The sequence below is a fragment of the Falco peregrinus genome, chromosome 4, assembly GCF_023634155.1.
Source record: "Falco peregrinus isolate bFalPer1 chromosome 4, bFalPer1.pri, whole genome shotgun sequence".
In the NCBI taxonomy this organism is placed as follows: Eukaryota; Metazoa; Chordata; class Aves; order Falconiformes; family Falconidae; genus Falco; species Falco peregrinus.
In genome coordinates this window covers 73,361,304-73,433,392 of record NC_073724.1, presented here as the reverse complement: position 1 = coordinate 73,433,392, position 72,089 = coordinate 73,361,304, and positions in this window count along the sequence as shown.

Genomic DNA, 72,089 nt, shown 5'->3' with positions numbered 1-72,089 from the left:
GTGAGGAATTTAAGAAGGTGAATTGAGTTCTCAACTTTCTATATAGTCAACATTTAAAGATAGGTCCCTCAGAGTGTGTGCAATGTCAGTCCTAAATATAGCCTGATATAGAGGCATTTGTTGGTGACTTTTGGTGGAGTTTCCTGTTTGTTTTTTGTTTTGGTTTGGTTTGGTTTGGTTTTAATTGTTTGGCGTTGTGGTTGTTGTGTTTTGGGTTTTGGGTTGGTTGTTTTGGGTTTTTTTTTTTGGGGGGGGGGATGAGTTGGTGGGTTGGTTGGTTTAGTTTGGGGGTTTTTTTGTTTGTTTCTTTGTTGTTTTGGATTTTTTTCACAAAAAGTGAATAAGCATATGTGATTATGTGACAAAGGTCATTAAAATAGTGTTATAATCAGAACAAGCATTCCAACAAGGCTCTTCTAGGCGACTGCAAGGCTCTTACCCTTTCAGAAATATTGCAAATTCAGCTGGAAGCCAAGGTGTACAGGAGAAATGTCTGAGAGGTGGGCAACACAAAATGGGACCACGAGGTAAGGTCTGTATAAGCAGCTTTCAGTATAAAGACATGCAAATAATTCATATCGGAGGATTGGAACAAGCTCCTAATTGTTGTTCTTTGAGAGCAACATAACAAATGGTAATTCAATAGTTCAGGGGTAGAGGTGAAATGAACAGTCTAGTAAATGTATATTTGTTACCCACTGAGCAAGAAATGTCCTCATTAATTTAAGTAATCATCTACAGTACATAATTAGGTAGCTTTTAGAATAATATCTCATCCAGCTGATAAATTTTAAATGCCCTGGTCTGTGACATGATTAGGTTAGGCAGCATTTTGACCTCCTTATCATGAAGCTGAGATCCTATAACAGGCTGTCCCTGACTGCTGACTAACTTACTGATTTAAGCAGGTTTGGTTTTATAACAGATGTCGTTTTATGGTATTGTGGGCTTTAGGTAGCATTACTTCAGAGTTTCTTCCACAGCCGTTCTAATTTGTCTGGCAATTATGTTATAAGGTGTCAACAGTAGGAAATCCATAATAATAACAGTACAGAAGACAGGAAATATATGCAATAATTGAAAATATTTTAGCAGTTCTTAAATTATTTTAACATGTGAAACTGCTACATTTATTTAGTAAATGTGGCATGTATTTTAATTCAAATGAAGATTTACAATACAAGTGGATTTTTTTTTCCCCCAGTTATTATGTTCCTCAGAAAATACAATACTAAACATATTTCCATTTATTACTCGGTCACAGTAATATTTGTGAATGAGCAACTTACTTTGATTAGGTCAGTAGACTAGACTTCTGATTAGATCTCCATTTCATTTCAAAGGCGTACATAAAGGCAGAGTCCCTGGGTCCATCATAGTCCTCTGACCTGTTTGGTGCGCTACAACTGTAACAAATTTGACAAAAAAATAGCTTCTAAAATTATTAAGGTTTATCCTACAGGCCCTTATTCTTCCTGCATATTCTTTAAAGCTGTTTTTCTCAGGCTTTGGTACCAACTGTCAGTAAATCTTCATCTGTACATTACCTTTCTATTTTTATTTTATTTTATAAATTGGCATCTAGCTTAAGGAATGTTAGAAGAATCAAACATTTGATATATTCTATGTTGTATATTAGCATTACTAAGATTATTTATTTTTTTAATATTCTGGAAGGTAGAATTTTCTCTAATTCTCTTGGCTTGGTAGCAGTATAGAAGTTCATCTTAAAAAGAGTTTGGTTTTAACTTTGTTCAAAAAGCAGGATAAAAAAGTTAACTGGTGTGTTGTTGGGGTTTTTTAATTGCAGTTTATGAACAAAGTAGAAAAATGCAGATGTTACACACTCTACAAGCTCTAAAGCAGCCAAACCAAGTAGCTACAAGCATCAGGTAATCCACTTATGTGAAAAACAGAACAAAATACAGTTTTTCCCTTTTATATAAGGCTATAGAAGTACAAATCTGTTTATCAAATAGCAGCTTCTAAATGGCTTTATCTTTTCTGAAAAAATGTGCCACAGCACTTGTTTATGGAAGTAATGTTTTTTTCAAAGTACCATGTATATAGGGAAGTTACCCTTTTCAAGATCTTGTGCAGTGACATGTGAGTACTTTATAGTGAAATTACATTGTGCCTCTGCATAATAATTAAGTTTTTGCAAGCATTCTGACAGGAATCAGCAATGTCAATGCATTACGGGTGAATAATTACAAACAGCTTTGCTATGTGATTTTTAACATGCTGTTTACAAAACCCCCTTTTTTAACATGTGGCATTTCTTCTCCATATGAGAAAGCTATCATGAGTCTGATGACCTTGAGAAGGTTAACTGCTTTAAAATAATTATTATGCTATATTTGTGAAGCAGTCCATGAATTTTACAGCCTTCACATTGGATCTCCATGAATGCTAATATTCCTATAGAAATAGAATAGAATAGAATAGAATAGAATAGAATAGAATAGAATAGAATAGAATAGAATAGAATAGAATAGAATAGAATAGAATAGAATAGAACAGAACACCATATTTTCAGTTGGAAGGGACCCACAACAGTTATCTAGTCCAACCACCTGATCACTTCAGGGCTGACCAAGAGTTAAAGCATGTTGTTAAAGACATTGTCCAAATTCCCTTTAAACACTGACAGGCTTGGGGCATTGACTACCTCTCTAGGAAACCTGTTCTGATTTTTGACCACCCTGTTCGTAAACACTTCCTAATATCCAGTTTGAGCTTCCCCTGACACAGCTTTGAACCATTCACATGCGCCCTGTCACTGGATACCAGGGAGAAGAGCTCAGCACCTCCCTCCCCACTCCCCCTCCTCAGGAAACTGCAGAGAGCAATGAGGTCACCCCTCAGACTCCTTTCCTCCAAACCAGACAAGCCCAAAGTCCTTAGTCACTACCCATGGGACATGCCTTCCAGCCCTTTCACCACCTTTGCTGCCCTCCTCTGGAAACATTCAAGCACCTTCCCATCCCTCTCAAATTGTGGGGCCTGACACTGCACATGCACACAGTACTCAAGGTGAGGCTGCACCAATGCTGAAGACAGTGGGATAATTTTTATAAGACAACTTCTGTTTTCTTCTGTCAGGCTCTATAGGACTTGCCACAATTATAGTTGCTGCTTATTTGGTCTTCTATACAAATTTCATCAGTGTGTTATGTTACATGCTGTTAAAACCCATTTTCTTTTATTACTCCTGTTCTGTTAGTAACATGGGATAAACATTGGTATTATAAATCAAAATAAAGCCTGTAATTCCCCTGCTAAAAGCTCACCTAGGTTTGTTACAATCTGGTCAAAATTTGAAAGGAAAAACCTGATGTTTGGAAAATTGGCAATTTCTGTTTAATATTAAGATGCTTTCATTTGTAACATTGCAGTCTGCTCTTCATGCTGCACTTTTAAAGTAAATTGTGTTCCATAATGCATATTTTGCTTGTTATATGGGCAACACATCGAAATTTTCCACTTTTAGTGAGTTAAAGCATTCAACATTAAACCTTTTCTGTAAGAATACTAACTCTAAAAAATAGACAAACCAACAGGAACACTGGTCAGTTCAGAAATTTTATTATACTAATCAATTCTTTACTTGTCTTTTTGGCTTTATTTGTTAATTCCGTTTATTTATTTTATTTTAAATCTCATTTTATTTTAAACTGTATATATATATATTAATAATTATAAAATTTATTATAATTATTTTTAAAACTACTTTAAAAATTATATTATTTATTAAAATCAATAAAGAAGCAGTATCCATACTATGTATCATAGCCATAGCATATATATAGTAAAACTTGAATTTAACTTGGAATTTACAGACCAATAAAGTAAGAGCAACTAGGTGTACTGCATTTGGAAATGTGCAAAAATGTCTCAATGTGGACCCAAAAGTGACGAAGAAAACTGTCCATTTCCGGTGTCAGATTCTTCCTGCTCAAGAACCCCTGTCACACTCAAAATCTTGCAACAGAAGGGAGCATACCCTTTCTTGTAGTCTGATTAATCTTTAACAGAATAACCACCCAAATTACTTAAACAGTGCACAAAAGTCTCATTAATATTACAGTTAGAATTGTTATATATAATTTTTCTATCATCCACCCCTTCCCAGTGGTGTTGTGCTCTCCCTTTCAATAGCTCTTTGAGTCCTAATGTTGACTCCCCAGTTTGTCTCAAGAAGAAAGAGGGACAGTTACAACAAGCCATTACCACCCCATGGTCCCTGCTGTCATGAGCTCAAGGTCTCCTGGGGGGCCAAGGGCCCCTGGGGGCCAGTGAGCTGCTACCCACCCCCTCAGTCCCCAATTTGTATTGCTGCAGGAGGGTCTTCCTTCCCAGGGGCAGGACATTGTGTTAAGTTAATGAGGTTTCTGTTGGTCAATTCCTCCAAGATATCTAGGTCTCTCTGAATGGTCCCCATGCTAGCCATTGTATCTGCTAGAGATCCCTCGATTTGGTGTCATCTTCAGACATGATGATGGTGAATTCTGGTTTTTTTTTTTTTCCTGTAGGTCATTGATAAAATTGTTTAATAAAGTATATAAAATAGATGCCTGTTTAGTCAGTAGTTTTCCTTTCTTATGTTCTCTTTTAGTGATTCATATGCCCTCTAATGCTTGAAGCACTGGAACAAACAAACATTGATAAAGACAGGTTCCAGGACAGACTCATGTAGTAGTCCTTCTTTTACCCTACTACAGGTAGAGTACAACTCATTGACCACTATCATCTGAGTCTAATCACTCAAGACATTTTTTACCCATCTGGATGTAAAACTATGCAGACCAAAATGTCCTAACATGAATAACAAAGTTTTGTGGGAGATAGTGTTACAAAAGTCAAGGTGATATTTATTAATATCAATATAGCCAATGGTATTTGTTTTAATACTTAAAAAGGGCTTACTTAGCAGTCCCTAAAAATGCCATGAAGTCAATGCTTACAATAAGGATATGTTGGTATTTCGTATACTTGATGGGAGGGGAGGTGAGGGGAGGAACAAAACCAAACCAAACCAAATGTACTAGAAGAGGTTAATTGCTTTGACTGGGCAATATAGAATTTCTTTTGAGCTAAAGTTACAGTATCATATTTTTTTCCAATAAAAAGGTTACTGACACAAATTAGATAAGTTCTGTAACAAAGTTAACTCAATGTAAAATGTCTTATTTTTATTGTACCATGTATTTCAGCATTGTGTTTCATCCAAGTCTTTAATTAGATTTAGTTTCCTACAAAAAGAAGATTTTATTTTTTAGCTTACATTCTATCAGAATGTGCAATTGTATTTTTCCTTTTTGATTTAGTAGATCTCACTGGAAATTCATCTAGAAAGAATACACAACAAAAGGTCTTTGAAAGTGTCACATGAGGACATTTTGGCATCTTTATGTATTCTTAGCTATATCAATATTTTTTTCTTTGCATTTAATACAATATTTAGAAAAAGCAATACCATGTAATTTACAAAGAAAGTTGTTTTCTATAGTTAAAGGAACCCCCACCTACTTACATTGTCCATGTGCAAAAAGAACTACAGAGTCTTTGAGTCAAAGAGAAAAAACACAGACGAAAGAGTGCAACATGTGACGTCATTCTTTCATGTTGTGATTAAAGTATAGGGGGAAAAAAGAGTGACAAATCCATTTGTAGCATGCTTTTAGGATTGGCTTTTTTAGGTCTTTGTTGCTGTAGCCAAGACCCTGAACTCTGTCTTTCTGTATCAGTTTCTTAACCTTTAAGGTATATAGCTACCCTTAGGTGTGGTTTTTTTCTCCTTTTTTTCTCCCTGACTTAGGAAGTTGTAGTAGCAGTAGCAGTAGCAGTAGTTTAAAATAGCATAATTTCAAATAGGTAGATGAAAAATTGCCATCTTCACACCACACCTTTCCCAAAATAGGATACTCAGTAACCTGGTAGTTAAGGCACTGCACTATTGACATGCCACATGACAGGAAACTGAATCGGTGTCTTATACATTTTAAAAGTGCTTTACTCATAAGACTATTATATTCCAGAATGACACTGTAAGAAAATGGGTGTAATTACGATGACATTTTGTGAAGAAATTAATCTTGTTAGGGGCCATAAGACATAACTTGAGAAAGCTTTCCTAATTAAACTCTTCAATGGCTTTAAACTTAATTCATGCATCCAAATAAAGTATTAGAATATGGTGCTAAATAACTTAGCATTATCAACATGGAGGGCATGTACAGACACAGAATGTGCCTGCAGAAAACTCAACTGCAAAAGAAACTTAATGGGCAACACCAGGGGTTTTAATTATAGCATAGTCTCAGATTTATCTCAGATCTATCAGAGATATGATATAACTGTAGTGCTAATAAAAGAGGTACATACACTGTTCCCTGACCTTGAAGCCAAGTGGCACTGCTTAACATTCTCCTTAAGCAGGGATAACCCACTGTATAAAACCTGACTTGCGGAAAGCCAGCTGCTAACACTCAGAACAGAGACAGGGAGCACCCTAAGGATGAGGTTGAGCAGATGACTGGGAATAAATGCTTGACTGTTCTTTCTCCTGTCTTTCACTTAGCAGTGTAGATATACCCATCAATACCTAAGTCACAGTTTAGTATGTGAATGTGGGTAGTTTTGTATATATCCCGAAGTCCTATTTCTTCACCACTCTGTGTAACTTATGAGCCATGAGCTTTACCACAGATTTTGGTCTATTGCAACTTTCCCTGCAGAGCCTGATTGTTGGCTAACAGTGCAGGGGCTTGTTCTTTCAGCTATAAAAACACTTTGTTCTGGTCTTGGTGCACTGGGTACATTTACACGAAGCACAGTTTCTTGGGACTACACAGTTAAGAAAATAAATTTCACCTGATTTAGACTAAGGAAGCATGGAGGGATATGTAATTATTTAATACCATGTCTTTGGTGTATTAGGCACATTAATCAGCAACTTATTTTCATACTGACATATATTTCTGTGAAAAACTGGGATGAAGTGCAGCCATTCTCATCCAGTCAAACTTTCTACAGTTTTAAGTGCCTTTGTAAGATAAAATGTGGTGGAATTCTAGCTCCCAAATGTCTAGTATATAAAATAGATGCCTGTTTAGTCAGTAGTTTTCCTTCCTTATGTTCTCTTTTAGTGATTCATATGCCCTCTAATGCTTGAAGCACTGGAACAAACAAATATCTTGCAGTGACTCTTTTCTCTATCAGTGTCACACTTAGTGCAGTTCTCTTTCCTTAAAGAATGCACACAAAGAAGTGTAGTGCTAAATTTGCTTGTAGTTGCATATACAAGAAAAACTTTTTTTTTTTTTTTTTTTGAGGGTGATCAAAAGCTGGAATAGGGCAACAGGTTGCCTAGAAATGTTGTGCAGTCTCCATACTCGGTGATATTCAAAAGTAATCTGACATAGCTCTAGGTGGCCCTGCTTAACCAGAGGTGTTGGACCAGATGACCTCCAGAGGTCCCTTCCAAACTCAGCCATTTATCATTCTGTGACTCTGATAAACTTGGGTGTTTTGTCTATGTCCCTAGGATGCATCAGATATGTGTATGTTTAATTAAGTTGTCTCACGTACACTGTTTTTCTTTTATTGATACTTTTTTGTTGGTTTTAGTTATTTTTGCCACAAGATTAGTCTCAAGCTTTCTTAGGTTCCTGTCTCTGGTTCTGTAGAGGTAAAGGCAGTAGGGTACACTTCAGAGAGAACCAGCTGAACGTTTTACATAGTTGTGTAGTTTTGCCATCTTCTAGACATTACCTCTAAGCACAGGAAAGATTATTGGTTCAAAATGAGTGCAAAGCATACGTTCTTATTATTCTGTGTGAAACCCATACATAGGTTCATATTTGTGTTTTTTTTATTTCAGAGGATGGTCCTTATGCTTGAAGATTCCAGAAGATAAACACGTTCTCAAGAAGCTTTCAAACACCATTTTCTCTGGTAAGATTGAACATAGTAAGGCTATCCAAAGAAAGCAAGTCTCATTTTCACAATCAATTTCACTTCTTGTCTTAAATGTCTGCAAAAAGATGTGTATGTGTATATATTTGGCTTATAACCTGTAAGACAAAACCCAATTATAAGATTCCAATTGTAATACCATTTATTCAGTTACCTACATATAGGCACTTGATGCAATTCGATGTCCAGTGGTATCTGGGATGTTTGCAAAGAACTAACTATTTTAAAAAGAAACTTAGGAAGTAACAACTCCCTACTACATAGTCAGTTGGACACCACTTAGAAACACTACAACATGCATGATTTGGCACCCAGCTTGTACTCCAAATAGGACTGAAATTCCAAATTAAGACACAGAAAGTCAGTTGTCTTCTTTAGTGTATATTGTCAATAAAGCCAAGGAGTAATTCAAAAGATCGACTACTAAGAGCCTTACATAGCAGCCAAAACACTAACATCTAGAAGTAGTCGATTTTAAATGGAAGCCTAGATAACCACCTCATACATATATACCTTTATATACATACCCATATGTATATGATTGAACTGTCAGCTGAATCTCACCCCACTTCATCAAACAAGGAAAAATCCCCTAATTTTTCATAAATTAGTCTTTGTAAAAAAAAAAAAAAAATATAACACCATTGTAACAGAACTATCTTGCAGGCTAGAGGCATTTCCATATCAAACATTTCTTTTTGAAGAATCAAGATATATTGCCCTTTTTATAGGGGAGGGAAGGGGAGGGAAGCTACGTACAAAACAGCTAAAAAGTAAATAATTAATGCAATCTTTCATGATTTTTTTCCCCTTGTGAAGCTAATACCTTATTTCAGAGACACTGAGAAAACATTGCAGAATATAAATAAGTAGATAGATAAATAAATAAATACATATTAACTCACTGAATGCAAATGGCCGTGTTTTCAAAACTTGCTGAATTACTTTGGCAATCCTCCAGAAAACTGCAAAATTAGACAAAAGGGAGCATTAAAGCTTGAATTTGAAAGTTGGCCTTTGTTCCACTAACATTTTCAGATTATAGGAACCCATTATTTTGGTGTAGTCAATCCATTTTTTTATGTCCTATTATCTTAATTTTAATGACAAATTTATTTTTTAAGACATGCTATTTTTTTCTCTCATTCTGTGTTTAAAATATTGAAAAGAATACAAAGTATTAAGAACATACAAGTTAATGGTTTGTGAAGTTACCTCCCCTCAGAAGCCTCTATTCTTTTAATAACTCTATTCTACCTTCTACACCACTTATTTCAAACCCAGAATGTGTCTGCAGTTTTCACCCCAATAGCCAATCTCCTTTATTTGAATATAGTGTTTCAGTAGTCACCATTAAAGATTTTTCTTGTATATGATTTTTTACCTTGGTGCTACATTTGAATGCTTTAGAGCTTACAATATGACATGCCTTAAAATATGTTGTGACAGTCTTTTGGAAAACATCAGTCAATTAAAGATATTTTCCATACTGTCCAACATTAGCTATAAGAACCTGAAAAAGAGCTTGGTTTAGGATTGTCCTCTAGTGCTGTTCCCTCCCATGGTGGTTAGCTTTTTTTTATTTTAGTTACTAAAAATCTGTTTCCATACAATAGGCATGAGATTTAATAGTCGTTCAGATTTGGTTTTCATAACATGGCCTATTAATAGTGGTTCAGATAAACCTCACTTCTTTTTCAAAGGCAGTTTCTTGGTCTCTGCAACCTCCATTGTCAGTAACGTCTATCATTTGCATGTCCATGTATAAACTGTTTCCTTTTATAATAAAGACTCTTGAGTCTGTTAGTTCTTAATTTACATGACCTTGATCATTTTTATAGGACAGGTGAAAAGAAGTTCTAGATATTGCTTAATCCTTCTACCATGTTTCCTTCTGTTCTTAATTATTTTGGGGATGACACTGAGGGCTTAGTTCAGTTACCTGATACCTGTGACATTTCCTTGGGCATCTAAGGCATCCACAGAAGACTCATCTATATTACACAAGAACTGCAGGCAACCTATGCCCTTCTGAACCAGAAAAATCCATAAAGCAGAAGATGGCTATGTGCTGAGAACTGAACCAGCCCTAAGTTTCTAATATTGGTCTTTATTTTTGTGAAAATGCTTGGGTTTTTCGATGTTTAAGAAAATCAGGACCAAGATTTTAGTACTGCATTTCTGATGTTTTTAATTGGCAGTTTACTTCATACAGTAGTCTGGAGGAGAAAAGGAACTTCTGAAAAAATGCAGTGTTTTGTTGTTCCAAGCAGAATTTCACTATATTCATAGTTTTCACAAGGTATGATTTATTTCATTAACTATAGAACAAAAAATCACTAGGCTTGAAGAATTACTGTGCTCTTCATCTAAACAGGTGAAAGTTTCATAACTTCCAGTGGTTCCAGCATAGCACAATGCTTCCAGACAAGAAATCTGTTACTTTCTTGAAAACAGTAATTATGAAATATACATTAAAAATAGGTAACATTGAAATGTATGGATCTATTTAAGATCTATTTATTTATTTGGCATAACCAGATATACACAGTCAAAATCCACAAAACTTTGACATTGACTTCAGCCAGGGCAGTTTCCTACCACTAAATTCCAGGTTTTATTTCTGATGAACTTTCTGTGACTCAGTATTTTAAACAAAATATTTCCAGAGATACAAACGACAATTCAGCCACCTAACTCCTCAAAAATCTGCCAGCTGCAAACATTCTATGATGATCTACTATTGATATGGAATGAAGATGGATAGGTTTCAGATTAATATTTCTCTAACTTACTCAATTAGAACTCTGGGCACAGAGAAAGAGCCACAAACAAAATTTAATTCTAAAGTTAGAAAGAAACTAGGCACTTTGATGCTTGGTAATGTACTTACTCATTGACTAAAAGTTAGGAAATTCATTACAAGAACAGAATTCACAGTGCTGAATTAAGCTTTTAACCTTTTTGTATAGATTACATGGGAGAATTACATGCCAAAGCATAGAGTAAAAATAAGTTTGGAAGCCAATGGGAAACTCTGAAGGGAATTATGTCTGAAAGTATCTCTTGAATTTAGGTACCTCACTTCTGGTTGCAGTTAGCTGGCTGTGTGAAACTGGAACTCACGCTGCACATAGCTCATATATTTCCTGTAGGAAAGGAAAAAATTACAACAGCAATTATAGTCTTAGAGGTTGTAAATTCTTTCAGCTTTGACAGGAGAATTATCTCCTCCTTGCAGAACTGAGCCATGTCTAGTGGGTTGACCTGGGCTGGCTGCCAGGTGCCCACCAAACTGATCTATCACTTCCTCTCTTCAGAAAGACAGGGGAAGAAAATATGATTAAAATCTCATGGCTCAAGATAAGGACAGGGAGATCACTCACCAATTAACGTCATGGGCAAAACAGACTCAAGTTGGAGAATACTAATGTAATTTATTGCCAATTATTAGCAGAGTAGGAAAATCATAAATAAAAACTAAAAACACCTCTCCTCACTCCTTCCTTTTTCCCAGGCTCAGCTTCCCTCCTGACTCTTCAGTGTCCCACCACCATTGGTGGCACAAAAAGATGAGGAGTGGGGGTTGCAGTCAGGTCATAACACTTTGTCTCTGCCGCTCCTTCCTCCTCACACTGTTTCCCTGCTCCAGGGTGAGGTCCCTCCCATGGGACACAGCCCTTCAAAAACTGCTCCAAAGTGGGTCCTTCCCACAAGCTGCAGTTCTTCCAGAACTGCTCCAGCATGGCTCCTTTCATGGGGTAGAGTCCTTCAGTAGTGGACTGCTCCAACTTAGGTTCCCTATGGGTCACAGGTCCTGCCAGAAAACCTGCTCCAGTGGTGGGTCTTCACAGGCTGCACCTACCTTCAGGACATAGCCACCTACTGCAGCCTATGGGCTCCTTCATGGGTTACAGTGTGGATATCTGCTCCACTGTTGTCCTCCATAGGCTAGAGGGGGACAACCTGTGTCACCATGGTCTTCTTCATGGACTGCAAGGGAATCTGTGCTCTAGCACCTGGAGCACTTCCTCCTCCACATGCCTCGCCCTCTCTGACTTTGGTGTCTGTATAGCTGTGTCTCTCACATTCTCTTTACTCCTTTCTCTGCCAGCTGGTGCACATCCTTTTTTACCCTTTCTTAATTATGTTATCACAGAGGTGTCACCAGCTTCATGATGGGTTCAGCTTTGGTCAGCCACAGGTCTGTCTTGGAGATGGTTGAAACCGACTCTTTCCTACATGGGGGAAGCTTCTGGTGTCTTCTCACACAAGGAATCCCTGCAGCAAAAATGCCAGGCAGAAAAGTCGGACTTCATGACCTGACAGTAAACATAGTTAACTGAAAATGGAAATCCTTAGTTCTGTTTCTAGAATCATTATGGGGTGAGGGGTTGCTGCTCTTTGGTTTGGCGTTCTTTGCTTATACTGTAGTGTCTCTAATAAAAAGCAAAGATTACAGAAATCAAGCTTCCATTAATTAGATTCCTTCAGATTTGGGAAACAAATCCTCTATTAGAATTGGTATTTACTTTTTTAAAGTATCTTAGACCTTTTTCAGTCTTTATTGCTATTTTCATTAGGGGTATTTATTAATATAATTAAGAAAAATCAGTAAAATAATAGCATGTCTGTGTGTAAAACAACAATGCAATCTCATAAGACACTAATTGTCTCATGGTTATCAGGACGATCAAATTTAACAAGATGAATAATTCAGAATTAAATTTACATATAAATTAAACTTGCAAACAACCATAATAGCGATAACTATCATTAATTGCATCAATCATAAAAGACATAAATATATGTCTAAATAAAATAAAGATGACACCTTTAAAGCACACCTGGATAATTTTACATGAAAGAAAAAACATGACAAATTACTTTAAAAAACTGTTAATGAAGAGAATGTGCATGTCTGTCTCACATATTGCTAAATATTGTTCAACCTAATGTTACACAACTTGTTTGTAAAATATTAACAAAATAGATTGACTGTTCAAGAATTGGTCTACTATTTGCATATATATTAATAGACTGTGACATCTAACTATTTAACCTTTTGTTTCTTTATGCATACTGTAATTTCAGAATCTATGGCCCTGAAAGTTCTTAGCAGTATGCTGTCTGTTTCTAAAAAATACACTATGGTTTCTTTTTGTGCCTTTATGAATGTCTTTTTTCTGTGAAATAATATAGCAATGATGCTAGTAAATATAGATATAATTTTATATGTAGATATAAACTGTATTATAATTGTGAATTATAAATTATTAAATTATTATATGCTAGAATCATTAGCTGCTCTGACAATCTCACTCTAAAATGTATTTGGTATATAGTGGATTAGCTCATATCACTTTTTACAAGAAACTATGCACGCTACATGTTCTTCAGGCCAGAGATCATTCCCTAGCCTTATTTAGCCATGGTGGCTTACCAGGAGATGGCAAAGCACATGTCTGGTCAGCTTCAAATTTCCACAGCACCTCAAGGCTGCCAGTTAGGATGAAACCTTATAGATATGAGGTATCTATCTCCTTGTTTCTTCTGGAAGAACAGATTGGTTTATAATCAGTGAGGGAAGGGATTTGTGAATTTGAATAGCGCATTTAAGAAATCTTAGTGAACAATCAAAGAACTGAACTGACAGGGAATCATGACTGCACCTGCCTTGAGTTAGGGTGCAACTTACAATTCCAAGCACACTAAGTGTAGTCAAACACACTTCATGCTACACATGCCTTACCACAGAAAGAAAACAAGGACAACACAAAGGCACTGACAGCCTGACTTAGATAAATCTTCTGTCTTAATATCAAACCTTGAACATGTGAGAAGAACATACAATCAGTCACAGAATCACAGAATCACAGAATCACAGAATCACAGAATCACAGAATCACAGAATGGTTGGAGTTGGACAGGACCTCTGGAGATTACCTAGTCCAATCCCCTGTTAAAGCAGGGTCACCTACAGCAGGTTCACAGCATCCAGCCAGGCAGCTTTTTAATGTCTACAGAGGAGACTCCACAACCTCTCTGGGCAGCCTGTTCCAGTGCTCTGTCACTCTCAAAGTAAATAATTCCTACCTCATATTCAGATGGAGCTTCTTGTGTTGCAGTTTGTGCCCACTGTCCCTTGTCCTGTGTCTGAACACCACTGAAAAAAGCCTGACCCCATCCTTTTGACACTCACCATTAAGATACTTGTACGCATTCATAAGATCCCCTCTCAGTCTTCTCCAGGCTAAACAGGCCCAGCTCTCTCATCCTTTCCTGAAAAGGGAGATGCTCCAGTCTCCTCATGATCTTTGCAGCCCTCTACTGGACCCTCTCCAGTAGTTCCCTGTCTCTCTTAAACGGGGGAGCCCAGAACTGGACACAATACTCCAGATGCGGCCTCACCAGGGCAGAGTAGAGGGGGAAGATCACCTCCCTCCACCTGCTAGCTACAATCTTCCTAATGCACCCCAGGATCCCACTGGCCGTCTGGGCCACCAGGTCACACTGCTGACTCATGGGCAACTTGGTGTTCACCAGAACTCCCAGGTCCTTCTCTGCAGAGATGCCTTCCAGCAGGTCAGCCCCAGTCTGTCCTGGTGCATGAGGTTGTTCTTCCCTGGGTGCAGGACCTTACCCTTGCCTTTGTTGAACGTCATTAGGTTCCTCTCTGCTCAGCTCTCCAGCCTGTCCAGGTGTAGGACTGAAGCAGAGTCCTTTTTTTGTGGGTCAATAGGGTCCAAGGTGGGTCATTCTCTGTGGTGTCCACTACAGGTAAATGGTCCTGAAACCACCTATCTGTCACCACCTTGGACCCTCTAATCCTATTCACCTAAGTCACCTAAAAATGTCATTTAAGTTTATGACTTCTGAACAAAACCATAAATAATAGTATTTGAATAGAAAATGGTTAAAATAAGTTTCCCCTTTTCTGTTCAAGGAACATCTGGATGATGCTTTTAGTCATACAATTTAGTTTTAGGTGGTCCTGTGAGGAGCAGGGAGTTGGATTCAATGATCCTTATGGGTCCCTTCCAAACAGATATTCTATGATTCTATGATTCTAATTCTTGATATTATATAATAGCCTGTTAGAGCTGTTAGAGCTGACAGTAAAAATACCCTCAACTGTTCTAGTCTGAAGAGATAGTGCTCATGGACAGAATAAGCACATGTACCATAATAGTGCATAATGGCAGAGATAATACTTTCCACAAACCAGATGAAAATACTCATTTTGTGTCCTGGTTTTGGCTGTGATAGAGTTGATTTTCTTGATGGCTAGTGCAGTGCTGTGTTTTGGATTTGGTGTGGGAACAGTGTGGTTGGGGACTTTTGGTTTCCCAGACCTTGCCGGTGGGAGGGCTGGAGGGGCACTGGAAAATGGGAGGGGACACAGCCAGGACAGCTGACCTGAACCAGCCAGAGAGAAAGTGGTGGGGGCTGGCAAGAGCTGCTGATTGCTGCAGGAGGACTGACTGGGCATTGATCCGCACGGGGTGAGCAGTTGTATTGTGCATCACTTGTTTTCTTTTCTCCCTTCCCTTTGGATTTCATTCCTCTCCCCTTCTCCCTCCTTTTCATTATAACTGTTATTGCTATCATTAATATTGTTCTTTCATTTTTATTATATTTCATTTATTAAATTGTTCTTATTTCAACCCTTGTGTTTTACATTCCAGTTCTCCTTCTGAGTGAGGGAGCAGTGAGCAAGCAGCTGTGTGGTACTTAATTATTGGCTGGGGTTAAACCATGACAGTTCACTAATGCATAACTTTGGGGATCTTGGTTGGTTGGTTGGTTGGGCTTTTCCCCATATTTGAATGGAAGTGATTTCAAATACTTTTGATGCATAGGAATAGTTTTACTTTCAAGTAAGTCCAGGTCCAGGTCCACAAACAACTGCATTTAATGTGCACAGTGTAGGTCAAAACTCCAGTTGTTATTGTCAGTAGAGATGGAGGACTTTACTCTTGATGTGAGCAGCCATAAAGGTGGCCTGGTTAGAAGGGGAAAATTACTGAACAGAAGAAAATGTCTGCTGAATAATATTGACGGAGAAATTGCCTGCCAGCTTGGGAGCTTTGAGCCTGGGAATTAGGCCTACGAACCAGAAACATCCTTGAAAAGCATAGCTGACATCTTTGAAGTACAGCTGGGTACCTAGAAAATTGAGACATCCTGAGATATTATTGGTAAGTGCAAACCCAAAGAACCTGCAACCTATCACCTGAAAACATGGACATAGTCTGGGAAAATAAAACTGGTCTGAAAAAAACCAGAAAAAATCATCATGTATTGGCTGTTACATGTGAGAAATATAAATTAACAGCATCTATTGGCTGTTCAAAGTGGTGATACCCTGAGCCCTCTTATGTCTCTATGATATAAAAACGACTTAACTTTTACCCAAAATGGGCCCCCTCTCTCTGAGAACTTTTTGTGTTGCATGTACTTTCCCTTTCCTAAGCATGCTGAACTCTTCACACACACTTTCTACAAGATCTCGGACTCTCACAAGGGACACCTGGCTGACCCCAGACTCCATGATGTGGATCAACTTTGAAGTCAGCCTGTCTGTTACTTTATTGATTCCTGCTCTGGTCCTGCTTCTGCGGTTGGTTCAGTTTGTTGTCCCACATCTGGGATGGTTGGGTCCCCTTGTGGGATCAGTTTGTCCTCTTCTTTGCAATGGTTTGGCCCCTTCTGAAATCTTTCTAATTCGCTCAATACTGGTATTATATACACATATAAGTAATCTATCATAAGTATATCTGTTGTTATATTGTTGATAAGATGCTTCACTAATCATAAGTTTGTAGCCACCTGTAATACTATATATCTATGTGGGTTTTGCTATATGAATAATTGCTACTATTATTGACTGCTGCCATATTATTGATTGATACTATATTATTGATCACTGATAGTACTTTTTAATAGCATTGAAAGGCAGTAGATGAACATGGAAAACTGCAGGAAGCCCTGTGAGCAGAATTTCAGGAGTGGCAGGAAAATATTTGGCTTCTCACAGAGACATATGCAACTGCAAAGACTTTGCCGAAAGCTGTTAAGCAGGAAGCTCAAGATGTTTTACAGTTGCTCTAACTGCCCCTTGAATCTTGTAGTCCTGTTAAAAGACACTATTTCAGGAATTAAAAACTAATTTCAGATCTCCGGCTTTACAACAGCCAAGGGGAGAGCATACACACACAATCTCAGAGAGTGAGACCATTGAAAACATACACTTGAAACTGATAGGGAGGAGTGTGATTCTGGCCTTTTACCCCTGCCTCTTGAGTCTGGTTCTAGCAACAGGCCTCCTAACCCTGTTTCATTACCTGAATCTGATCCAAATAGGACAGCCCCTTTGCACCCTGTTCAAACTTCCATGGCACAACTCCTGGCTCCTGTCAGAAACAAAGGCACTTCCCTGCCACTCCAGGTCACGATGACCACTACAATCTATACTGTACTAGTGCAAAGTTCTTAAAATATAGCAAAAAAATGAGCATCTAGGTGGGTGGTGTGGTGTTATCAAACAGAAGCTGGAACCATTATTCTTAATCAGAATGAGGCCAAATAAATATTGCTGGGAGGAGGAATAATTCTTCATAACCCTGTTGCAGGGGTTGGTCTTTATATCTTCTCTTTATTATCTTTGGTGATACTTTCTTTTAGACAAATACCAGGATATGGGAATAAACCCCTGCCCCTCCCTGAAATACTCCAGACACATTTTCAGAATGGGCAATGAGACTGATCGTTCTGGATGTCCTTGACAGAGAAGGTGCTACAGCTTGGGACATATTGACAAGCAACCACAAGGGAAAACAAGACTACTGCAAAATGCAGTGCTTGGGGGGATGAAGGGCTAAAGACTTAATATTACACAGTAGGAACACTGACTGGAAGACTGTGGCTCACAGGCTGCAAAGTTAGATAGCCCTATGGAAGACATCAAGGACAGGGAACTACCCCCAGAACAACAGTCTGTAAAAGAGAAGATTGGGTCAAGATTGCTCAGATACCAAAGGGAAATATTAATTTCATAAGGGACAAAATATTAAAAAATTCCCTGTTAAAAGTAATCCATCTGACACAAAAGAACTCCCTGACAAACAGAAGGGAGTTTTAGAATGGAGATGCTCATAAAATCTCCATCAAAGATTGGGGAGTACAACAAGTGAGTTACAGAAACTACAGGATTAATTATGAAAAAGGTTGCACTGACAGACTGGATGCTGGCAGTATTGTCCCATCTGCTTCCCCAATCCTATTACTAGAATATGAACAGAGGAACTTGCAACAACCCCTTCTAAGTGGCCATTTTTTTTAATTATTATTTATATGATTTAATTAATTGATTGACACCTTGTATACCTCTAACAGCAATTGTATGTTTTCTCACTACATGTTGCTGTCCATTCCATTAGAAATCTTATTTTGAATTATTGTCCCTGAAAATAAACAAGGACTTAGTCAAATAGATTTTTAGGCATGGCGTGGCAAAGTGTATTCCCTCTGATACTTTCCAGCAAATACTGGAATTGTACTGACCCTTTAATAAGGAGCTCCAACAATCCTTAGGTACTTTAGGATTTCAACGAGCACATATTCCAAGATTTGGTATAATTGCTTGACCCTTATATAATTTGTTAAAGTCTGTTACCTGGGAATGCGCAGTTATTCTTGAAGAAGCATTCTGTTTCGTAATATGCAATGTTTCAGAGTATCAGGCTATGGGCCTGTAATACTGTGACCTCCTTTTAGAGTACATGTAGGACTCTCTGAAAAAGGATATCAATGGGGATTGTGCAACAATTTTTTTATAAAGCCCAATTAACTGCTATTTGATTTGGATGAAAGGAGGGACAAAGTTCCCAAGCATGATATTCACCTTGGGAAAACTCATTACTGGCTACTTATACTGTCCTGTTCGATCCAGAAGCCATCACATTAGATGTAACCTTAGAAATGTTCCCTATTCTTACAGGAATTAGAGAACCTACTCCTGTTCCACAGGGCCATGTACTCCCCACAGTGACATCCACATAGGGCTGCCTGACATACACAGATGGAAGACCTACAAGAAACTGATGTGTTTCTGGAGCAAGACCTGGAGGCCAGGAAAGGTATCCTAGTGTGAGGTAAAGGAAGACTGAATGCCTTAATTTAGGCAACTGAACTGCACCCTTTATTTTTCAAGAATTTGGATATTGAAAGGGAATATAGGCTTCACTAAGTGATAAGTATGTTTTAACATATGTAAGCATGGTGCTCACCTTGAATACTTCAAATTTAAAGTTCTTCTTTTGAGTGTTTCGGGGTTTTGGCTCAGACCAACTGAAAAAAAAAAATCAGCACAAAAGTAATGATTTAAAGGATAAATGTAATTACGTTTAATTCTCCACCCAAAAGTGTTAGAAACTATAGCAAAAAACATATTTTTTGTTTATGAAGAGGTTGATTCAACTGGAATTCGTGGTATCCTTTATGAATACAATTTATTTATTGCTGTAACATGCTAACATGCTAGTTTGGTTAGGATTTGCTTGATTTCTTCAGTTTCCAATTGGCCCTTACTAGTTATTTGTGTATGGATAGATTTGGCATGTGTACTCTAAAACCTGGTGACTTGTTTATGAAGACAGTTCACTGGAAAAAAAAAAAAAAAGAAAGAAAAAAGGTGTCGATCATTTTACAAGTATTTGAGGACTTATTTTGAACTGGCCAAATAGTATTGTTTGAAAAAATTACATGTATGACAGCTAAAATCACAGATTTAATGAAGAGTCCAGTGCTTAGACCATTCACACATAATTTAAGAAAACCTGATTCAATTTATTCGGCTGCCTCAGGAGACTAAAGACTGCAATTTGCTAGATGATTTTCTTAAATACCAATCTGTGGAGTATCTGGGAAAGATAAAACAATTTTCTGTGCCTTTTCATTGCCTGCGTCAAGACATCCTCAACCCTCTGTTTTTAGGTAACTAGTCTAAACCACAGGCTTTTTCTACTACCTTTGTTATCTTTCGTAACACTCAACACTTTATTATTTAGAAATATGTGCAAAGTTTGGCAACCAAAAAAGTAGGCATTTAAACCCTCTAGAATTCCACCTCCCTCTAGGATGTTTTCAGGCAGTTTGGTTGAACTGTTGGGAAAAAAGGGTTCATTCAGTGTCAGAGGACTTAATACTGTGTCCCATTAGCACAATCTTCATTTTGAGAAGGGTGTGTAAGCTTAGTCCTATATTTTCCTTAACTTCGTTAATAATGTCCAACATGAAATATAACATTCTACTTGGCGTAAAATATTGTTACTTGTTTTTTTTAAGCGGGTAGGACAAGTAAAAGAATTACATATATTTTTGAGTTAGATAAACTAGTGGACTTCAGTAGAGGAAGCTTCATGTTATGTTAAAAAATAATTTACTCACCTAGCTCTTATTTGCTAATATGACAATTCTGGTTTCTTTATTAAGCTTCAATTTATTTTTGATAGAAGGGTTTAAGAGGATGGTACAGATATCATAGCTCACTACTCACTTCACATCTGCTAGAACTCCAAAGAGAGAGGTAAATTAGCTATTAAGGTATGTGTGACTCAGGACTACAGAGAAATTAGCTGTGGGAAAGGGAACAACATTTTAATGAGATGAACAGCTTAAAAATATGAATATCAGAGCATTAATCCTCATCATAACTATGACAACAGTTTTCCATAGTCCTGATTTGAGTGTCCTTTCTGCTCAAGATACAAATGCAATAACATGTAGTATAATATTATTAGACATACTTTTTATCTCAAGTTCTGTAATAGCTTGAACATGTAAAAATATTGTATGCATACAAGGGTTCATTCATGTTTTACAGATTAAAAGACTGAGGTGAAGCTGATTTGGTCCCTAGAATAGTGGAAAATGAATATTAGGAATAAAACATAAGAATATATCTAGTCTTCCTTGCTGGGATATAGTACTGTTCTTTGGAATTCAGTAACTGGTACTCTAATTGTTCAGATCAGGGACCTGTTGAAATGCATGACAGCCTCCAACTAAGGGAAAATTAAACTACCCACTATGCCCTTAATTTCAGTCTATTTGTGTCCGTTATGGGCATATGCATCAGTGAGACTGGTTTAGTGAGTGAATATTACTTAAGAGTAAGAACGTCAATATTTTGTTGAGGTATTTGTAAAAAACTTTGAAAAAAATATGACTCATATGGAAGTACAAATAGTTATGCATATATAATTTTAAACATTTAAGGTTTTTATTTTCCCCTGTCTTTTATTTATTAGAAATATCTGATTTTAATTATCTTTTCTTTAACAAAGAAATGGCTCCTCATATTACAATTGGAGTTTACTTTTGGTGAATATTAACATCAGCTACATGTTGTGTGTGTACTCTCTGGGATGACATCTCATTCATGGCACTGAAAAACTTGTCTAACAAAAAACCCCAACAACCAAACACACACACATGCCCCAAAAAACCAAAAAACCCAAACCAACCAAAAAAAAAAAAAAACCCAACCCAAAATCCAAACATTCAACCCCCCAAAACCCTAAAACATAACAGGACAAATGGTGTAGTGGTAATATAAAATATATGGAGGAGAGGGTGAGGGGGAAAGCAGTCCATACAAAACAAATGCCTGAGATTAAAAATACAGTCTTGTTTCATGAGTGAAGACAATTTACTTTGCAAAGCAGAAAAAGATGACGGTATTTTTCAAAGCTTTCACTGTTCTAAAGAAACATAAAAATTAAAGACTTTTGCATTATTCTTATTCTTACAAGGTGTCAGTTTGCTGATCTGATTTGTGAAAAGCATAGCTCAGGAGAAAATGACAAGCAATTAGCCAGCAACCATATTTGCAGTTAACAGCCAATGGGAGCCAATTACTCATCATGAAAGTAGCGATTTTTGTAGACACTGTATTTAAACAATCAATTTTAGCATGCTTTGTGTCCACAATACCGAGAACTATTTTGAAAAATAATTTCAATGCACAAGACAACATATTCAGTGCTTTTCAAAGAAAATTTGAAAATGGTTAGGGCTTATTATCATTCTTAAGTTACCTAAAAAATAATTAAAAACATTTTGTAGGATAAAAAGGATTATGTAAAAATGAAATTGAGAAAGTTCTAAGGAGATGGTTTATATATTTTGTATCTTCCATTTGATTCTGTCCTTGATAACAGTAGACCTGATTTAGTAGCTGTGCTTCTTTCATCATAAGCCTGAGACTGGCAATTAATGTAAAGAAAGTATTTCTAATTTAGATCTTTATTGTTTTGAAAATTTTATAATTTTCACAAGCGTCATGCAGTGTTTTATAGGGATTCTTCACCTATGCCTCCAAGAGCTTGCTGAGTCCTTTAAAGTGACACAGATAAGGAGAAAAGGGAAATAGATATAAGGAGAAAAGGGAAATAGATGGAGGCCTAGAGAAATAAAAATGATGAAATATTATATTACTTTATTAGAAGAATGTCCTACTACCCTTCTTTGAGGAATTATGTGTAAGAAAATGAGGAACCAATAACAGAAGAACTGGTTTTGAAGAAGGACACTACAGTGCAGTCCATGAGAAGGAGAAAGGGGAGCTTGACAGTAACAGTGGAAGGAGAAGACAAATAGACTAAAAGGATGTGCAGAGTATTCAAGTCACAGAGACATCTGGTGAAAAATCAGATACATGGAAGAAGCTAGGAATTATTTGTTCCACTGAGAAAACTGAAGTTGGAATTAAGGAAGAGAAGAAACACTGAAAAAAGCTTAAGGAGAGGATGTGGAGAGAAGGGACTTGATCATAGAGATGAGAAAAGAAGAATGCTGTGACTGTAAATATTGCTGTCTTTCATATGGGGGGCAGACAAGAACCTGTGGGGCTACAGGTGACAAAGGCTGGCTTTGAAAAGCAGTGTTAGAATAAGAAATGGAGAGGAAAAGTGTGATATCCTGAATATAAGGATATACAAAATGTGACAAAATGATTCTGTAGTTTAGATCATTGGAAGTGAAGAAAAATGCATTCAACATAGATCAACAAAAAATCAATGTGAAAGCTCAGAGACATTTTATGAAAGTATCCTATTACTTTGTTAATCCTATAACCCTGGTGACAAATTCTTTGGAACATTCATTCACATTTTTTAACCCTTACTCATTCAGCTAGTTTCAGTAAAGTATGCAGAATTCTTTTCTTTTTTTTTTTTTTTTTTTTTTTTTTTTTTAATTGTTTAACATTAGGGACAAATTCAGCTAGACAAAAAGTACAGAATTCCTTTTCTTGCTTCCACAGTTATCAGTCAGTTAGGCATTCACATGCAGCAGCACCTGACAGCTCAGAGCAGCCTAAGATACTGGTCCTATCTGACTAGTGACAAAAGTACTGACACCTTGGGGGGTCCGTCCATAGCTGGTGTTGTGCTGTTAGCTATATGTTAAACGGGGTCTGCCATCTCATATTTGTCAACATCTTATTCATGTACTCAAAGTCAATGTAGAAAAGTGTGAAGGCCACCAAAGGAAATTCATAATCTGCAATTTAGGGAGAAAATTAAGTTCACCTGCATCCCAAAGTGCCGGCAAGAGAGAAATTAAAACTTGTGGTAAGAAGACACATGTCTTTCTAAACATGGAGGAAGAAAGAAACCTGTTTGCCTTGTCTGATTGTCAGCTCTAAGCTGAGAGGATCAGAACCTTCCAGAAGAACTGTGCCTCCTCAGTCAGCACCAAGCAGAGGGCAGGCTGAGACAAATCCGGGGACAGGGGAAAAAGGAGTGGCACAATACAGAGCAAACTGAGACAATGCTGAGAAAAGCAGGGTGCAAACATAACCACTGTTCAGAGATGACAGACAGCCTAAAATAGCCCCCAGAAACCCACCGAAATGCTGCTTGACTTAGAGCAGCTAAGAACACCTTTACCACATTACTCTTGTTGAAAATGATGAATGCCAGTGCTATGAAGAAAAATAAATGTGCTAATAAGAAATGTCATTTGTATGTCACGCAAAATAAGATTTTTGTTTTGTTACTGTTGCTTTTTTCCTTCTTTTTTTTTTTTTTTTTCTTTTTTTTTTTTTTTTTTTTTTCCCCAGGACATAAAATCTGTAGCCTACAAACTTCAGTGCTTGAATTTTGGTGCTGTATTCAAATGATCATACAACTGTAGTGGCGGAAAAGAGCTCCAGGAAAAGACATATATTAGCTATAAATTACTTGAAAGCTTAATTGCTAGCCATAACTGATATTTGGAAGGGTGTACAAAATAAAGATGTGCTAATGTCTGCTTTTTACTTAACTGTCCACTACAGGTCACTAACATGATCAGTTACCTGGCTAGATATATCTCCAATTCGACTAGTGTATCTGTTCTTATGCTAAGGAACTCTTCCTTCACTGCTACCTCAGTAAAACTCATACAGTTTTAAAACAAGGAGTTTCTTCTTTTAATAGTGTCTCCAATAGCAATACAACTAACTTATACCTTCCCCATTGATTAACAGTTTAGCTGATCAATCCAGAGAAAGAAGCTAATTTTAAGAGACTAGCAATAAAAGCAGTAAAGAAAGAGTTCATTTTTAAAAATACTAGCTTGTTTTGCCACCCATGCAAAAGTATAGAAGGTTGTTTAAATAATGTTGATCTTAACTTGCTTTCAAGAGGAAAAGAGAAGAAATAAAAAAATGTGTGTGTTTTTCTTTTTTTATGACTTACTAACCAAATATATTAGGCCAAGCCCACATCCCATCTTGCTACCTGTTGAAAAGTTAAATTGCATGCAATTTGATTGCATGCCTAATTTGATAAGCAATTATCAGTGGTGGCTATGGTAATCTCATCCTTTTGAAAGTGTAGTGCTAAGGATAAGTTTAAGACAAAATAAAACACAACAGAGAAATACAATTTAGCTATATATTTCTCTTTTTTACAAGTTCATTCCTAGTTTATGCCTTTACAAAGCAGTATTTTGAAACAGCATTAACAACATCAACTTAGAAGATATTTGTAAAAATAACTTTAAACTACATCTAAGTTACAGACCATTTTCCTTGAGGACTCTCCCGACAAATGCATTGCAACCAAGTGGAAAACATACTCCTTTTCCTGCTGTGATTGCACATTTGTACTCTTGAGTGCAGGCACATGTATTTGCAATTTCTTCCTGACAGCTTGATTAACCTTGAAAAGTTGCAAGATGAAAAAAGAACTTTTATAGTTAACTTTCCAAATATACTTGGGGGAAAAAAATCCCAAACCTAATAGTCTATAAATAACTGCTAGTAACTCCATTAATTTTTGTGTTCTTCCTACTATTTAACACATAAAATTTCACTTTACAGAACTAATAACGTTGAAACAAGAGAATTATAGGTACATGGAAAGACAAGAGAACTCATATATTGACCCTTTTATTTGGTATATGTCTCAATGTGTTGGTGGGAGGTGCTGTGGGAGGGTGAGGTGGGGGGAGGAGGGTACCTCTGTGCGGAGAGGCTGAGGCTGCCCTGTGCTGGGCGCAGCTGGTTCTAGTGGGCTCCACAGGCCCTTTGCAGGGTGAGCTAAGCCCCTCAGCCATGATGTTCACACCTCAAGTAAACTGTGTTTAAGAAAGGGCAAAATATTGCCTTATGGAGGGAGAAAGGAAAGTGTGAGATGCAATCTTGTAAGTAGTAAGGTGAGAGAATATGGGGGGGGGGGGGGGGGGGGGAGGAGCTTTAGGTGATGGAGCAGTGATTCTTCAGCAGCCTGTGGAGCAGACAGGTGGAGCAGGTAAATATTTCCTGAAGGAACTACAGCCCATGGAGGACCCATGTTGGAGCAGGGGTGAAGGGTGAAGAGGAAGGAGTGTCAGAAAGGTACTGACACCAACTGACTCTGTGTGTGTGCACACACACCTCCCATTCCCTGTTCACTGTGCCCCTCATCAGGGCAGGGAGGAGGTTGGGGAGTTATGAATGAAGAAGTAAAGTTCAGTCTAGGAAGAAGGGGTGATGTGGAGGAAAAATTATTTGTCTTTGTTTCTCTGTACCCAAATCTACTTCAATTAGGAAAAAAAAAAAAATCTCCCCAAGCTGAGTCTATTTTGCTTGTGAAGGTAAGTGATCTCCCATGAGCTTTTAAATCTTTTTTTTTTCTACCTGTTCTTTGGAGCACGGGAATTAAAGAGCATCTGGGCGGGCATCTGGCAGTTGGCCAAGGTTAACCCACTGTAGCTGTAAACCAAGATATTGTCAGTACTAGTACATACTATGCATCAGGAGATAAATTGATTCAATAAAAGTTTTAGTTATTGTTTATTCTTTGCATTTATTCTTACTGTGTTAAACTGAGATTCAGTAAGAGAATGCATAGGAACAATAAAGAAGTGTGTCATTAGCCACTGTAAGCAGTAATAAAAAATTGTAATATCTTATTTCTGTATCTCTAAAGCTTTTTATTTTGATAATGTAAAAATGGACTGCATTGTTTTTTCCAGAACTAAAAGGATCATCAAAGCACACCATGATCAAAATAAAAAAGGAGATGAGGGGGTAAAGAATAAGCAATGTCAAATAAACAAGATACAGTAGTGAATGTTCAAAGTAATGTAAATAATAATTATTATTATCTTCTTTCTACGGCCAAATGGTTGGTTAGATTACTTAAAAGCATGTATATTAAGTGGGAAAACCAACAAACTAGAGAAAGATGCAAAATCTCAATGTTCAGAGCAGAAGATGAAGACTTAAGGTGTTAATTATTAATTCAATTAGAAAGCAAAGAGATACTACATCAAAAAGTTAGAGAATAATATTTGGAAAAAAAATATCCTTGGATAGCTGTCAGTTCTAGAATTTTCAGAAGATTTTACCAGCTGCAGGCAAGTTTATTCCATGACCAATGTAATTTCTCCTCTCTGAACTGTAATGTTGTCCATGACTAGATTGACATATTTAAGATACTTAATAGAGGACTTTGATTTTTTTTTTTTTTCACATGAACAGCTGAAAAGTGATGATATTTTTCTTACACTGGAAAGTCATATGTAAAGTAGGATTTCATTATAATCACTGGCATAAACCAAAGTAAATTATACCCTAAATGATGTAAATATGTCCCTCTGTTATTCCCCACCCCAGTCTTCTATGGATGTATAAGTTCATTTTTTTGTTTACATAGAAATTGAACTATATTTAATTATGCCTGTTCAGCTTTCTCCTTTGAAAAACAGTGGCACTTAAACAAAACTCAGTCAGATTTCTGTGTTCTATCTAGTCCAACTGTTTTTAAGAAGAAACATTAAGAAAAGTGTTATATTACTGCATGCAAGGATGCAGGAGAGTTATTATAGCAGCATCTACAGTTTTCAACGTTGACTTCAACATAGTAGAAAGAGTTATTTCTGCCCACCTCCTTCACATGGCTATGTCCATGTGTAATGACCATAGATACTGATGGTGTTATCACCTGACAAGCCCATGTAACAGGGGTTCCCTACATTTTCCAACAATAAAATAGCAGTGCAGGTAGGTATTTAGGGACTGCATTTATTTTGTGAACCATTGGCTTAATGCTTCCCAATGTAAACTTCAGGAATGTAATTGTTTTGGACTGTAATTATCTAAACAGAGATGCTTAAAGGTATTTAAGCACTTTATTGCTGTTATCTTGTAATCCCAATGAAATTAGCAACTGATAAAAGAATTAGGTGCCAAAAATGACTCAATTTCTTTTGCAGTGCAATCTGCTTAGTAGCACACAAAAAAAGTTATGAGAAAAAAGTAAATTATACAAGTGTTGTAACAAGTATGTGTCCATGGGAAAAACAAAACAACAAAAAAACCCTGTTTCAATAGTTAGGACACAGATCTACAAAAAATAATCACCTGGAATACACATGCATCAAAATTTTTGTCATGTATCAAGATTTGTGAAAGGCTGAAGTTTCAGTGCAGTTGACAAAAATTTGTTATCATCATGTAATTAATCTTTTCCTTATGAAATTGATTTCAAATTGAGGACAATAGGAAATAAGAGCTGAACATACTTCTTCATTCTGATTTTGGAATTTCAAATCTTTATGGGGGCACACTGAAATCTGTGACATGAACTAGCAGGAATTTTATTCTAAAACAAACTTTAAAATTAATGAAGGATAAGGAGAATTTATTTTAAAATAAAAAAAAAAACCACTTTTTTTTTTCTCTGTTAACATTTAACTGAGAAACATAATTGTCCATCATCCAATCTGATAGAAAAATCCTAACAGTTCAAATGCAAGAAATTCTGACCAATACCTCTCAGGGTTTTTTTGAACTTGGCTTTAAATTCAGAGCATATTCTATCCTAACACAGTATAGCTCGAAATCGCTGTATCTGTTTATCTAGTAATTTACTGTGCCTTCCTTTACTTTTAAACTCTGTATGCACATGTACCAATATTTCTTACCTGAAAATTGCCTTCATTTTTTGGTAATTTGTTGTGATTTTAGTCTTGAACCAGAAATACTGAAGTGTTTCCTGTATAGCACATGCAATTACCCTGTATTATAGTAGTACTTAAAAGGCAAAGCACAGCTATGACAAAATTAGTGAGTTCTGTAGAACACTGCATTTTAAATTTTGTTTTAAAGTAAGGATAACACATATTGTGCTAATGTGTTAGTGTGTACTGTCTAATCTCTGTAGGAGATCAGAAAGAAATATGAATGAGTAAAGTACATAATTACTTACACCTATCTTTGAAAGATTTACCTATTGGCAATGTTCACATCAGCTGCTATGGAAAAAGTAAGAGGGATCAATGAAAATATTCATGAAGTATACAGACCACCTTTGTGGAACCTTCTGTAAAAATTATTGTTATTAATAGAAAAGTGTATCTTTGTATTGTATACTATCAGGTTAGAATAAAACTATGGGAAAAATACTTGGGGAAAAAAAATATTTCCAAGACCGCTTCTATAGATGTTAATTAGGTCAGTCTTAATGAGAGTAACTTTATAGTTAGTCTAAGGTTAAGGTTATAAAAAAGCCCCCTAGGTTTATAATTCTATGTCTAGGAAAAGTTTGAGCTAATTTTCTTAAGTGCTTGGTACAATAAAGGTCCTACTGAATTAAGATATCAGGTGCATAAGGAAATGGAAATTCAGTTATTAAAAATACAAGTTTCTGCTTAGTGAATCTCACAATTTCCAGAGCTTTACTACAAGAAAAAAATAACTTATTTAGTTAAAACTGCTTGCAGATTATTAATTATTTGATTCATGTTTAGCCTGGTATGCAGCTAATCAATAGGCACATACAGATATGTAACTAATAATCTAAATTTTTTTTTTACTTTTTGGTGTCTAGCTTTTTGAGATTCTAAATTTTAGCTTGATACATAGATGAGATGAAGGTTTGCCCTTCCTATAACATTAGGTATTTGAGGCATCTAAGCGGAAAATCATAGAATGGTTTGGGTTGGAAAGGACCTTTAAAGATCATCTAGTTCCAACCCCCCTGCCATGGTCAGGGAAATCTTCCACTAGACCAGGTTGCCCAAAGCACCATCCAGCCTGGCCTTGAACACTTGCATGGATGGGGCATCCACAACTTCTCTGGGCAACCTGTTGCAGTGTTTTAACCAACCTCACTGTAAAAAATGTCTTCCTAATATCTAATCTATATCTACACTTTTCCAGTTCAAAAACATTTTCCATTATCCTGTCGCTACAGGCCTGGGTAAAAGTCTCTCTCAACCGTCTTTTAACCCCACTTTAAATATTGAGAGATAAAAAGCTCTAACTTTCTCTTCTCCAGGCTGAGCAACCGCAACTCTCTCAGCCTTGCTTCATGTAAGAGGTGTACCAGCCCTCTGACCATTTCTGTGGCCCTCCTCTGAATCTGCTCTAATAGGTCCATGTCTATCTTGTTCTGGGGACCCCAGATGGATGCAGCATTCCAGGTGGGATCTCAGGAGAGCAGACTGAGTCATTCCAGGTTCTGTGTGGATATAGACACTTCTGCAAACCCAGTTCTTGATAGTATAACTTCCAGAAGTGACAAGTTATTTAAAAATTCACTTCTCTAAGTCCCTGGTTTTTATACACAGATGTTGCAGTCCCTGAATTCTATGACCCCTTGCTCTTTTCCTGTTTCTTGGGAAACAGACACTTTTTTGAAGACCAAGTAATGATCAGATGTAGGTTACCTTGGCTGGTTTTTACTACTTACATGACAGTAGCTGACTGTGATTCTATTTTTCTGCATTTTATTAGGAGTCTACTGCTTACATGAAGCTATTACTATATAGAAAATTGATTTTAAACTTAATTTTCTTAGGTCTTTAAAATGCAAGTCTTCATTACTGCCTAGTCCTTTATCATCTTTGAAAATCAAGACTGCCAAGCATCTCAGTTTTTAAAAACTGACTTTGGATGAAATGTGCTCACCTTCACACTAAGAATTTATCCAGAGCTTCAGTCTCCATACAAAAAAAAAAAAAAAAAAAAAAAAAAAAACAAAAAAAAGACTCATGTTTGCTGCATTGTTTTTCTGCTTTTTCCTTAGTGCAAAGGCTTTTGTGGGCATTTCCTGAACACACAGTGCTCCTCAGCATGAAGAATATGTTCTATGCATGTGTCCTATGAGTATGGATTTTCCTGTGGCTGTTGGTGTGGATAATAGACAACACATTGCAATACTCATCATATAGTTACTTATCAGTCTTTCCTTTATAATTTGCTGTTTTATCACTTCCAAATTAAAACAATAATACTGTGCAGAAATTCTGAATGGAAATATAAGCAGAGAGAAGCATTAAGGATGAATGGAGTATCCTATTAATGTAATCAGAATTCCCATGCTTTTGAATCTCACGTGTTGCCTGTAGCTTTCCTACGGAGTTCATTTGGAACAGATTATGCCCTAGATATGTGAAGGCTACCAAAACTATGGAATTACAGCATTTGACAAAGTAGAACCGTCTGTCCCTTCCTTCAGAAATATTTGAAGTACAAAATAGTGAACCATTGCACCAGTTTCCTAATGTGCCTGTAAGTAAATCATGTTCCTTAATGTAGGTAGATGTTTTTGCATTAAATCATCCTTCATTATGTTATCAATAACAACAAATATCTACTGCTTAATGGAATCCTGTCTTCCTGAATGTCATTGTCAAAGTGAAATTGCAGTCTTATTGTTAGCAAGCAACTTTTATGAGAGGTTAAAAGCTAAAAATTAACATATTTCTTTAGCTGTCAGAAGTTTCTCATGATACTGATTATTATAATTTTGTGTAGCTTTGCCAGATTAATTTGTTTTCAGTCACTGAAAACCTGTAACAAAGAAGTTGTATTTTATGCAAATAATATGCCATATAATAATCTAATACAGTATATTTGTACACCTGATTCTCTCACTATAGTCATTAGTCTTTTGCCAGTGCCTTCAACTGGAACAGAAATTGGTCCTGTCTTACATGTGGCTCACTCCTGTAAAGTCATATTGAGCCTTCAACTTCCATTGCAGTTTTACAGAAACTTATCACAAAATCAGAATTAATGAAGTGGGAAAGGATCTCTGAAGATTTTCTGGTCCAATTGGCCTGCTCTGACCAGGACTAAGTAGAGAGACTTATTTAGAGGTTCTTAATATTTCTCAAGATGGAGACTTCCCAGCTTCTCTGAAAAACCTGCTCCAGGGTTTGATCACCATCACAATTTAAAAAGAGAAGAAAAAAATGCTTAAACATAATTTATTGGTATCCATTAATTTTTATTCTGCCACTGGAAACAACTGAAGAGGAAAAATTGCCACAGCAGAACAGGTTAAGCACTGGAACATGTGACCTAAGAGGTCTGGAATCTGCTTTCTTGGGAATGTTCGAAACGACCAGACAGGGCCATGAGCAGCCTGATCTGACTTGGAAGTTGGCACTGCTTTGAGTAGGAGGTAGAACTAGGTTGCATTCAGAAATCTCTTCCAATCTATTCTATGATTTTATGAAATATGTTTTAAAGCTGCCAATATCTTTTGCAGTTTACCGAAGTTTAAAACCAGCTAATATTCCAAATACTATTGCTAGTCATCTTTACTTGTTTTAGGACAGCCAAAGTAAAGGAGGCTGAAGAGATGCTGAAAAGGTAAAGAGACATCAGATATTAGTCCTCAGCCTTTGCTTCTTCTGTATTTATTCCAGTAATAAAATGTCAGAAAAAAATCCTAGTTAATTTAATCAGTTTAAAAGGAATGAAATAATTGGAATAATACATAAAGTACTGTAAATCCCATAGCACTAAATAGAGAATAATCTCCTTTTATCAGTGGTTTTAGCCATGTTATATGACAAGATATAAGTAATAGTTCGCTTTTTGGATACTTAAGAATATTATACTTGAGTTACTATAAGTTTATTTTTTGCATTACAGGTTAATATTTAGGAATAAACACATTATGTACTGTGAAAGAAAACAGTCCATTCACAAGGCATATTTCTGGATAGTCTAGGTAAAGTCGGCTATTAAACACCTGTGTTAGGTAACTAGTTACAGAAAAGTAATCTTCATTTCTTTTATGCAAAAAAATCCCCAAAGTTAATGTCACTATAAAGCTACACTTTACTAATGATTTTATGTCAAACTCCAGAAATAAATCCAGTCAGCCAGATGTGCCAATTGCAACTACACAGTCAACAAAGAGATAATGGAAAGGTGAAATATAGATATAGCTTTCATTTTTCTGAACAAAACAGAAAGCACCAACACTATATTCCAATATAGTTCTTTCCATTACAAAAAAAATTATCTACCTTCTATTAAATACATGTTCAGAAAATAATTTCATCCCTGGTTGTGCTGTGACTAGCTGTGGAACAAGTCTGAATACAAGGAGCAGAACAATTCACAGCTGCTAAAATAATTTATTAAACCCTCTTTCCTCTTTCTATTTCAGTCATGATTTTGCTGCTGCCAACACTTTCACTGATGTGATGCTTAGCAGTGACAATACCAATTGGCACATATGCATATATAAATGTGTGCTTGAGAGGCAGACTGGAATTGAATACAGCGAGGAGATGGCATTTGTGTGAAGCCAGATTTATTAAGACCTGTTTATGAGTGGAAAAGCCTAAAGACTGAAGTCTTGTGAAACGGATCGGGTAAATTTACTGGGTTTATGAATTTATAGTGAAAAACTAATTCTCATCTAAATTCACTTTAAATATTTTGAGATTCTTATTACTGTTTCATATCTGTCAAAGACCCTGAGCATAACTGAAATAAAAAAAAAATGTCCAGATGCTTTTTCCAACACTCTCCACCATTCTTTTTAGCAAGAAAGAGGGAATAAGACTATCTTTCTTCTGTGAAGAAAAGGCTGTGTATACATGCAATCTTTCAAATGCAATAAGGCTGTCTACAATATACGTCACTTTGTAGTATCTAGATTTCACAATATCATTTGTTTATATGTAAGTTTTCACATTGCAGTAGAGCAATGAGAAATCAAGACAGTGAAGAAAAAATAGTCTGGGTAGTCTAAGGAGGGATATTTCTGCTGAGGTGATATGAGCCAGCTATATTAAAGCGTACTGCCCTGGAATTTAAAAGGATCTAGAAGTTTCTAATTTGCTTTAATCATTATATTAGTTTAAATGAATGTGGCCATTAAAATGGATTAAAAATAATGTAAAATCAGAGAAAAGAGAAAACAGTTACAAGAGGAAGAAGCAGAAGAATGTGTAACAGTGGTATGAAAAATTGATACATAGAATTAACAAAACTTAAGTGAGAAGACAGATACCAAAGAAATACTCTTTTCTTTTGAATACAACTTTTTTTTTAGAATAAAGTAATATAACTCTGAGAAAACCTCATGCTACAGATGTTCTAATTTTTATTTAAAAGAAATAAAGCTCAATACACATTATAAACTAGAAAATAATACTCCATAGGTGTTAAAATGAATCTGGTAGACTTTCTAATTATTTTATCAGAAATTACTTTTGAAAACTGAACAGATATCTCTGAGAGATAAATATCATTCACTATTTGCAAAGACATTGCAAGATCCATGGCATTTCAGAAAAAATAGTCTCTTAAAAACTAGAATACATATACTTATATAAAAAATACATAGATGGATACGAACCAGGGCACCATTTTTTCTGGTAAGGTACAGCAGGCATGCTTAGTGAAGTGGAACTGGGAAGCAAACATGGAGAAGCAAAAGACTGGGTTGTGGGGTTTTTGTTGTTTTGTTTTGGTTCAGTGTTTGGGTTTTTTCCAAACAAAAACACTAACACCTGTGTTTCCTACTAATAACATTCTGTAGACCTGGTTAAATGTTCTTTATCTTCAAACCATTCTTTTTCTTAAAAAAAAAAATAAATATCTGTACAGGGTAATTTCATTATGATTTGGTTTACATTTCAGAGTATATAAACAAATATGTGCCTATTTTCTTTTGTAATTTAAAAATTCAAATAAAATGAAAAAAGAATAAAAGCCTGATTTTGGAGATTTTAGTTTTCAAGCCAGCCATTGCTACGTCAATAACATTTTCCTAACCATTCCCTCAAAAATTTCAATGGAGACTTTTTTTTGCCTAAGTCTGAGGTATGAAGTTCTTTCTTACTGTATTTTCCCATTTTTATTTCTTGCCTTTTATAAAGATATCACTTAAGTAATCAGACATTAAAATGTTTTTTCCCCTCCATTCTAATTAAAAAGTTCACAACATTTTAATACCTGTGACAAAGGAAGATTTTCACTCATTAGACATATATCTAAAGGAGCAGATGGAATTGTAGTGTGATTGATCATGCATAAAATTTACATTCCCAACTTCTAAAGAAAAACAGCAGACCTGCACTTAAAAGAGAAGAAAGAGAAGACATGCTAAACTTTTTTTTTTAAAAAAAGGGCGGGGGAGGGGGCGGGGGGGGGAGGGTGGAAGAGGGGAAGAATAGGTTATATACTCTTTCTTTCTTACTGGATGCTTGTACAAGTGGAAAAAATTAACAAGGCTTTATTGCACATACTTAACTTCCAGTGTTGATCATACAGGTATCTGCTAAGCAAATTCAGCTGCCAAGCAATTGTCAGTCAAAGTAAGGACGGAAAGTAGATATCATTAGACTTAAGCCTCAGAGCTTCCTGTTAGAAAAGAGGTGTCTAATATTCTAACACAAAATCAATATAGAAATCTGTTTAGCAATAATCTATACTGTTGTATGTCTTCTAGTGTGCTCATGTGCTTCTATGTTATTCTGCCCACATTTCCTTTCACATATGATAGAAATTTTAATCAAGAGGAAACCTCTTAAGTATTAAAATGAATCTTGATTATCAAGTTGTTCAGTGTTATGTACCTGACACTGTTTCTTAATACAGTTTTTTCCATTCAGCGTCTGTCCAATGGACCTATTAATAAATGTTTAATGTTTCATTCAGTCATTAGGCTCTTAAATAATTCATGACTGAAAAAAAATGAGAAAGATAGGTAAATTCTGTTAAGTTTAAGTGTATGTAATTTTACTTATGTAAAATCATTGTAACCAACTCATGTTGTGGTGTGTTTTGCTTAACTACTTCATAATATTTCCCAATTGTCTGTGAGGGACATTGCAACTGTATTTCAAACAGAAAATACTGAAAACACTCTGTGACCTACAATTCATTGCTTAATGGTATCCAATTTTCCAGAAGCATCTTCCTCATTGTTACAAACTGTCAGATAGCTGCTCATAGTCAAGTGATTTATAAAACCAAGTAACAAGGGGAAAATTACTTACAGGGAATAAGACAGACTATGCAAGGGAGTATACCACAGAGCAAAACTGAATTTCTTTGTTGGTATGTAGAGCTGACCATTAACAGCATTTGTATTTTTAACATTGTTGTAGTTTAACCCCAGCCGGCAACCAAGCACTACGCAGCCACTTTCTCACTCCCCCCCACCCACCCAGAGGTATGGGGAGGAGAATCAGAAAGGAATGAAAAACTTGCGGATTGAGATAAGAAGAATTTAATAAGTAAAACAAAAGCCACGCATGCAAGCAAAGCAAAGCAAAGCAAGGGATTAATTCACCACTTCCCATGGGCAGGCCAGTGTTCAGCCATCCCCAGGAAAGCAGGGCTCCATCACGTGTAACTGTTACTCAGGAAGACAAACACCATAATGTCGGATGTCCCCACCTTCCTTCTTCTTCCCCCAGTTTATATACTTAGCATGATGTCCTATGGTATGGAATACCTCTTTGGCTAGTGGGGGTCACCTGTCCTGGCTGTGTCCCCTCACAGTTTCCCATGCCCCTCCAGCCCTCTCGCTGGCAGGGGCCAAGAAACTGAAAAGTCCTTGACTGAGTATAAACATCACCCAGCAACAACCAAACCCATCGGTGTGCTATCAACATTGTTCTCACATCAGAGCCAAAATACAGCACTGCACCAGCTACTAAGAAGAAAATTAACTCTGTCCCAGCTGAAACCAGGACAAACATGAAGCATGCAAAAAAAACCCCAAAACATTGAAAAAGTATGTATTTAGATATCAGACATATTTTGATTCAAGCAACAATATAAACTGAAGGGACTGATAATTGTGTATTAGGGAATGATTATTTAGTGAATTTATCTTGAAAAGGATTGGTCTGGGAAGATGAGACTTAGAATCACAAAACAGTTTATGTTGGAAGAGACATCAGCTGGATCAAACACCCTCCCAAATCAGGGCCAAATTTGAAGTCAGATGTAGCACTAAAATTAGGTTCCCCAGGGTCATCTCTAGTTTTACTTTAAATGTGTTCTAGGGTGGAGATTCTATCAATCTTTCAGGGAAACCTGTTCTGAAGCCTGACCTCCCTCCTGTGAAAAATTTCCTGTATTGCAATTTTTGTCTGTTGCCTTTTGTAATATCACTCCAAGGAAAGTCATGCTGCTTCTTCTCTACAGTTTTCCATTAGGTAGCTGAAGACAGAAAAAGGTAACTGCCATAACCCTACTTTTTTTTTTTTTTTTTTTTTTTTAAAGAATAAAGAAACTCAGATCTCTCAGTCTTTCCTTAACCATAATGGGCTCTGGGAGATCCACAACGTGATGTACTTCAGTATGCCAATATGTTTTGGGAGTTTTTTGGTACTTCAGAGCACAAAACTGTCATCAAGTTGTGGTCTCACAAATGTCAAATAGAGGGGAATAACCTACCCTTTACATGCTGGCTGTACTTTCACTAAAACAGCATGGTATGTGCTGCATGGGGGTGCTGCTGACTTTCAGTGACCTAGCTGTAAACCAAGATCTCCAGCTTATTTTCTGCTACCTAGAACTACTACCTAGCCAGTTAGTCCCCAGACCGTACTGAAAGTAAGTTGTTCTGCCAGAGGTGTAGGATTTTGTATTTGCCTTTATTGTATTTCACAAGGTTTCCATTAGCTATAGGAGACCATATCAAAAGACTTACTAAAGTGAAACTAAGTAACATCTACTGTTCTGCCCTTAGCCAATACATCCGTCATCTCATCATACAGAACGGTTTGTTTGGTCACACACAATTTGCCCTTTGTAAATACATGCTGGTGTTCCCGGTTGCCTTCCTGTTCTTCATGTGCCTCAATATAGCCTTCAGGTGTATTTGCTCTGTAATCTTCCCAAAGACCGCAGGGAGGCTGTAGTGCTCCCAAATCATCTTCTTGCTGGTTTTGAATATAGAAATGGCATTTGCCTTTCCCCAGGGGCTGTGAACTCGTATATTTCTGGCTTTCCTGAGTAGCTTCTATTTCAAGCCTGTATTAGGAGGGAGGTACTTCTCTCCTGCAGGCTTGGCAGCTCAACATGAAAACCCGTGACTGCAGACCAGGCTCAGCAGAGGGCGAGGAAAAGAAGGACCTGAGTACCTCAGCCTTCTCCCTATGCTCCATGACTAGCTTTCTTTTCCTGTTTGTCAGAGGGCTGGTATGCTCATTGGCTTGCTTTCACTGTCTCTGGGTCTGCTCAGGTATTTCGCATTTCCTTTCATACCCTTCATCAGTTTCAACTCCAGCTGAACTTTGGTCCTCCTAATTCCCCTTGTGCATCGTCATGTGTTGCACTTAGGCTCTTCCTCTGTAATCTCTCCCATTTCCACCTCCCACCCTCTTCCTTTTTTCCTTTAGCTTGACTCAAGTACTACCGACTGGGCCAAGCTGACCTTTTCCTATTACTTCTTGTTTTCTTGTAATTGAGGATTGGTTGGTCTTGTGTATTGAGGAAGCTGTCCCTTGGAGACAGGCCAGCTCTAATGGGCTCCTTTGACCCTCAGGGCAACCTGGCAAGGAAGGGAGCTTTTCAGGCCTTGAGCAAACCAGTATCTATTTTCTTGTAGCCCAGGGTCTTTGGTCTGCCTTTTGCTCTCCTCAGAACATTAAACTCTACTCTATCATGGTCACAGCAGCCAAGGCTTCCATTGACCACCACATCCTTGGCCAGTTTTGGGTTTTTTTTTTCCTTTTGTGATTAGTAGACACAGTGAAAACACTTTCTCTTTTTGGTCCATCTGTATCCTATATTTGTCTCCCAGGCACTGGAAAGCACCTGCCTTTTTTGTGCCCACCATGGTGCCTGCTATGAAATCTGGAGTTGTTAGAGTCTCCCATAAGAGTAATTTTCTGTGATCAAGACATTTCTTCTAGCTGTTTAAAAAAAATATACCAGCAAGTCCCAATTTCGTTCATCCTGTGCCATAGGGACCTCTGATTACCTTTGATTTGCTCATGATTTTCCTTATCATTATACTTGTTGCAAAGTATGATAAGTTGCAGAGATGGACAAGCTTTGCTAATGTGTCTGTGGTGCCCTAGGTCCAAAAGATGCAGCAAACCTCTAAATAAAACAGGTCTTTCAGAAGGGAACCCACCACTACTTTTGCCCATCATTTCCTCTTTCTGCTTAAGCTTCCAGTCAGGCATGGCTGGCCCAAATGCCTTCCCTAGCACAGATGACTCCTCTCTGAAAACATGCTGAAGGATAAAAAAGCCTCCTCTTGACAGAAGCCACAAGTCCTCTTGTGAGTTCTTTACAGCTGCAAGTGGGGAAACAGAGAGGGAAAAGGTTGTAAGCTACAAATGGAGGAGGAGAAATGTAAGGGTTGTTCATAACAGCATTCAAAACGCTTCTCAGATACACTTTTTTTGAATTAAATTTGAAAACTGGTTTGATGTTACATGCTGTCTCCCCAAAACCTTGCATTTTGAATAAGCTTATAAAGTTTCCCTGTGTGGAACTAAAACTTGGTTAGTTTTAGCCTTTTTTTGTTAGCTACCTCTTATAACTGAAGCAAACTTTTAATTCCTTCATAAAGCAGTAGAGGTATTTGCTGAGTAAGTTCAAATTATGTTGAACTTTTCAATTACTTAAGTATGAAAAGTCAAGAATGTAGGTCATTAGAATAAGATTTTGAAAACATGCTGTTTTATTGGGTCTTCACCTTAATTTTTATTATGTTTCAGTTTTGTTTTTTTCTATTGTTACAACTCATATGAAAGACACTATGTGTCTTACAGTCTCAATATAAGAGTAATATGAAAGTATCACACCTAGACAATTAGAATTCTTAGAACACTTAAAGGTCATATAGCCATTTCTACTTTACATGTGTTATGTTCAAGTCTAATTTCTGTTTGGAAAGGAAATTGAGATGCAGATCTGGGTGTAAGACCTCTTATTCATAAAAAGTTCATTTTAATATTTGCAATTAAATGTTAATCTATCTCATTATAGAGATAAGGAATTAATAATATGTAGACCTAAATTTCTTTTACCTTTTGATAGATATATAGAACAGGGAATTGATTTGAATTGCTTTTGTTGAAGTAATTCAGTGCATTTGACTTCACATTCTAGAAGTCATCAGTGAAATAGAATACTCTTTTAGATACTATCACAACAATTTGTTTTAATTCATATTACAGAGTAAAAATACCTATATTTAAAATAATGGGAATTAGGAGATCAATGTGCCATCTCTTCTTTAGTTTTTGCACCTTCTGGGAGATCAAGCTTAGATTTTCTGTAAGAAAGAATTTTAAAGGTATATCATTATAATTCATGGATTTATCAGAAAATCTTTAGGTATTTGAGTTGGCATTGTTTTAACACAGATCTTTTGTTGTTGTTGTTTTTAACTAGTCCACAACTTAAAAGTTATTTTAAAAGCAATGTCTTATTTTTGTGGAATACTTGATGGAACAGCTGAGGACTAAGTATTTATATGCTACTCTAGAACATACTGTGCAGCTCCTGACCACACAGATTTGAACCATCATGCCAACTGTGTGCACTAAGCCATACTTCTCAACAGCCTTCACAAATATTCAGAAATTGCATCTGGTAAATCAATCTCTTCCCACTTCTGGCAACAGACTTATGCCTCCACATTCATGAAACTTAAACATACCCAATCTCCAGCAAACTTCAGAGCTTTAGTAGAAGTTAGCCGAACACTTAAAGCTACAGAGTACCATCAGAATGAAACAGGAGAAACTGTTGTCATTAATAATGGAGAATTTACTAACTGAAAATGTCAGATAATCTTAGAATGCTACTAGACTGGAAGCTTTAGGGGAAAACACAGAAAAGTATTTAGTCCCTGATAACCTGTTTGGAAAAAGATTCCTTCTTCTTACCAGATCTGGTGAGCAACTTAACCCTGGTTACACGAAGAATGAACACTTAAGAGTTTTCTCAACAAAACACCACAAATGCCAACCCCCCATTTTTGTTAGGAAAAAAATTTATATTCTTAGAAGACTGACTCTGATTTAGTCCATTTGTTTCACCATGAAACTGTAAATTTTTATTAAACAATGTGTAATTGTATAATTGCTATTATACGATGTATTATAAAATTATCTGAAAATAGGTAGATAGAAAACTTTTTGTTCATTGTTAGTATTCTTTTAAACTTTACCCAGATGCATACACTTTATAAATATGTTAATGCATTTTTTCCCCAAAATATATCCTTGAAATGTATAAAAATCTTAAGATACTTTGTAGTGTATATCATACTGCAATATCTGAGAAGCATTGACTCTTAAAAAACAAGCAAGCATTAGAGTCATGAACAACTGAATTTATAATAGAACATGAAAACTTCAAACACTCAGGCACAGTTCATTAGTAATTTATTTTAATACTGAGTCTAAGCTGGTCATTCAGTTTTGGGTTTTGTTGTTGTTTGGTTTGGTGGGGCTTTTTTCCTTTTTATTCTACATTTGTATGCAAATTCCATCAGGTTTTCCTTTCACATTTCAGTAATCAAGAATCTTCTATGACACCTAATCAAAAGTACTACAAGTGTATAACTGTGTGTACATGGACATACACACATACATACACAAAAATCATACACATATCCTTTATAAGCATTATGAATAATTGAATAATCATATTTTATTTATTCAGAGAGCTGTAAGTTAGAGCAATTTGGCTATTTGTTCTTCACGTACTGCTAACAGTCCTTTCATTTTACACTATGTATTTAACTAGCCAGAAATGAAACTGTATTATCTAGGAATTTTACTGGAGCACATACAGACACCCTCACACACCCTCACACAATTTTAAATTACATGTAACTGTATATATGTTACATTTTGGGGAAGTAATATATCAAAGTCATGAGTCAATAGTGTTTCTAAAAGTTCAGTTTGATTTTACACTCAGAGAAGAAAATTTTATATTTATATTTAAGACAAAAGAGAAAAGGGGGAAAAAAGCCCACAAAACAAATAAAAAGAAATTTAGAAGTCTCTTTTTGGAATAATATTAGTAGGCAAAGAAATCAGCAATAATATAGTCTAATGATATTGATCATTAAATACACAAAAATTTATTCTAGAATTATTGATGACAGGATACAGTTTATATAAAGTTCAACATATTTTTTGTTTTACAAAGGGACTTAAATTTTTTTGTTGGCTAAATATTTGAGAAAGTTTTGAGACATAGTTTATAGTGAAAACAGACTTGTTCGAAACTCTAAAGCTGTTTGATCAACAGTATTTTAATACTCAATAATGATCTTTTGGTCTGCCTAATGGAAAAGAACAACATATTTGTGTCTGATGGACCCTCTGAAACTAGTTTTTTTTTCCAAAACATTAGTTACTAAGTGGTGTGTAGGCTTTATAGACACTTAGCTCTTATTGTATTTGGGTGTAGACTATAACAGTTTCATACTTGTAGCTGCTAGCATTCTGATATTTGTATTTTACTCTTTAAAAAAATAATCAATGAGTGTGTTTATGTTATATCACTGGTCACAAAATTTACTTTCTTTTAGAGAAGACTGGTAAAAGGAAAACTGTGAAACTGCAATTTTTTAGTTTAGAAAATCTCAATATCAATGTGATTATTGAAAACAGATTTTTTTAACATACTGTAGGCAATTTATAATTTTAAAAAGGTGCTTGTTTAAATTGTGCATCAGTGTGACTCATATGCAGCTTTTCTATACACACGATAACCTGTACATATATACAGAGATAACTTCTACCTCTATAACATATATATAACCTCTACATCTATACTATACATACATTATAACACCTAAATTCAACCTGTTCTAGTGCTTAGTCATCCTCACAGTAAAAGACTTCAGGATTTTATTTTTTTTATATTTTTATTATGAGGGTGATCAAGAACAGGCACAGGTTGCCCAGGGAGGTTGTGAAGTCTCCATCCTTGGAAATATTTAAAAGACATCTGGGGACAGTCCTGGGCAACTGGCTCTAGATGGCCCTGCTTGAGTAAGGTGGGGCTGTGTAGGACAAGGCCTCAAGGACAAGAGTCCAAGTACTGATAGCCTGATGAATAGAGACTTGTTAGAACTTGTAGGGCACAAGCCCTGGGAACAAAGGAACAAGCTAGCTGCAGACCCCTGAGCCGTCACAGTTGAGGAGGCAACCAGACGGACAGAGAAACAAGTAGCCAGATAAGGGAACGGATGGCGCCGATATGTAATCAAGAAAGCCGCGTAGAAAGAAACTCCCTAACCTTGGAATAGAAATTATTGCTATGTCAAGATAAACTAGTAAGTTCCTATTGTTCTAACGGTGTGCCTTAAATATCAACCAATCAGTGTTTTTTACGCTTAAGATTTAACCAATCAGTGTGTAATATGTAGAAGGTAGAAACGTATATAATTGTAAGAAAATCACTAATAAAGGGACAATTTGCTTGCATCAAGCTGTGTCCCGTCTCTTCATTCGCCGCAGGGCTGGACCAGATGACCTCCAGAGGTCCCTTCTAACCTCAACCATTCTGTGATTCTGTGATCCATGACATGAATACAAAGATCTGACACAATTAGCTGACCAAGAAACAATAGATTCTTTTCATGTATAAATTCTTCTTTAAACAGATTTCATATAAACATGTGAGCCTTCTTCAATGGGAATATTAGAACAATTACTTTCTGAATGAGGACTCCTGAAAGGAAATTCTAACACAGTTGAAGTCAGTAGGAATTGCAGTTAACTTCAACATTATCATTACTCCATTGAGTATTTATGGAAAGAGTCCAGATATGATTAGGTCAAAATGTGGTTTTCTTATTCAGAAAAGACATTTTGCCACTGCAAGCCATTTCAATCTTTGCAAGACATTTATTTATTTTATGAAGTAGAAATTTGAATCAGACAGGGTTTGTTTTTTTTTTTTCCCCAATAAAAATTCCTGGAAGTTGAAAGAAAAGATTTGTTTTCTACTGAACTATACTTTAATTTTTCTTCCCTGTCTTTTTTTCTCCCATCACTTTGTGTGATTTTTATTCCATACCCATGAAGATCACCAGCTGAAAGTCCCCTAGCAGTTTCACACAAATACTCATACAGAGTATCACATTCCCCAGTATATGGCACGCAGAGTTCTTGTCATACTTACTGGTTGTTCCAACATGATGTTCACACACAGAGGCTCAAAATGGGGAGGGCATTCACATAGAAGACAGAAACAGGATTTAGTAAGAATGTAGGACAGACTGTGATGATCACACTAGCACTCAGTCCAACAAATATAATGACCAGCTTCTGCTAATACGTTATCTGTCTTTTTTATCTCCTTTTTCCCAAGTTTGTTCTTTCCTGGTTGGTCTTGATCCCTCCACCATTCCATAAGAATTGATGTACAATCCCCAGACTCGCTGCTTTATTCCAAAATCATCTTTCCTGGCATCCCACAGTAAGTCCCACATGCCTTAAGGCAGTAACTCCCCTAGCTTTCTTGCACCTACCTGCTAACAAAAGCTTTGCATATAATACAGTGACTTGCAGCTGCACAATTGTAGGGAGATGAGAGATGAAAGATGAAATTCAGTTGCTGTAATGGGAAAACAATGTTGTGACACTCATGCTTTTTGACAGTCCTTAAAAATGATTTGTCTTTAGAATGTGTATTTTAAAGTTGCAAGACCAAGGTAAAGTTTGGGTACTACTATTTAGATCAAGTATCATTTGTAAGCACCATTACTACCTTTTCAGCAGTGTATTTTAGGGGAACCAGGGGCTTGTAACATCCATAAAGGAGGACCTGATCCCAAATACAAGCATACTAAAATAGCATTAGCAACACTACATTGTGTATGCACTGTATAACAATATATGTAACTTGTAACATTGTGAAGTCAAAGTTAGGAACAATCTAAAAGCATTTTATTTCAGTTTGTGACCACCAAAAGTACAAAGATACACATAGCTCTATGTAGCAAGAGATAATTTTGTTGTTAAACACTGAAGAGAAAAAAAGCTGTATTTAGAAAAGACACAACAATAAAACACCTCTTGAAATTCTTGTTAAAATTATTGGGAACAATTTGCTTTAAAAAAAAAAAAAAGACTTTTGTCATAATAACTAAACTTAGAAGTAAAGAAGTATTAAGATGGAGAAGCAAGGAATTTTAAACACATCAGCATTAGTAAACATAATTCTTCCCTAGATTTTTGAAACACTACACAAAAATTCTGAGCTGAATACTTTAAAAAATACATTAATAAATATATAGGCTCCTACTTTTTGTTTATTTTCTAAATATTGATTATTAAAACTGAAAGAGAAGGTTTCTAGTTTTGTTATGATTAGGAAGAGAAAACTGTAATCTATTCCCTTTGTTTCAGAAGGTCATTTAAGGAATGTAAGAATGTAGCAAATTACTGAGAATGTTGATTTTGCAGGTAACATTTAGATTTTATAATAAAACCCAATTGTTTTCTCGTCAGAATAAATTACCTAGGCTTTGTTTTTCTCAAGTAAGTATAAACATTGAAAACTACTTTAAAAAAAAAGTCCTTTAATCTTTTAAATCTACATAAAAATACATAAACCCAGACTATCAAAAATAAATGAAGGTAGAGTAGTGCAGGCAGAAAATTAAAAAGAGGAATGTGAGTCAAAATTAAGGGTGAAATTGTTGATATTATCAAAACCATGCCAGGTTTTGTCTTTTGACGATCTCTCTCAAAGCACTTTTTGGGTTTTCTGGAAAACTCTCCTGGGAATTTGTATACATAGGAACCTATCAAATTAAGAGGAAAAAAGAAGTACTTACTACATTCAGGACTTTATTTTGTTGTTTACGTAGCATCATTAGGATTTATTAGAACGAGCTATCAGCTGGAGAACGGAGATGAAGCATACTTCTAGAAGTACCCATAATTAATGAGCAGATGCATCACCAAGGCAAGTTACTACACCCAGAATTTTGGCCCAAAGCTGTAATTCAATCTATCTTTCATAAAAAAAGTCATCCAATAGCACATTTTTATGCAAGGCCTAGAGAAACTGAGATTGCTACCTTTTCTGAAGGCTGTATGGGCTTAACTGTGATTAAAACTGACAACCAGCTTTCCCTTTCAGCTGTGTGCTGAGTTAACCTTTCTGGAGTGTTCCTGTATAGTCATATATTTACACTGGTAGTAAAGCTTTGCAGAGATTTTTTTGTGGTGATTACTATCTGTAGCCTTCCATGCCAGAAATATAGCTAAATATGCCACGTTTCTCAGTGTTTAATATTGTTTCTGTGAAGCATAAGGGATCCTGAGGAAAAAAAGGTGGTCTTTCTTTTTTCTTAGTGCCATTTCCTTTTGTCCCTGATAAAGTTCATCTTTGGTTACAGAGAATCAGTATTATACAAAAAAGAACCCACAATACTTTGTAGTGACAGTCATTCTAAGATTATGGAAAGATGAAAGAACATGACGGTTTAGTATGCTATAATTTTAAGTTATATAATTTAAAAAAAATAATAATCTCAACCACAATCTTATTTTTCTTTGTCTTGTGAGGAAAACCAGACCAAAAGAAAACATGTTATCAACCTGCTTAGCAACAGAGTGAAGTAGTTCATGACAACATAATGAAACAGAAATCTCTTGTGATTTACTTCTTAATACTTGCATTTTTTGTCTCTTTAAAGCTATATTATAGCCCTATGTAAAATCATATTAATAGTAAAGTACAGTTTTTTAAGAATGCATATGTCAGAGCCAAGTTCCCTAGTACTTAATTTCAGTCTTTTGTACTTGTGCTTGGACTTGCAAATTTCAGTGCTTTCGCCATCCCCCCCCCCTCCCCCCCCCCCCCCCCCCAACCCCCACCATTTTTCTGCGGTTATTTTTCAGCCAGACTAATTGCAGAGAGCTTAAACTTCCCATGTACACATGCACACGTAAGCACAGCACAGCTGATATTCAGCTGACTGGGCAAGGGCATAAACCTATTAACACTGAGAAAATTCTGGATATGAGAATCCTACAGCCTGTGGCTATTACTTCTCTGCTTTTCTACCATTTAAGCACAATGAATGTAGTAAAAACTTCATAAATATTGTGGGAATAGAAATCTAGATTTGCAGCTTCAAACCCTTGAAAATAATTTAGGGTTATAGTTGTGACTTATAAGGATTTCAGTGTTACAATCATCCATCTTTCAGTTTCTTCTTCCATTACCATGCTAATATTTTCTCATATATTTCTGAACACATTTACCTTGAACAAAATAAAATTTCTAGTTCCTATATATGATTCATCAGCTTCTGCTAGAAAGAAACAACAGCCTTCTCCCCATTGAAAGCAAGCTCTACTTCCAAAACAGCAGATGCAGTTTTGCCCCCATGGAATTATTAGCTACTAATTCCACCCCATTTATACATCTTTCTGCAATGCTTTATATATTTCAAGACAAAACACTTCAACTGCTTTAAAATTGTAACATAAATTTGCATATACATTTTTTCGTTATCCCAGAGATCTATGTATGCAATATTACGTTAGATGAAACAATTTATTAATTAAAGGTCTGTATGGAGTGCCCGATAAAAAATGGCAGACCACTTTTTTTCATTATTCATCAGAGTAAGGTCTGTCTGTCTACTGGATACTACTTTTTACATTTGATAGTATCAAGAATGAGTGTGAACACCTCAGAAAGAGAACAACTGGGTATGGCAATAATTCTCTCTACAGCATTACATCAAAAAGTGGATCAAATTTCTTCAATATAATTCTAACTTGTTATAGCAATTTAACCTGTTGAGCTTCTTTGGCTATGTAGTGAGCTGTGCAAAAGTGTGACTTTTTTTTAAAAAGATTTTCTGTTAACTCAAAGTAAAGATCAGTACTCAGACACATAAGTGTTCCTGTCATAAAGTATGTAATGTTAAATTCTTCACAGGACTCCCATGCTGTAAAGCTGCTAAAAAATGAATCTTTTCAACATGGTTTGAGCCAGATACACAGCAGGTGTAAATCATTATGAATTTATTGAATTAAGATATCCCTACCTGGTTTCGTAATGAGACTGTGTGACAGGAATATATACTATGGTGCACAAAGGTAAATGGGGACTAAATATGATAATACACGACATCTATTCAACTCAATGTTAAGAATACTTATCCATAATTTGTAAATGTATCCATAATTTTTACAGATCTAACAAAATATTTTCAACATACATTCAATGCAGTGATAACCCATTACATTTTTTCTCCTGAAGAAATGACTCAGTATGGATGCTATGTACCTGTGCTGACTATCTGTGAGCCTTACTTTGATGGGTTACAGCTCTTTGGAAATGAAGATGGTGTCACAGTTTCACTTTTCCTAATGGCATTGTAGTATAAAGAAAAAAAATAGCAAGAAACCTCTTTGTGCTTGAATAAATTTCAATATTCCTTTCACATATGTCTTAGATTAAAAAAAAAAAAAAAAGCAAAAGAAAGATACACACACTTTTTAATACCAAGGAAATATTTTTATATGTTTTATTTAGGTAGGCAAGTTATTTAATTTTTAATTTTTTTTTATGTTTAAGATCTAGCTAAAGTCAAATATGCATAGTTTAAGAGAGTATGATTCAGTAGCCAAGTTGTTTCTTATTTTTTAAGAGCCAGTTCTCAAAGGCAGGGTACCAGAAAAAACAAAACAAAACAAAACAAAACAAAAAAACCAAACCAAACCACCATAGCTTTTAAGTGGGCTACAGTAAAAACAACCCTATGTACAAAGAAAGGAAAAAAAAAATGGGGAGCCTAATTACAATCCTAAAAATCTATTTAAAGAATTATTACTAGCCTACTCAGAATAATACTAATACTTCTATTTGAAATCACTCAGTTATTACAGTCATTGCCAATGATGATACCATTAGAACTGATTGTGGTGGTTTGACCCTGGCTAGATGCCAGGTGCCTACCAAAGCTGCTCTGTCACTTAGTCCCTCAGTTGGGCAGGGAAGAGAAAATACAACGAAAAGCACATGGATTGAGATAAGGACAGGGAGATCACTCAGCAATTACTGTCACAGGCGAAACAAGTTCAGCTTTGGGAAATTAGTCTAATTACCATTCTAAATCAGAAAAACACCTTCACCCCACCCCTCTCTTCTTCCCAACTTAACTTAATTCCAGATTTCTCTGCCTTCCCCTGACCAGTGTAGGGGAACAGGAGTTACAGTCAGTTCTTCAGAATGCTCCTTCCTCCTCACACTCTTCCCCTGCTCCAGCATGGGGTCTCTCCCACAGGAGGCAGATCTCCATGAACTTCTCCAACATGAGTCCTTCCTATGGGCTGCAGTACTTCACAAACTGTTCCAGCCTGGGTCCCTTCCATGGGATGCAGTCCTTCAAAAATGGACTGCTCCAGCATGGGTCCCCCCATGGGTCCACAAGTCCTGCCAGCAAACCTGCTTCAACACAAGCTTTCTACAGGTCACAGCCTCCTTTTGCCATCCATCTGCTCCAGTGTGGGGTCCTCCACAGGCTGCAGATAGGTATTTGCTCCACTGCTAACCTCCATGGGCTGCAGGGCACAACCTACTTCACCATGGGCTGCAGAGGAATCTCTGCTCTGGTGCCTGAAGCACCTCCTGCCCCTCCTTCAGCACTGACCTGGGTGTCTGCAGAGTTGCTGCTCTCACATAGTCTCACTTCTTTCCTCCAGTGGTGCAGATTATTATGTGGTTTTCCCCCCTTCTTAATATGCTATCATAGAGGTGCTACCACTGTTGCTGATTAGCTCAGCCTTGGCCAGCAGCAGGTCTGTCTCCAAGCTGGCTGGCATTGGCTCCATTGGCCATGGGTGAAGCTTCTGTTATCTTCTTACAGAAGCCACCCCTGTAGGCCCCCCACTACCAAAATATTTCCATGCAAACCCCACTATACTGGTACACACAGATTTTTTTGTATCTTTCCCTTCTACCTTGTGTTGTTCATACCCTTCCTTTCCTCCTCATCATACTACAGCTGATATTTCTAGTTTTGCTCAAGAAAAATAATGGAAAAGGGACAGTCTTTGCTAATAACTTCCCTTCCACTTTCTTACCAGAATGAGTTAAGACAAAGCGTGGAGGTAGTTTCTTCCCCCTCCTTCTAGGGTATGCTTGGGGTCAGATGTTTTTTACTAGTGTTCACTTACTTTTTCTTCACCTGTTACCCCTAAAACTGCTTTTGTCTGGGTTATGAGATGGCATCCTTTTAGTGATCGGTACAGGTGCTGTGCTTGTTCTTTCAAGGCCTCTGCCATAATCTGTTGATTTTATTTTGGCAGGGGTTGTTGTTACAATCTCTTGGTTTTCCTCAATGACCTGCAAGTTCTGGTATCTCTATAACATGTTTTATTAGCACAGCCTAATCTCAGACACATACCTGTTCAAAGGCCATTGAATATTTTACAAGAATAAGGATAATTTAGAAGAAATATCTCTATCTACAGACAGACAGATATGATGTTTGGATGACTGCTTGTTATTACTATCTACTAGATACAATAGTATAAGTGGTATATTACCAAAATTACCTTAAAACAGCTAATTATTAGCAGTCCTAGAAGAACAGCAAGTGGCCTTCTTGAAGAAAAATGTCACATCTTATTCACATGAAACACAATTAATTATATATTATTTGAGTAAATTGAATTTTTATGGTTTTTCTTCCAAGAACACAATACAGCCAAAACCATTTTACTTAGTGGTCTGGCATTCGTTAGTTAATCTGTTTTGGAGATGCAGGGCTGATGACAGGAATGAAATTAAATCTAATATTACAAAGTGAAATAACATTTGTTTTAAAATAACAGGTTCTTCTTGGAAACCAATAAATTGTGATTTGAAATTTCAGAGTAAGAGAAAACTACATTTTATCTCATTGTTGAATGACTATATGGCACCAGAATGAAATAAATATAAATAAATATAAATAAAGACTTTTAAGACAGTTTAAGCATTTCCAGTACAAACAGGGAAATATTTGCACCATTGTTCAAGATGATAAGAAGGGATCCTGAGGAACAGTACTTTTCAGGAAACAATAAAATTGAACAATACAGTGTGGTTTCTGGAATGATCAGAGCCTGAGGATCTAGAAGTGAAAATTTAGAAGTGAGGTTAAAACTTCACTTAGAACAGTTCATATAATGAGAAGAATTGTCCCATTGTGTATGATAATGCCTAGAGAGCTGTTGGGGTTTTGTTGGTTTTTTTTTCAGAACTGGGTCATGATGCTATTTAAAAATGTATTATTAATAAATTCTTCTGCCTTATGCTTGACAAGACAGAAACCTTTTAATACAAGTACTTAGAGAAGGTTCCAGAGCATTGCTTTTGTTATAGGTGACATACAAACAAAACAAGACAACCAAACCAAAAAAAAACCAAAACAGGGGAACAGGAAAAGTTAAGTGACTAATTCAAATTGTACAGCCTTAGATATGCAAGTCATATGTGCCTGTATACACATACAGGAGCAAACTCAACACAATTGGAACAGAGGACTTAATTTCAGTACCTAGCTTTCTCCTGTCTTAGGGTCCAAGTAAAAGATCCCTGAAGCACCTAAGTTATTCTGTCAAGGCAAATAGAATTGTCAGAGGGAGGTCATCACCATCGATGCCTTTTATCTATGTGTCTAAATTTAGTTGAACCAGATTCCAGCTTTATATTATAACTTAGATTAAGACAGAACAGAAGTAGTTAGGTCAGATGAGCACAAAATAAATGGACATAAAAATGAAAGAAATCATTGTAAGTTGAACTCTCCTTAGAATGCATTAGTACAGGTTTTTTTCAATGATTGTATTATCCAGAAGAAAAAGCTATTTTACTTCCACTGATACTACTCTAAGCACATACATTCACAGATTGAAACAAATGCTCTGATGTCAGTGTGTTCTGAGACATACCATAAAGTCTCACACTGTCTTCTGAAAAGTGAGCTGTTTGGTTTTGTATATGAGACAGTAGTGCTGAAAGATACTTTTCACAGTTATGAAGTTTGAGATACTTTGAAGTAATGAAGTACTTAAAAGCTTCCAGGAATGCTTTTGTAAAGAAAAAATTTACAGATGTTGCTTCTGTATCTTCCAGAATCTCACACATGATAGGAATGAAATGTTTTGATATCTGCTAAATACTTTTCCTTTCCAATTCTCTTCCCCATCCCACCAGCGGGGAGTAAGCAAGCGACTGTGTGGTACTTAGTTACTGGCTGTGGTTAAATTACGACAGTTTGTTTTCTTTCTCAGCTACTCTGTCCTCATTCTGACAGATAATAAATGGTTAACTGTAAAAAATGCAACAATATATAAGACAGAAAAAGAAAGCAGAAAAACTGTTGTCTGGTCATGTCCCAGTAGGATGAACAAAAATTATAAGATCTACACAGGATACACTGTTCCAAGCTAGTCATTATTATAATCTAACTAGCTACTTGTAGTAGTCATTATAAAGTAGACATAGAAAGAGTTAGAATAACAAAGAATTCCACAAGGGATTAATTTCAGCTTTCCCTTACAATGTGTGTGTCTCTGAAATAACAACTATTGCACTTACTAATGAGTTATCCTTTGTACATGGTATGTCAGTTTCTCACTAGGCGATTCATCCAGTATTTACTAAAATGAATTAATATCCTTCCATGAAACCGATTGACATAGAATCATGGTTCATGGGTGTACTCCCAATCAGTACTTAAGGTGGTACATGTATATACAAAGACAGCACCATAATGTCTTAACTGTAATGAACAGAAATGAGTAATATTTCTTCATTTTATTTATTTATTTGTTTGTTTATTTATTTCAGAAACGAGCTTCTAATATTGTGACTGGGAGGGGGGGAAATAATTTCTGTGGCCTCATTCTAACTTCATGCTACCATGGGAGGATAATTGTTCAAAATAACAGAAGGTAAAATTACAATTGGTCTGCACCCAGCAAACAGTTTGCATCAATTGCTTCACCATCACAAACAAGGATGCAAGGATAGAGAATATATATCTAGAAAAAAATAGTGTGAGATAGACTACATTCATATACCATATCAAGAAAAATTTTAAATAATAATCAACAAAAATGCCTGTAGAGTATTCATATACCAGTATCTGTCTGCTGTGTGAACCTTTGATTTTTCTAACAGAAAATTCATTATGATAGAATTTTTTATTAAGAATACACATTGTTTCTTATCTTTGTTTTGTGATAACTTCCTTTTCTTTATGCTCTTTTTTTTCCTTTTCCCCAGTAGTATTTCACAGTCAGATGTTAAAGCATTTCATTTGCTGAATAAAGTGTAAGGTAGCTTCAATGTTCAGCCATAATGGAGACAAATGACAGCTTAATTCCCAGCACAACTGGATGGAGGTAATTACTGATGCTGTCACAGGCATTGCACAGATCACTGCTTATAGAATAGCCCCATCCCTACTAAAAAATATGGTTGTCAGAATGAAGGGGGGGGTGTCCTTCTGTAGCAGCCCAATATTATTAACAGATTTTGTATTCTAAGCCCCTTTTTTCATAATATTATTAACACAGAAAAGAGTTAATGAGCCATTACTAAACGGGATGTCCCATTTGTGCATTCTTTTAATGGGATAATAAACTAATAGAAAACTCTTCCCTGAAGCTTTGATAATTTATAGCTCATTTTTGTTACTATATTTCAGATTGCATTATGTGCTAACCATGCTAAAGGCAGATTATTAATTTTAAGTACAGATGAAGAATCCTGTTTTGACTTATTTAGTATTATGCTTTTTCTTCTTTTTTTTTTTTTACATAAGTAAAATTCAGTCATAAAGCAGAAAAAAACTTGGCAGTAGGTGATCAGAAATTTATAACCTGATATGTTATACTAACTGTTTACAAGTCTAAAATTAGCACATCTCTTTTTCTCTATTAGAAGCATGAAATCAGAAAGTAAGCAAGTAAGAAACAAGACTGCTGTTTATTTAGCCTCTATTCTCCACTTATGAATGCACTAATATGTACTTTGGAAGCAAAACTTGTGAAGCTCTTAAGATTAGCAATTGCCTTTTGTTCAGTTTAATTGAAAGAAACAATAGATGGCCCCCAAACCAAAAGGGAAACGTACAATTATTAAAAAACAAATATGGAAGTCAATTCCGTAATTAAAGCTGGGGTTTTTTTGTTTTTTTTTTTTTTTTTTCCTGTTAGGCATTGCTGAATAGCAATGTATGGGTGTGTTTGTGCATGTTGTGAATGAAAGTGGTAGTGAGAAACAGAACAAGATAGTCTGAACACAGCTAGGGGAAGGAGAATATTCATTGTCCTCAACAGAACCCAGAGAAGATGTTAAGAGGTTTTAGGTCAGCTTCTGCCTGAAAACCCCTTCAGGATGTAAGAAAGGAACTCCTGTAATTTGTTTATTCCTAAAAGAAACAGCACTTTATTTATTTTTAGTGAATGAAAATAGCTGTGTCAAATAAATGCATGACCCCATCAATAACAACTTCTCCTAATTGCAACAGTCCTAAAAGAATCCAGTCTGGCTATTTTCCGGGCTAAAAATAGTAATAATTTCAAATTCTCAGGCAATTTTTATATTGGTAATTAGTTTATAAAACAAGTATATTGAGAGAAATTGCAGAGTTTGATTCAGTAAGATACATGAATTCCTACCAGTTCATTTCTGAAACGTTTTAGTTCTGCCCTCTAGAAATATATTTAAAAAATAATTATTATACAATTTATAAACAAACATAGATCCATCCAAAATGTTTTCTCAGGAAGCCCATATGCTCAGCAGGAAGGCATCAGAATACAAGCAACAAAAATACTGAGATACTGGTATTTGTCTTCTCCCTTTCCTTTTTCACCTCATGGACAAGGCAACAATTCAAAGGCAAAGACAATAGTTTCCTAGTATATAAGGTACAGTGTGGAGTTTTCCTCTGAAACTAGGTGTCCAGAGGCATCTTCCAAAGAATTCAGTAAGCTAGTTGATATCAAAGCTGATCAGTTTTCTATACTTGAGGACCTATTCTTTCTTCTGGACAACTGTTCATGGGACAGATCAATAAAATGAGATCACTGGAACAACTGAGAAAGTGGGAAAAAAAAAAATCTGACAGCAAAGGTGTCAAAAGTATACAGATACTATCCACACATACTCAGCTGGATCTCTCAGAAATTCTTCTGATCCAGCATTAATGCTACTACCTAACCTGGCGAGAGCAGAGTAACTTGCAAATATCTGGTCCACCTTCCTCAGGCTTCCAGCTGTGGGTTAGCTCATACCGGCCGATCAGCTCAGCATAACTCTTACTGAGAAAATAGCTTGTATTAGTTGTTAAATGAAGGGGGGAAAATAAAACATTTAGAAAAAAATTCAGGCATGTGCTTATATGAACATGTGTGTGGGTATACATATACATAAGCATGCATTAATTTATATGCAATATTATAAACCTTCTTTTGTAATACACCAATAGTTTTCAGCTTGTGTTACGTTCCATATTTCAGTTGGTAGGAAGCACAACTGAGATATACGTCACCTAACTAAACAACAATATACATGATTTAGTTGTGGATAAAAACTATAAAATACACCTGAAATTTTTATTCAAGATTTCAGGACACAACACTCTGAGTTTCCCAACATTTTTTGTTTATTAATAGACATTTAGAAAAACTGAGCAATGTGGGTTTTATTCTTCACAGTCATTTTCTATAGGTTTCAAAATAAGCTACAAATCCACAGGAAATCTTTGTGCATTAAATGTTAAGGGATAAATTTACAGGTTTTAAACTCACAACAAAGTGGGTTTTTTTGTTTTGTTCTTACTACTTTGCACATTTCATGAAATGGAATAACAAAAAAAACCCATCAACCGTAATATGAACAACACTAGCATTTTTGTTTTGTGAGTATAAGCACAATTGGTTTTAATTTTTAATAGTTTCATTTTAAAATTTCAGGATGCCCTTTAAAAAGATATCAGTTGATTTATTGTCAGCTTTTTTGTTGATTTGACCAAAAAAATTATCAATTTCAGTAGAGATAGGATTTTATGTATTGTCTTAATACTTTAGTGCACTCAGGTATTTAACTAGTTTATTCACTACTTACCTAAATCACTGGAAATATAATAGTGCTGATAATAAAAAGGACCTTCAGCAGGAATACTGTAGCTTAGATGACAAATGAGTACCATTTATTTCAGGCTATAGGTCATTTGTTCAGATGCATCCTTGTTTAGGAAACTGTCCAGATCATTGGGTGGCTTATGCAAAACAAGCTGCTAGTCTCATTCCAGTTTCTGATGCAGAAGTGTCAATGATAAAAGCCTACCATCAAGTATAACATAAACCAACCTCTGTAATCACGGTACAGAAACAAATTTCCACAGGGTGAAGGCACAAATTGACTTCTCACCTCCTGCAGTGTTTCCTCAGATCATATTTTAGATCATTGGAAGGAGGAAAGGTTGAAACTAGGACAGTCTCAGTTTTGTATAACTTTTGTAATGACTTTGATTATCAAGATTGTCAATCAAGTGTTTTTTTATCAGATTAAATTATGCAAAATTAATAATTGGGGAAAACTAGAAATAAAAATAAATGTTTTATTTAATAATCAGAGGAAACTAATGAAAACATGGAGCATTTTCCATTGTTTTCTGTCATAATTCCTGTAGTCCATAACATTCTCAGTTTGCAACATTCTCAGCGCTTTTCCAAATCCTTTTAATTGGTCTTCCTTTTTAATTTTCCTTGTGTACTCTCCCTCAACATAATATGTCATTTCTCTGACATCCCTGAGCACTAGCCAGAAAAGAAGCAGCATGTCTTAAATTTTCAAAATCAGGCAGTCTTTTAGTTGTTCTACTGAGACTTTTTTTCTTTTATTTTCTCATTTATTTGCATTACCTAAGAACAATGATAAAAGAATGTAAAGCATCTAAAGTAGATAAAGGAAATATTACCAAAGAATTACATAATAATTTGCCAAACATTTTAGCCAATAAAAATTTCCAATTTAGTCAGTAACCGGTTCCCTCCTGGTGATATTTATTTGTATTTCTCCTAGACTAAGTAATTTCTTTATAAAATTGAGCTAAAGCAAAAATGAAATTAAGAAGAAAAAAACCCAAACAACAAAGAAAAAGAAAAATCAAAAATGCATAAGCATGCAAATGCATGAAAAAATAACATTTTATTAGAGAAAATCAGTACTGATTGTGAAAAACAAATGGAACTATGCTCTTATAAAGGAGATAATTAAAGAAATGCATTTTCCTTCATGTTAATAGTGCTAAAACCTATGCCGTTTAAAAGAATTTAAATAAAAATTAAGGTCAAGGTGTAATGGCTAATTTAACTTTCCATAACTTTAGATACACGTGTAGACATCCATGCCACCCTTGGCACTATTTACTTTAACAGAAGACACTTCTGGTGTACAATTCATTTATTTTTAAAAATGGACATTTGCTACTTTAGCTTCTTTCAAAGGGCTTTTATATCTTCATTCAACTGAAAAGTTTCACACACACATCTAATCAAGTGAGATTGATCATTAAAATCATTTTGATTCAACTTCTCGATACAAAGTTTAGATTTCAAGCTCTAATGGGGACATAGAAATGGCTTTCAATAGGTCTCTAGTCAAGGACCCCCTAAAGATTAACAGGTCAGTTAAAAAGTTTAGACTCTTCATGCAGACCTGTCCAGCTGATGAGTGAAAATTGCGAAGTGCAAAGGCAAGTCTCATCTCATACTTAAGAGGATCTCTCAACCTCTGAGTTGAATCAGAGGTACATTTTAAGCAGTTTTACCCACTTACTTAAGTAGAAACCGCTTTTAAATATATCAATAAAAGATAAGAGATGAAGAAAGAGAAGTCAGTAGTAACTGCTCTTTGCACAGTAACAACCATTAGGCACTTACCCAGGAAAAGCTAAAAAGTAGGTTTCAAACCTTCATGAAGCTCATGAGTCTCAAACACATATTCTAGGTGAGAGGATGATTTTATAATTGCAAATTAGCATAAAATAAGGCATGCAGATGACTCCGAGACAACTTGTCTATTTGATCTCTCAACAGCTTGTTTGTGCATTTCATTCTAATCTACCTTTGGGCAGACCAAAACAATCCATAGAGACACTGCAATCCTCTATTTTCTTCTCCTTTCTAGTTGAGTTATGTAGCCACTAACTAAAAGTAATATTTTTTGCCTGATTATTTTGGTCCCCATGATTCTTCTTTTGTGTTCTTGATTGCACAGCAGTGTAGCTTCACTGGGAAATGCACCAAATTCCTCACCTTCTTCCTCCTGTGCATCCCAGAATGTCCATGCAGTAGAATATAAGGCTTTCTCCTTTTTCTGGAAGTTCTTACTGGTCATTGTATTTCAGTAATATTTAACAGCTTGCCTTAAATATCTAGGGTAAGTTTAGAGCAACACGAAGGGTTAGAAAGTATTGGAAGGGAAACAATCTGATCCCCTATGTAGTTAGGTGTTGAGTAAGTCAACCAGTCTACTTGCAGGTATCTAGATTCTGTGAAAGTTTCAAAATTCAGTTATACTCCTGCAAATACAAGTGCCTATAAACTCCGTGCCAAACAGCCTGGGTCTGATCATACTCTCACCTGAGCTCTGAAGCATGGATTTACTTGGACAAAGAAGCTCAGATTTCCTTTCTAACTTCTCATTATTGCATGAAAAACTTCAGGCACAGGAGTCAATAACAATCACATCATTATAATTGTGACTTTGAATGAGACATGGCCTGAGATGTACTTGTCCATTGATTGTTGTTGTCAAAATACAACCAAAAGATAATGACGGTTTTGAGCAAATTTAGATGTTTGTAAAAACAATCACATTTCCTGTAATACACACTTGACCCAGAAGATTCTAATTATTTAAATAAACTCTTTCAAGCATTGCATTTCATTATTATATTCTCAATTACAAGTTAAATGTCTATTTAAAGCTGTTGTGACTCTGTATTTATCACCAAGTAATAGCTCTAATAATACATAAAATACACTGCAAGCCCCCACTTGACAAGACATGTGAATTTAGAAACATAGCAATTTATTTAAAAAATTTTGCCATTTAACAAATTAATTGTGTGGTAAAATGTATCTATACTTGTGGGTTCTGTCATACTTCCTGGAAATGCACTTATGGCTCAAAAGTGAGGCAACATGGTAAGAAAGAGGTGTCCCACCAAACTAAGCATTTGTAAGAATTATGATTGAGTAAAGGCTTCATCATGTTTATTGTTCAATTGTCACTTTCTGCAACGCTAAATTTTTCAGCAAGCTCTTGTATGTACATATATGTGAAAAGACTTCAGTCTGTGCCTAGCCTCACTGACTAGGGTTAAACAACCCTTATAAAAGTACTGTGATCACGTGAGTGTAACATATGGTTTGTTAGAGCAAGCAAGAGCAACATACATTTGAAATTATATTTTCAGTTTTAATTTTAATAAATTACACAATCTATTCATACTCCATAATAATTCTTTATATGTGTATGGTATGTTATTCTAATTTTTAGCACTGTATTAATAAGCTACATACTTGGATTATTATACTATACTCAACATTATGAAGCATTGTATACAGCTAAGAATATTAATTTTCCTGGTAGTCAACTGTAGTAGACTAAGACCAACCAAAGTGTTATAGGAAGTACTTATCTTCGGGTGAAAAATCAAACAAATAAAGGATACTTCTAATTCTTCATTCAAAACATTTTTCTTAGTTTCTTCCTGAGTTTCTTCCTCCTTAAATTTGATTTTGAGTATGCTCATGAGCTTATGAGCCATTATTTTCTCCTGCCTTCACATCAGCTATCAGAAAAAAAGATGCTAAACAACTTCTGACTTTGATCTGCCCTGTTTGATTAATATGTTTCCTGCTTAGCATTTCAGTTCAGCAGAATCTAGCTTCTCCCCCTGCCTTTGATTTTATAGATAACCTTTTAAATAGTCATAAAGGAAAACACTGCTGTATTGCTTCTCTGGTACTATAGATGTCGAAGTTTAAGCTGAGAGCACAGTTTGTGGAATCTTATGGTATGTCTGTTTCAGAATTAAATGTTTTCAGATTTTTCAGTGTTAGAATAACATTTGTAAGAATTTGTATTGCAATTTCAAATGAAGACAACTTCATGTCTTCAATGGGAGCCTCATTAGAGCCATGAGAAAAACAATGTTACAAAGCACTCAGAAATCATAGTTTAAAAACTAAGTATTTCTGTACAAAGTAGATTGGCTTATGTGTTCACAGATGTTATAATGCAGTCTTTAATTTCAACACTTCACTATTTTTCCCAGAAATTCCAATGCCCTTACCCCAAAGTAAAGAACTATTAGTACTTCAGAAGCAAAGCTATCATTAAAAGTGTGTGTGTGTAGGGGTTTTTTTCAATAGCAAACCCGCATACCTTCTTTTAGCTACATTCTCTAAAATTAGTGATTTATTTTTTGCAGAATATTTCCACACTTGATTGCCTACATTTATCATATTATGTGTAAAATCTCAAGTTCATTATTAAAGATTGGTAAGGTAATATGCAAGAAGAAATAGAGCTTTGTAAATGTGTAAAAAATATCACTAAATTAATTATAATCCCCAGAGAAAGGTCTTGGTGGGCCTTCACCTAGCAACGATTGAAAGGAAGATATACCCTCTCATATTTACTGCTTCTGGGGTTTTATATTTGCCTCTAAGGAACACAGAACTATTAGTGTACATGTCTTAATGAAACTACAGACTTTCTAAATGAATGTTGGAATTCACTGTCTAAGAAACAGGAAAACAAACTAGACAAAATCTTCCATAATACATTTGTCCACTCATCCCTAATCAGAGATGGTATGGACAAGAAACATTGTGCAATTTTCATATAAAGTATTTTTAAAATGCATGTCTCTTTCCTCTCAAGAAGAATAAATTGTTTCAAATCAGCACCAGAAAAACCTATGGTCTGGCAGTAAAAAAACTATTAAGTAATTTGGACACAGTGAAATAGCCAAAGAGAATGGTTATATGTCTGTCCAGAATATCAATCACACATCACATTCTCCTCTCAGGAAACATGAATAGTGACAGAGGTGTGAAAACTGAGTTCCATTAGGAATGTGTTTTCAAACACTTATGCCAACAAAAATTACATGATTCTTAATCAGTATACATCTTTATTTCTTCTCCTAAGTCAATAGCCAAATTTTATCTGGACTTTGATACCATGAAGAAAGTATAATTAATCTCAGAATAGTCTCAGAATAATTTCAAGAAATTATAATCAAAGTTGTAAAATATGTTGTTCTATTTTGTAGTCACGTTAATGCAGTTCCATTTACATGATTCATACGGCGTTTTTATTTTTGCTTTGGGTAAGCATTAGAAGACTTTGTGAGTCGTCTTTAGAACTACAGCCCATGAAGCAAAATTGTACTTTTGAGGATATAAATCATGTGGTGCCATGTCCTGAAGCCATTTTTCTTCAAAAGCAGTAATGTTTATAGGAGAGCTAATAATGCAAATATCAGAATTTCACAGAAACAGTTTTAGAATTCTAAGAAAACAGATTAGGTTTCTTTCAATACTGTTAATACAGTTAATACTGGCTTGAAGATATTGTTCAGACTTTGAAGGCATTGATTTACAAGATAGGACAAGGAAGCAGTTTTGAAAATTGAGTTCTGTGAGCATACACACTGCTTAATTTTTAGATAGCTCCATCTTCTAGTTTTGTCTCATTCTAGTTAGTTCTCTTCGAGACAATGTCCAGTTTGTGTGATTCTGGCAATGCTTCATACCAGGAGCTGTTCCCAGAAGGAAGTGTTTTCACTTTCTTTCCACAGTCGTCCAGCACTATTCCAGCAGACTTTGCACCCTCTTGCTCTCATGACACATCCATAAACCACATGCCCTCAATGTAATTTCATAAAAACCACACTCAGCTGGGCTGTGACAGCTTCAAAGTATTTAAATACTCCTAAGTGAACAACTCACAAAAGTAGTAATTAAGACACAGAAATTCAGGAGCTCGGTATGGGACCTGCGGACAAGTGCTGTGATGAAGACAGTCCACTCTAGAAGTGTCCACATGAGCAATATGGACGCGTATCAGTCTCCACAACGTAACAAGCAGATCAGGAACTCTCTAAACCTAATATATTTAGCAATACTTATAACATACAAAGCAGATTTTGGACCAAGCTGAATGTTGTTGTACACATGATAATAATTTTAGTGTAGAGGTTAGGCCAATCCTTTCCATATACCAGCACGATTTATTAGAATAGGAATGACTTTATAGCCAAGGTTTTGGTTCTCTTTATCACACATTTCTAATTAGTTCCTTGAGCTATTGTCCACTCTGTAAATAAAAAACAACTGGAAAGATGACCTTAATCATTGCAGGGAATTACTGAAGACTACTATCAAAGCTATGCCACAACCATGTTTAATTTACTGCTAGAACTGCAAAATGGGTTCCTGTTTTTGAGAGAAAACATAGTTTAGATCATTACTTTAGGGGATTATCAGTCATTGTGTGCAGAGATATAATTCTTAATTGCAATCTGGAAAGTAACAAAATATAAATGAATTAAGGTGCATCTCATAATATTGTTACATTACAGGTTAACTTAATGGAGCACAGCTTTACCCAAGCCACATTTTTATTTAGCATTATCGCCAAAAGACAAGAGCTGAAAACCAACTGGATCCTTTCTTTTTATTGACTTAAAAACTAGGTTATTAACTCTGAAGAAGTCCCAGAAAGTGTTGTAAGAAAGTACAACAGGGAAATATACACATCATATTTATGTACTTCTTTTGACCAAGGACAAATCATATATCTAATTAGAATGCATCTTTGCTTCTTACTGCTTTGCTACCATATATTCCTGGAAGTGTAAACCACAGATTTGTTAATTTCTGTCAATAGAATGCGATTAAGATACTGTGCTATCCCAGGAATCAGCATGATACTGGAAGAGAGACTGGGAAAGGGGAAAAGAGGTGCTGTGCTGAGAAATGAATTACAGCAATAAAGAGAAAAAAGAATTCAAGGCCTATAGATTATTCACTGAAAGATTAGTACTAAGCAGCAACTAGCAGTTAGTAATTAGTACCAGCAGCAACTCTAGTAACTCAAATACATGTTCAAGCACTGACCGAAGCATAGAAGCAGTTCACCCTGAGGAGTATGTATGATCGCACAGACCTGAGGAGGCCCAATGGATCAGCACATCTGGTGACAATCTCTAGGTAGGAAGATATGACATCACGTCATACTTCAACTCTATTTCCAAAATTTTCACTTTCAACACCTTCAGTCCTGCTATTTCAGTACTATATTGTGACAAAGTTATTTTCCTATGCTTTCCTAGTCTCTAGGCATTTCTACCCCAAGAATTTTAGAGAAGGAATTCCTAAAAGTCTTTCTTATAGAGTCACCTAAGGATGCAGTATAAGCCTATACAAGGCAGGTAGACACAGCTCAACTCACAGGTAATTGCTGGTGTCATCTCAGTACTCCCTTGCCCTGGTCCTTGTCTTCCTCTTTTTCACCCCAAGGCCCAAAGTAGCCTGCTTGGATAGAAGTGCTGGTGCTGGAACATCTGTTCCTATATCTAGTTTGTGATTGCTGTGAAATGACCTTTAAGTAAGACTTCTTACATTGATGTTTTATGTTGGGTGGCTACTAGGGAAGGGGTAATAACGTAATGAGTGATAAGAAAAAGATTTTGAATGCTAATGGATGAGGATAAGAGAAGCAGGCAAGAATCATTGCTCACTGACACATTCCTGGCTGACACTGCTCACCTGCTGCTTGGCGGGTACAGTATAAAGATGGTTATTGCTCCCTTCATCTCCCCATGCCTCTTAGACAGACGCAAGCTGCATGGAATGGACCTCTGGTGGAGTCTATATCTATACAATCTGTTTCAAATAAAAAGAAATCCTTGAAGCTTACAGATAAAATTCACTCAATTTAGAAGAAGCAAAGTTCAAAAATTCAGTGTGGATAGCTCTCCCGGTCTCTAGAGGACACATACTTAAAAAAAAAAAAAAAAAAACTAGAGAAAGAAAAAGAAAAAGAAAGAAAAAGTAATCGACCTGAACAGGAGACAGTAAGAGCAGAGGGAACGAAGATAAGGTCCTTGAAGATACTAACTACTTCCAAGCTTAGAAAAGATAAAAGGAAAGGCTGACTTTAAAGCAGACTCACTGCAGAAAGTGATACTATAAACATGAATAGCAGTGAGGCACTTCGAGAGCACTGACATGTATAACGTGTAAGCTAGAGAGAAGGGGTTCAACTCCTTCAAATAAATTACATTAGGTCAAAAAAAAAAGCCGCCTAAAAAACCTCACTAACTCAGGGCGGGGGAAGAAATGGTAAGTAACTGACCAGAAGTCAATATCTACTAGCAATAGCCTCATAAAGTCCTTGACTAAAAGGCTAATAGGAGGAAGAGTCCCTCCTCTAGTGTATTCTAACAAATAACTCTTAGTTTTAAAATAATAAATATGTTAATACTTATGACAAGTTTCTGTTTCTGTTTTGATTATCACTGGCAAGTTCCAGATTTAGCTTCTTGAGGGGAACGACTGAGCGATTACCAGCAGTGTTCCTTAGGGCTCAATTGTAGGACTGGTTCTGTTCAATATATTTATCAATGAGCTAGACGCAGGAGTTGAAGGCACCATTAGCAAATTTGTTGATGATACCAAACTGGGAGGTGCTGTTGACTGCCCTGAGGGATGAGAGGCCTTGCAGAGGGATCTAGATAGATTGGAACACTGGGTAATGATTAATGGGATGAAATCTAACATGTCCATATGCTGGATTCTGTACCTGGGATGGAGTAATGCTGGGCACAAGTATAAACTGGAGGAGAGGGGGCTGGAGAGCAGCCCTGCAGAAAGGGGTCAACAGCAGGCTCAGTGCGAGCCAGCAGTGTGCCCTGGCAGCCAAGGGGGCAACCCGCATCCTGGGGTGCATCAAACACAGCACAACCAGCCGGTCAGAGAGGTGATTATCCTGCTGTGTTCAGCGCTGGTGTGGCCTCACCATGAGTCCTATGCGCATTTCTGGGCCCCACAATTTAAGAAGGATGTGAAGGTCCTTGAATGTGTCCAGAGAGAGCAACAAAGCTGGTGAAGGGCTGGAAGACATGTCCCATGGGGAGTGGCTAAGGACTTTGGGCTTGTCTAGTTTGGAGAAAAGGAGTCCGAGGGGTGACCTCATTGCTCTCTGCAGCTTCCTGAGGAGGGGGAGTGGGGAGGGAGGTACTGAGCTCTTCTCCCTGGTATCCAGTGACAGGATGTGTGGGAATACTTCAAATTTGCATAAGGGGAGGTTCAGACTGGACATTAGGAAACATTTCTACTTGCTGATCTAAAAAAAATTGTCAATTAATAGGTGCAGCCATCAAAAAGTTAATTATAAATAACATTATGAAAATAAATCAGGATACATTTTAAAATCCTCATTGAAATATTCCTCTTAAAAACAACTTTTGACAGCTCCAAGGAGTCTAAAAGACTAAAAATAACTTTCTGTTCTTTTTTGAATTATTTTTATCTTGAATTCATCGTCATGAAAGCTTTGGAGATCCTGAAGTACAAAAAATTGCATTTGGAAGCACAGCTGTGTTTACTGAAAAAGAATGAATTATAACTCATAGTAGTTTCCAGGGTCATTGAGAACAGGTTACTACCTCATATTCTTCTTCAGAGATTCAGAAAACTTACTTTTAGAACAGGGCTTTTGTTTTCATCCTTGGTTTTCTAACAGGAAAATATTATCAGCCTCTCATTGTTTTGCTGATTGGAATCCTTTCTAAATTTTCAGCCCAAACTTATTTACAGATGTTTTACACCTGTTTATTTTTTTGCTGGCATTGGACTTGAGCTTAATCTTTAAGTTTGCTTTTCTGAAGTGTTTTTGTTTGTTTATATTAAGCTATCTTTATATTTGCAGCTTCCCTTTACATCTGTTAAAAATTAAATTTAATCTAGTTAAATAGAGGTAATCAAAACAAAGCATAATAAGCTTCTATCAAGGCTTTATAGACTGAAATTTATACTTTTACTATGTATGCTTTCAGTGACACACACTAGGATCACTCTTTGCTTTTACATATATCCTTCCTGTAATTGATTAGACATCCTTGAAACTTTCTTTTCTTCTGTTAATTCTGATGAGTGAGATTCTAGATCACAGAGGATAGTCTTGCTGTTATTCTTCCGTTACTTATTATACTTATCATTATTTTGTTTCTGTTAATCAAATCCTCATCCAGAAACATAATTTACATCCAAAAGAAATTACACACATGTTTTCTTTGATTGTTCAGATGCCACACTCAGCCAAACTCAAAGACTTGCCATTCAAATCAGAGAGCAATACACCGTGGCAAATCATACACACCTTTTATCATGGCACAAAAAGTATTTTGGCAGGTATTAGATCATTTATTTGAAGTGCAGCTTTGTACTAAGAAGTAATAATTCTAAAGCTACATTACCCTGAGTAAAATATTTGACTAATAAAATCACACAATTTGGATGAGCACAGAGCATCCTAGATACAAAAGTTATAAATTGACAATGCTGGTTTGGTTATAACCCAGCTCATGGAAGGCATTTAACTTTATATGGCACCTCTTTTGACTACAGGAAGAGGTGTCTACTTATACCTTTAAATATTAGCCAATGGACCATTTAGAATTCAAAAGTACTCTGAACATATTTTCATTTCTACTAAAGCTGCTACTATCTAGTGTACACAAAAGGAAGGTACACAAAAATGACAACTAGCAGTAGAATGTTGATAGTCATGATAAACTTTTTACATTTATCCAATATGATGAAATTCATTAACACATCTCCTAACCAATTGTTAGCAGTGATTAACATGGATTAAAAAAAATAAATCAATTAATTACTCTATTTAAGCACAGCTTTCCAATGAAAGTATTGCAATTTTAACTAACCTAAGATATAATACGCTTAAGGAACTTCTGTGAACTTTTGGATTTTCATTACAGCATTCTTTGCCAAACTATGTATTCATAGTTCATACACATATGCTGATTTTCGCCTATCTACCATCTCCTCACTCAGTAATATCATAGAATGCATTTGGATAGGAATCGTCATCCGAAAAGGAAGGGCTTTCCTTCTTTTGTTTATTGAAGGAATATAAACACCAGCTTAAACGTATTCTTTCCAAGATTATGGAAGTTAAATAATGAGTCATTTCTTCTTGTCACTATAAGATGTGCTGCTATTAAAAAAGAAAGGGGGTAACTCCAGAACTCATTGCAAACTTCAAGTTATAATACCCTCTGGAGATACTTCGCATCCTGATAAAATTGATGAAAAGATATTTGGCCTTTGGTGCAGGCCAAGAACTAGATTCTACTTGAGTTTTGTACACTTACATAAGATCAAGCATAGCCATTACTTGAACAACTGAACAGAGTACCCTGATCCAGGAGCAGAGAAACATACCTGATTTTGGTGTTGCTTCAGTGCATCTACTGCTGTTGCATCACACATTGTGACATCACTGAAATAATTCCATTGAATGAAAAATTTCTTGAAAAGCAGCAAAACATCAGTGTCATGTCAGCCTAAGAGATCTATTACTCCTGAATACCACAGCAGCCAAACCTTCTCTTTTTGTTCATCCAGAAAGTGGTAAAACATAAGGATGAAGTGCAATGTCCTTACACTAAACACGTAACAAAATCTGTTTAACATTTGTCTCACATGGCATTGGTCATAATTAAAGACATTGAAGAGTTATAGCTGTTATCAGAGAACACAGAAGTATCTTAATTAGAGATATCTTTGACTTGATAGAGAACAGGTTTTGGTTATTCACTGTAAAATTCCATAGCTTCTCAGCATGTACTCAACTTTGTTACAGTTTAATTTTATGGCTGACGATATATACAAATGGCAAGCACCTTTGCCTGTTATTTTGCTATGCAGTCTTAAAATGAAAACAAATGAATTTTAAGTTAGTTCATTTAGAGTTCATTAAAAAGAGCAAGCAGGATTATTTTTTTTTTTTTTAGCATGTTCTTACCCAGAATAATTTTTCAGGCTCATTTAAGAAAATTAAAGTGTACCTGAAGGGTATTTTAATAAAAGACCTTTTAGTCAATTATCAGACACTATTCAGCATCATTCAAATGAAAATTATTGCCTTGCAGTATGTTTAATGAATTAGCTACACTAAAGAATGTGTAACTGCTTATCCATCTACGAATACCAGAAGCCCAAATTAACTGTTTCATCTGTGATCATTAACCCTATTTAAAGCAAGCCTAAGGTTACATAAAAGGGTGTAATACAAAATTCATTGAAGTTGATGGGCTTCTTCAATGAGCACAGAAATCTTCACTTGTCCCAGAATTGGCCCAAGTAGACATGTTTGCACTTTTTAACTGTAATCCTTCTTGGAAACGCTTGGTGAGCTCACAGTATTGGTGCTCACATACCTGGAATATTCAGTCTGGATTGTTCAGCCTACTCTTATGCAGCCTAACTACAGGTATAAGTCAGGATACTAGAAGTAAAAGTCTAGTTCATCTATTAAGCATTAGAACTTTCAGGATGTTGCATGGGGAAGCAACTGGCATCAGGAGCTCCAGCAGTTATACAGTCCAAAATGTTTCAGTGAGAATGCTGATACCTCAAGAGCTTTCCACTGCCTTGTACACAGCCAGGGCAGCAAGTCTGGCCAGTCTTGTCTCATTTGCACCTTCACTGGTACACTCAGCCATGTTCACAGCCCTACTTACTTCTCTGTTTATCAATCTTAACTGATTAAGATATCAAGTTATAAGTTATTAAGAACATAACTTTTTACATCTTTCTCAAATGTTGACATTCAAGGCTTTTCAGGACTTTAACGGCTCAGTGAGGGACAAAAAAGATAAAAGGAGTGTAGGCACAGACATTTAGCAAGTCAGTTTCCCCCAGCACTTTCTATTTCCCCTGGAACTTTATAATTTCATTGTTATCAGGAGTTTCGATCCTTAATTTAAGACCACCATTTCCTAACCACCAGAACATTCCCAGCAGGAATAAATTTTTAAACCAATAAATTTGACACTTATAATAACTTAAGACTTGTTTTGAGATGATTTCCTGAAATTAGAACTGTAGACTCATAGTCGTAGAATGGTTTGGGATGGAAGCGATCTTTACCCCCTGCCATGGGCAAGGACATCTTTCACTAGATCAGGTTGCTCAAAGCACCATCCAACCTGACCTTGAACACATCCAACAATGAAGCATCCACCTCTGAGAAACCTCTTCCACCACCTCTCACCACCCCCTCATAATTATGTCCAACCTAAATCCACCCACTTTCAGTTTAAAACCATGACCTCTTGTCCTATTGCTACAGGGCCTAATAGAAAGTATGTCCCCATCGTTCTTATAAACATCCTTTAATTATTGAAAGGCAGTGATAAGGTCTCCCCAGAACCTTCTCTTCTCTAGGCTGAACAACCCAAACTTTCAGCCTTTCTTCACAGGAGAGGTGTTCCAGACCTTTGACCATTTCTGTGGCCCTCCTCTGGACTCATTCTAACAGGTCCATGTCTGTCCTGTGCTGTAGACCCCAGAGCTGGATGCAGTAATCCAGATGGGGTCTCACCAGAGTGCAGTAGAAGGGCAGAAGCACCTCCCTAGACCTGTTGGCCACAACGGTTCTTAGGCAGACAGGGATACAACTGGCTTTTATGGCTGTGAGCACACATTGCCTCTTATGTCCAATTTTTCATCCACCAATATCCCCACTTCATTCTCCACAAGGATGCTTTCAATCCATTCATCCCCCAGTCTGTACTGACAATTACGATTGCCCTGACTCTTGTCTAGGATCTTGCACCACTGGTAGTAAATTCCATGATATCCTGGTATAATTTATGAATGTACATACAGGTACAGTGAAGTTTGATCTGAAAGATATAACATATATGAAATAGAAAGAAAAATTCAAAGTAGTGATCTCTAATCGTGGTGGTCTTAAAATGACAATATAGATGAAGTACAGCAATTAAAATAGCTAAGGCAGCAAAACAGACATGCAAGAACAAGCCCTGGACAGTGCACTCAACAGCATCTTATATACAAACTTGGAGATGTTTCCTCTTTGATATTTAAGACTAAAACATTTCTCTGATACTCCTACTGTCAACACTAATGAAAACTGTTCAAGTATATTGAAGAAAAATAGACCTTTAAAGGATTCCATTTATTTTTTAAAGGATCATTTAAATCTAAATTGCTAGTAAAAGGAAAGGAGTGCTGGAGTAGTATTGCATTAAAATTATATTAATTCTATCTCCCAAACAGCTGCCATCAAAGCATCAATAATGAATTGAAGGCAAGGGAAAGCAAAGAAAGAAAGGAAAAAACCCACAATATTTGCATCCTGAATTAAATTTTTGCCTGAAGATTTTAATACCCCAGAAATGTTTCCTCTTACTATATATATAATAATATATATAATGTTTTGCCTGATTAATAATTTGCACATAAAATAGCTGTTTTTCTCATTTTTAATTTTATTATTATAATAGTTTATTTTAAATGCATGTATTATTTCTTTTAGAAAACCTTATTAATATTTTCCTGTAATTCAAATATAGTCTATTTATTGTGAATAATTTTGCTTATAGTAGAGCACAAATTTGTTTGCCCTTTATATAATGTACTTTATAGTTTACTCTGTATAACTATTTTTTGTTAAGGTATAGTGGATTGATCTTGACTGGCTGCTAAATACTGACCCAGTCACTCTCATACTCCCTCCCCAACAGGACAGGGGAAGAAAATAACATGAGAAAGCTCAAGGGTCCAGATAGATGAAGACAGGGAGATCAATTATCAGTTGCCATCATGGGCAAAGCAAAGTTGACTTAGTTTAATTTTTTCCCCACTTTAAATACTTTTGTATATTGAGAAACAAAGGCAAAACTAGAGTCACCTTCCCTGCACCTTCCCCCTTTTCCTAGGCTCAACTTCATTTCTTCATTCCCAACTCCTCTTCTTCCTTCCTTCCCCTATCCCTGAGGGGGAGATATATATATACACAAATACACACATATACATACATATACACACACACACATATACACACACAGGATTGTTGTAATAGGACCATCTTTACTCCATTCTTATTTTGTATTACAAGGAATTTTAAGTGTATATTCTATATAGTTAAAATTATTTATGTTGTATATAATTACATATAGAACAATTTATGATGCACTTGTCCAGGAATTCCAATATGATCTTTTAAGGCTTACAGCTCAGCCTTTCTATTCTGTACAGTGAGGTTCTGGCCACCTAATCTATGCCTAAATATTAGGCATTTTGTGAAATGGTACAATGAAAGTACAATGAAATATAACTATCTAGATTCCAAAAAGGCATTGGTAAGAAGTAGATTTATGTCCAATTGCCCAAAATACTTTAGATTTTTTTTTTCAAATCATGTAATCACTTTTATTTACAGTGTTAAAAATCTTATCTAAATTTCCTATTAACAAGACAACATTTTTAACATTAAACATTTAGATATTCACACCCTGGGTCAGATTTGTACCTGGTAGACCTAGAATGTTTTATACCAACTGAAAGACTTCATGTTTTTGAAAAATGTGTAGCTAAAAGTGATATGGTTCAATATGGGTTTTTACATGACAGGATGTCTCAAATGTCAGTATGTGATTTATATAGGTAAACTTAAAAATGCTATATCAAGCAAGAAAATAAAAATAGACAACATGTATGGAAAAGTCTACATAAAATCTTGAATAGCAGCTATTTTTAACTTGAAATAATCATTAATGGTGATTTCTTTTTAGTACTACGTAGTGTACCAGAAGCAATATATCTGTTCAGACATCAAAAAGACAGTCTATTGATGTGTGTAACACTTTGCTACACAATTCCCTGTCACGTCATCTTTTGCCACAAAAAAGTTTCTGTTTTCATGAGTTCAGGTTCCAAGATACGATATGAAGTCATAGATTAGGGGGTGGAAGAAGGGCTTTTTTTTTAATGGTTCTTAACATTTGTCTTCTAATACTCTTTTACAGTGTCTTTCACAGAACATTCAAAGTTCTGCTGAAGCTTTTCCTCATACAGTAATATCTGTGAATGGCTGCCAAACAACTGTAAAGAAACATTTACCAAAACATGTTCAAAATGTTATGATCACTGATTCCTGTTTGTACGTCAGCCCCTAGGTGTGATTTTCACAT